The sequence below is a fragment of the Salvelinus alpinus genome, chromosome 1 (assembly GCF_045679555.1).
Source record: "Salvelinus alpinus chromosome 1, SLU_Salpinus.1, whole genome shotgun sequence".
NCBI classification, from domain to species: domain Eukaryota; kingdom Metazoa; phylum Chordata; class Actinopteri; order Salmoniformes; family Salmonidae; genus Salvelinus; species Salvelinus alpinus.
The window spans coordinates 58,351,504-58,423,592 of NC_092086.1; the positions used below are offsets into that span (position 1 = coordinate 58,351,504).

The 72,089-nt window shown below is 42.5% G+C and overlaps 2 protein-coding genes, 1 long non-coding RNA gene and 1 pseudogene across 4 annotated transcripts; 3 read left to right on the forward strand and 1 right to left on the reverse strand.

Annotated features, from left to right (window-relative positions):
* The first annotated feature begins 2,197 nt into the window (after positions 1–2,197).
* On the forward strand, positions 2,198–15,956 carry LOC139563521 (RNA-binding protein FUS-like; annotated as a pseudogene).
* A 7,729-nt stretch (positions 15,957–23,685) lies between these two features.
* Positions 23,686–32,343, forward strand: LOC139543790 (transmembrane protease serine 9-like). The gene is made up of 10 exons (XM_071350248.1): positions 23,686–23,780; positions 26,699–26,719; positions 26,885–27,047; positions 27,335–27,606; positions 28,525–28,661; positions 28,905–29,190; positions 29,319–29,490; positions 30,393–30,649; positions 30,932–31,029; positions 31,125–32,343. Exons 1-10 carry the CDS (start codon positions 23,723–23,725, stop codon positions 31,452–31,454), a joined length of 1,794 nt encoding a protein of 597 aa, XP_071206349.1. The 5' UTR covers positions 23,686–23,722; the 3' UTR covers positions 31,455–32,343.
* LOC139547014 (uncharacterized) lies at positions 29,752–46,808 on the reverse strand. Of its 2 annotated transcripts, none has more exons than XR_011669328.1 (5): positions 46,714–46,808; positions 42,039–42,239; positions 35,578–35,629; positions 35,058–35,406; positions 29,752–33,018 (listed from the first exon to the last, which is right to left on the reverse strand). It is a non-coding gene; the product is annotated as an uncharacterized lncRNA (long non-coding RNA). The 2 variants fall into 2 exon arrangements; XR_011669312.1 differs by having other exon boundaries at positions 34,689–35,406.
* Positions 46,809–61,651: 14,843 nt separating this feature from the next.
* Positions 61,652–71,633, forward strand: LOC139545067 (fructose-bisphosphate aldolase A-like). Its single transcript, XM_071352487.1, has 8 exons — positions 61,652–61,810; positions 63,031–63,149; positions 65,243–65,506; positions 65,733–65,893; positions 66,264–66,347; positions 66,803–66,977; positions 69,119–69,318; positions 71,043–71,633. Exons 2-8 carry the CDS (start codon positions 63,038–63,040, stop codon positions 71,136–71,138), a joined length of 1,092 nt encoding a protein of 363 aa, XP_071208588.1. The 5' UTR covers positions 61,652–61,810; positions 63,031–63,037; the 3' UTR covers positions 71,139–71,633.
* Positions 71,634–72,089: the final 456 nt, after the last annotated feature.

Consider the following 72,089-nt stretch of genomic DNA (forward strand, 5'->3'; position numbering starts at 1 on the left):
CACACTTGCCTCTGCTGTTCTTGGAGAGCTTGAATGTCTAAACATTTCACTGCAGAATAAAACTCAGACTGTCTCTGGTATGCAGGCTGCAGTCGAGTGTGTGCGGTCATCACTTAGGGGCAAGAGAAATGACAAAAGCTACCTTGCACTGTATGAGAAAGCAACAACATTGATTGACTCCATTGAATCCATTGAGTCACACTGGATCACTATAGGGCAGAATTTCTTTAAGTGTTGGATGGTGTGGAGGTTCAGTTTGGCGACCGTTTTGACCAGGATAGTCTAAACGTCCTACAAAAGTTGGAAAGAGCGCTTCTCACGGGTGAGTTGGATGAGTCTCTAGATCAGTACCCAGAGGGGAACATAGATTCTCTTTCAGTGCAGATCCCTCTCTTTCACAACAAATACCCCTGTAGCAGCAGTGGAGAGGCAGCAGAGGTCCTCAGGAGGCTTCCAGTGGAGGTGCGGGGGTTGACCAAGTTGAGGTGCTGATCAGAATGTTTGTGGTGCCAGTGTCTTCATGTGAGGCTGAGAGGAGTTTCAGTGCACTCCACAGGTTGAAGACTTGGTTATGGACCAGCATGGGCCAAGAGAGACTGAACGGTGTAGTTGTCTATAATGTACATAAAGACAGGCTGGACAGTCTCAATAGGGAAAATATCTGCCAGCAATTTGTTAGATCCATTGAAACCAGCAAACATATGTTCGGTTCTTTTGTTCAGTAGTGTGTATAGCAGTGATTCTCAACCTTTTTCGGGTATTGGAACCCCTGCATATTTTGAGCAAAGCAGGCAAGGTTTTGAGTGGTCCTCAGGGACCTCCACCCCTCTATATTATATGTAAAGTTACTGGAATCCTTGTGCTGAATACGTTCATTACACTCTTTTATTTCACGGACATCTTGCAATTACACCAGGGACCCCTGGGGGTACACGGAACCCTGTTTGAGAACCCCTGGTGTATAGTATGATATTTGTTCTTTTGTTTAGTAGTTTTCAGTTTTTACACTTACTAATTATTTATTTTATGTTATTTTATTTAAAATTGCGTACTTTGTGTGACATACTTGTCCATAGCTGCTGTTTGAAGAGGTGAGACACTGACTGAACAATAAATATGTATTTTAGAAGGACATTTTGGTTGATTTATTTGAGTTATTCATTGAAGTAGTTATTTCGCTTTTAGAACTGTACTTATTTTGAGCTTTTTGTTCTTGTAAAGCTATTGTAGAAGACTCAGGCCAGTGGCAGATATTTAATGACTATATAAATGTATCAGAAAAAGTCTAATTAAAAGGTCAATTCAATACTGAGACCAACTTTGTGATGGTTCTCAATGGAGATTCTTTTAGATGAGATCGCACCATGTTCATTGTATTTACGAAAACTGGACCCATACACAGTGTACAGTACCATTGTCACCTACTGGCCTTTCTTGGTATTTCTGGTTGTAAATACATACTGGAATGATAAGGAACACTACTATAACTATTATTATTATTAGTATTATAACGATGTAAACATTTGAACAAGTTGGGACAACCCTTCAGTTAACTACCTATCAATTATCCAGTAGTAGTAATTATGGTTCCTCAATATGCATTTAACATATTACAATGTAGGCTATGTGTTACAGCACTACTTTTGGTGTCCCCCTCAGGAATTGCTCTTAAGAAAATTTTATGTACGTGTCCCCTCCAAAGTTGATATCAGATTTTCGCCCCTGGATAGAACCAAGCAAGATTATAGCTGTGACTGTTGATAATGCTGGCAATATGGATGTTGCCATCAAGAGGCTACACATTCTAAAAATAGGATGCTTTGCGCACACATTGAATCTGGCAGCGCAGAAAATCTACAAAATGACTTCCATTGATAAATGGGCAGCCCGAATTCAAGCAGTGGTCGTGTGGTTCAAGAGATCCTCGATGTCCAAAGAAGCAGTTCCTTGGCAAGATGCCAGTTCAATCTATTATAGTGTTATTTTGAAATTTCCACATTTAACAATTTAATTCAATATTCAAGTGTGCGGTAATTAAATGTATGTTCTTTTTTGTTGTTGTTTCAGGCCTTCCGCAACACTCACTCATCCTTGATGTCAAGGCCAGATGGAACTCGCTCTATCTAATGATAGAGAGATTCATGGAGCAGTATCCAGGGATCCAAGCAGCAGCCTTGGACCACGACTGTGAAAAGCAATGACCAACGACAACCTGGACCGTCTGAAGGACGAGGACTTCCATAAGGCTGAGGAGTTTGTCCAGCTCATGAGAATCCTCTATACATCCACACTGTGTGTGTCATGTGAAAAGAATGCCACCTGTGGACAGATCCTACCCATCCTCCAAAAACTGGAAGAGCACTTCACTGTGAAGCATGAAGATACGTTTGTGGCAACCATCAAAGAGAAGGTGTGGGAGAACCTATCAGGATGTGGACATTCAAGCCTTCCTGCATGAGGCCACAGCAATGGACCCCAGATTTGAAGGGTGAGTGACCCCACCTGGGACAGGCTGAGGAAGGCAACTGTTGAGGCCAATGTGACAGGAGCAACACCAGGGCTGTCAGAGGAGCCGGAGCAGACAGACACAGAGCACCAGCAACAGGAGGAGAAGTCTGAAGGAGAAGGAGAGTAAATGGAGGAGACAGTCCCTCCATTGTACAAAACAAGGAGAGCCTTGGAGGAGCTGTCCTCAGAGGAGGACAGGGAGTTGAGGTTCACGATCCAACAGGACACCTCGTTCCTCACCCTCAGCAAGCTTGTTGACCTAGAGGTCGAGCTCTACGAAGGCCCATGGCTGAAGATCCTGTGATGTGGTGGTGGGAGAAGAGAGCCACTCTGCCCCTCCTCACAAACATTGCAACAAGCTACCTCTGTGCTCAAGCCTACTCCACAATAAGCCAGGATAGGTCCCGACTTCTGCCAGAGAAGGCAAATATGTTGATCTGTCTCCAGAAGAACTGCTAAGAACTGTTAGTCCTTCTGCAGCCTACCTGCATGCCCCACCCGTGCTGCTCTATACCACTGTATTGTCTTTTGCAGGAAAATATTGTTTATTTCATTTGTTTTACATTTCCATCATCACAACATTAGAGTCTATAAAAGTGATTTGTTCAAAACATTGCTGTTTCTTTTGCTGTAAATAATTGTTTATTTTATTTATTTTACATTTCAGAAAATAAATGGTAATTCTGTTCTTAACATGTTTCATTTTTTTTGTTGTAAAAAATAACAAAAAGAACCGATAAGAATACTGTTAAAGTACAGGATCGATAAGCAGTACCGGTAAGAGTATCGTAATGATACCCATCCATACTGGATACCACAACCAGTTACAAAACAGCACATGATGACACACAGGAATGGCAGGCTATTGCAGAGCCTGGCTACCTGATTACGCTGAAGTCACTCAGCCACTTTCTGATCTCATTCACGGCCACAAGATGGAGATGAATGATAAGATAAAGTGGACACCAGAAGGACTGCAGCAACTTGACAAATTGAAACAGTTGCGTACCTCTTCTCCTTGTTTAGGATTGCCAGATCAGTCTAAACCATTTAATCTGTTTGTTTGCGAGAAAAATGGTTTCATGTCATCTGTCCTCACTCAGGACCATGGTGGAAAGCAACAGCTTGTTGCTTACTATTCTAAAAGACTTGACGGTGTGTTGGTATGTTGCCTCAGGGCTGTAGCGGCTGCTACAGAGTCAGTGTTAGCTTGTGCTAACATTGTTGCAATGTGCTCATTAACCGTTCAAGTTCCTCACGCTGTCCATGCTCTTATGATGGGTGGCACGAACCACCCATCTTACTCCAGCATGGCTCCTGCACTATCAAATCAAATCAAATGTATTTATATAGCCCTTCTTACATCAGCTGATATATCAAAGTGCCGTACAGAAACCCAGCCTAAAACACCAAACAGCAAGCAATGCAGGTGTAGAAGCACGGTGGCTAGGAAAAACTTCCTAGAAAGGCCAAAACCTAGGAAGAAACCTAGAGAGGAACCAGGCTAATTATCTTTATTTTATATTTCACCTTTATTTAACCAGCTAGGCTAGTTGAGAACAAGTTCTCATTTCCAACTGCAACCTGGCTAAGATAAACCATAGCAATTCGACACATACAACAACACAGAGTTACATATGGAATAAACAAAACATACAGTCAATAATACAGTAGAACAAAGAAAACAAAAAGTCTATATACAGTGAGTGCAAATGAGGTAAGATAAGGGAGTTAGGCAATAAATAGGCCATGGTGGCGAAGTAATTACAATATAGCAATTAAACACTGGAATGGTAGATGTGCAGAAGATGAATGTGCAAGTAGAGATACTGGGGTGCAAAGGAGCAAGATAAATAAATAAATACAGTATGGGGATGAGGTAGGTAGATAGATGGGCTGTTTACAGATGGGCTATGTACAGGTGCAGTAATATGTGAGCTGCCCTGACAGCTGGTGCTTAAAGCTAGTGAGGGAGATATGAGTCTCCAGCTTCAGAGATCTTTGAAGTTCTTCCCAGTCATTGGCAGCAGAGAACTGGAAGGAAAGACGACCAAAGGAGGAATTGGCTTTGGGGGTGACCTACTGGAGCGCGTGCTACGAGTGGGTGCTGCTATGGTGACCAGTGAGCTGAGATAAGGAGGGGCTTTACCTAGCAGAGACTTGTAGATAACCTGTAGCCAGTGGGTTTGGCGACGAGTATGAAGCGAGGGCCAATCAACGAGAGCGTACAGGTCGCAATGGTGGGCAGTGTATGGGGCTTTGGTGACAAAACGGATGGCACTGTGATAGACTGCATCCAGTTTGTTGAGTAGAGTGTTGGAGGCTATTTTATAGATGACATCACCGAAGTCGAGGATCGGTAGGATAATCAGTTTTACGAGGGTATTCTAGATTTAATTTTGGATTGGAGATGCTTAATGTGACTCTGGAAGGAGAGTTTACAATCTAACCAGACACCTAGGTATTTGTAGTTGTCCACATATTCTAAGTCAGAGCCGTCCAGAGTAGTGATGCTGGACGGGCGAGCAGGTGCAGGCAGTGATCGGTTGAATAGCATGCATTTAGTTTTACTTGCGTTTAAGAGCAGTTGGAGGCCACGGAAGGAGAGTTGTATGGCATTGAAGCTCGTCTGGAGGTTAGTTAACACAGTGTCCAAAGAGGGGCCAGAAGTATACAGAATGGTGTCGTCTGCATAGAGGTGTATCAGAGAATCAAAAGCAGCAAGAGCAACATCATTGATGTATACAGAGAAGAGAGTCGGCCCAAGGATTGAACCCTGTGGCACCCCCATAGAGACTGCCAGAGGTCCGGACAACAGGCCCTCCGATTTGACACACTGAACTCTATCAGAGAAGTAGTTGGTAAACCAGGCGAGGCAATCATTTGAGAAACCAAGGCTGTCGAGTCTGCCAATAAGAATGTGGTGATTGACAGAGTCGAAAGCCTTGGCCAGGTCGATGAATACGGCTGCACAGTAATGTCTCTTATCGATGGTGGTTATGATGTCGTTTAGGACCTTGAGCGTGGCTGAGGTGCACCCATGACCAGCTCTGAAACCAGATTGCATAGCGGAGAAGGTACGGTGGGATTCGAAATGGTCGGTAATCTGTTTGTTAACTTGGCTTTCGAAGACCTTAGAAAGACAGGGTAGGATAGATATAGGTCTGTAGTAGTTTGGGTCTAGAGTGTCCCCCCCTTTGAAGAGGGGGATGACCGCGGCAGCTTTCCAATCTTTGGGAATCTCAGACAATATGAAAGAGAGGCTAGTAAACAGGTTAGTAATAGGGTTTGCAACAATTTTGGCAGATCATTTTAGAAAGAGAGGGTCCAGATTGTCTAGCCCGGCTGATTTGTAGGGGTCCAGATTTTGCAGCTCTTTCAGAACATCAGCTATCTGGATTTGGGTAAAGGAGAAATGGTGGGGGCTTTGGCGGGTTGCTGTGGAGGGTGCCGGGCAGTTGACCGGGATAGGGGTAGCCAGGTGGAAAGCATGGCCAGCCGTAGAGAAATGCTTATTGAAATTCTCAATTATAGTGGATTTATCAGTGGTGACAGTGTTTCCTAGCCTCAGAGCAGTGGGCAGCTGGGAGGAGGTGGTCTTATTCTCCATGGACTTTACAGTGTCCCAGAACTTTTTTGAGTTAGTACTACAGGATGCAAATTTCTGTTTGAAAAAGCTAGCCTTAGCTTTCTACCTGCCTGTGTATATTTGTTCCTAACTTCCCCGAAAGGTTGCATATCACGGGGGTTATTCGATGCTAATGCAGAACGCCATAGGATGTTTTTGTGCTGGTCAAGGACAGACAGGTCTGGAGTGAACCAAGGACTATATCTATTCCTAGTTTACCTAAATTTTTTGAATCGGGCATGCTTATTTAAGATGGTGAGGAAGGCACTTTTAAAGAATAGCCAGGCATCATCTACTGACGGGATGAGGTCAATGTCATTCCAGGATACCCCGGCCAGGTCGCTTAGAAAGGCCTGCTCACAGAAGTGTTTAGGGAGCGTTTGACAGTCATGAAGGGTGGTCGTTTGGTCGCAGACCCATTACGGATGCAGGCAATGAGGCAGTGATCGCTGAGATCTTGATTGAAAACAGCAGAGGTGTATTTGGAGGGCGAGTTAGTTAGGATGACATCTTTGAGGGTGCCCGTGTTTACGGATTTGGAGTTGTAGGTTCATTGATAATTTGTGTGAGATTGAGGGCATCAAGCTTAGATTGTAGGATGGCCGGGGTGTTAAGCATGTCCCAGTTTAGGTCACCTAGTAGCACGACCACAGAAGATAGATGGGGGGCTATGAGGGGAGGCCAGTCCTCTTCTGGCTGTACCGGGTGGAGATTATAACAGAACATGGCCAAGATGTTCAAATGTTCATAAATGACCAGCATGGTCAAATAATAATAATCACAGTGAACAGGTCAGGGCTCCATAGCCGCATGCAGAACAGTTGAAACTGGAGCAGCAGCACGGACAGGTGGACTGGGGACAACAAGGAGTCATCATGCCAGGTAGTCCTGAGGCATGGTCCTAGGGCTCAGGTCCTCCGAGAGAGAGAAAGAAAGAAAGAAAGAAAGAAAGAGAGATTTAGAGAGAGCATAATTAAATTCACACAGAACACCGGATAAGACAGGAGAAATACTCCAGATATAACAGACTGACCCTAGCCCCCCGACACATAAACTACTGCAGCATAAATACTGGAGGCTGAGACAGGAGGGGTCAGGAGACACGTGGCCCCATCCGATGATACCCCCGGACAGGGCCAAACAGGCAGGATATAACCCCACCCACTTTGCCAAAGCACAGCCCCTACACCACTAGAGGGATATTTTCAACCACCAACTTACCATCCTGAGACAAGGCCGAGTATAGCCCACAAAGATCTCCGCCACGGCACAACCCAATGGGGGACACCAACCCAGACAGGAAGACCACGTCAGTGACTCAACCCACTCAAGTGACGCACCCCTCCTAGGGACAGCATGGAAGAGCACCAGTAAGCCAGGCAGAGAATCCCAGTGGAGAGAGGGGAACCGGCCAGGCAGAGACAGCAAGGGCGGTTTGTTGCTCCAGTGCCTTTTTGCAATGTTACGTAAATGGAAAAAAGCTGTCCTTGAAACAGTCTTGATATGTTCGTCAAAAGAGAGATCAGTGTCCAGAGTAACGCCGAGGTCCTTCACAGTTTTATTTGAGACGACTGTACAACCATCAAGATTAATTGTCAGATTCAACAGAAGATCTCTTTGTTTCTTGGGACCTAGAACAAGCATCTCTGTTTTGTCCGAGTTTAAAAGTAGAACTTTTGCAGCCATCCACTTCCTTATGTCTGAAACTCAGGCTTCCAGCGAGGTCAATTTTGGGGCTTCACCATGTTTCATTGAAATGTACAGCTGTGTGTCATCCGCATAGCAGTGAAAGTTAACATTATGTTTTCGAATGACATCCCCAGGAGGTAAAATATATAGTGAAAACAATAGTGGCCTTAAAACAGAACCTTGAGGAACACCAAAATGTACAGTTGATTTGTCAGAGGACAAACCATTCACAGAGACAAACTGATATCTTTCCGACAGATAAGATCTAAACCAGGCCAGAACTTGTCCGTGTAGACCAATTTGGGTTTCCAATTTCTCCAAAAGAATGTGGTGATCGATGGTATCAAAAGCAGCACTATGGTCTAGGAGCACGAGAACAAGTGCAGAGCCTCGGTCTGACGCCATTAAAAGGTCATTTACCACCTTCACAAGTGCAGTCTCATGCTATGATGGGGTTTGAAACCAGACTGAAGCATTTCGTATACATTGTTTGTCTTCAGGAATGCAGTGAGTTGCTGTGCAACAGCTTTTTCATTTTTTTTTGAGAGGAATTGGAGATTCGATATAGGCCGATAATTTTTTATATTTTCTGTGTCAAGGTTTGGCTTTTTCAAGAGAGGCTTTATTACTGCCACTTTTAGTGAGTTTGGTACCCATCTGGTGGATAGAGAGCCGTTTATTATTTTCAACATAGGAGGGCCAAGCACAGGAAGCAGCTCTTTCAGTAGTTTAGTTGGAATAGGGTCCAGAATGCAGCTTGAAGGTTTAGAGGCCATGATTATTTTCATCATTGTGTCAAGAGATATAGTACTAAAACACTTGAGTGTCTCCCTTGATCCTAGGTCCTGGCAGAGTTGTGCAGACTCAGGACAACTGAGCTTTGGAGGAATACGCAGATTTAAAGAGGAGTCCGTAATTTGCTTTTTAATGATCATGATCTTTTCCTCAAAGAAGTTCATGAATTTATTACTGCTGAAGTGAAAGCCATCCTCTCTTGGGGAATGCTGCTTTTTAGTTAGCTTTGCGACAGTATCAAAAATACATTTCGGATTGATCTTATTTTCCTCAATTAGGTTGGAAAAATAGGATGATCGAGCAGCAGTGAGGGCTCTTCGATATTGCACGGTACTGTCTTTCCAAGCTAGTTGGAAGACTTCCAGTTTGGTGTGGCACCATTTCCATTCCAATTTTCTGGAAGCTTGCTTCAGAGCTCGGGTATTTTCTGTATACCAGGGAGCTAGTTTCTTATGACAAATGTTTTTAGTTTTTATGGGTGCAACTGCATCTAGGGTATTGCGCAAGGTTAAATTGAGTTCCTCAGTTAGGTGATTAAAACTTCTCTAGGATAGGGGGCAGCATTTTCACTTTTGGATAAATAGCTTGCCCAATTTCAACTTCCTTCTACTCATCCCCAGAATATAAGATATGCATATTATTAGTAGATTTGGATAGAAAACACTCTGAAGTTTCTAAAACTGTTTGAATCATGTCTGTGAGTATCACAGAACTTATGTAGCAGGCAAAACCCAGAGGACTAACCATTCAGAATTTTTGTTTTTAGGTCACCGTCTGTTCAATGCGTTTTCATTGGGATACTAGATTTCTAATCAACCTGTTTGCAGTTCCTACCGCTTCCACTGGATGTCACCAGTCTTTGGAAATAGGTTGAGGTTATTCCTTTGTGCAATGAAGAAGAACGGCCATCTGGAATCAGTGTAACTTTATGTGTACTGTTTGATAGTTGCGCAAGACTAGAAAAGTATCGTTAGTTTGTTGTCTTCCTGTATTGAAAACAGATAGACCCGTCTTCAATTTGATCGATTATTAACGTTTAAAAATACCTTAAGTTGTATTACAAAAGTAGTTTGAAATGTTTTGGCAAAGTTTAGAGGTAATTTTTGAGATATTTTGTAGTGACGTTGCGCAAATTGGAAGCTGTTTTTTTCTGGATCAAACGTGCCAAATAAATAAATATATGACATTTTGGACATATATGGACGGAATTAATCGAACAAAAGGACCATTTGTGATGTTTATGGGACATATTGGAGTGCCAACAAAAGAAGCTCGTCAAAGGTAAGGCATGATTTATATATTTTTTCTGCGTTTTGTGTTGCGCCTGCAGGGTGGAAATATGCTACACTCTCTTTGTTTACTGTTGCGCTATCATCAGATAATAGCATCTTATGCTTTCGCCGAAAAGCCTTTTTGAAATCTGACATGTTGGCTGGATTCACAACGAGTGTAGCTTTAATTTGGTATCTTACATGTGTGATGTAATGAACGTTTGATTTTATATCATTTTTTAAAATTTGGCGCTCTACATTTTCCCTGGCTATTGGCCAAGTGGGACGCAAGCGTCCCGCCTATCCCAGAGAGGTTTTAACTGATTTTTGTCCTTTGACATCATTGGGAAGGCAGAGGGAGTCTTGGAGGGGCATCAAAGAATCTTTGGGTTGTCTGAGAATTTATAGCACGACTTTTGATGCTCCTTGGTTGGGGTCTGAGCAGATTATTTGTTACGATTGCAAACGTAATAAAATGGTGGTCCGATAGTCCAGGATTATGAGGAAAAACATTAAGATCCACAACATTTATTCCATGGGACAAAACTAGGTCCAGAGTATGACCCTGGCAGTGAGTAGGTCTGGAGACATGGACAAAACCCACTGAGTCGATGATGGCTCCGAAAGCCTTTTGGAGTGGGTCTGTGGACTTTTCCATGTGAATATTAAAGTCACTAAAAATGTGAATATTATTTGCTATGACTACAAGGTCCGATAGGAATTCAGGAAACTCAGTGAGGAACGCTGTATATGGCCCAGGAGGCCTGTAAACAGTAGCTATAAAAAGTGATTGAGTAGGCTGCATAGATTTCATGACTAGAAGCTCAAAAGACGAAAACGTCATTTTTGGGGGGTAAATTGAAATTTGCTATCGTAAATGTTAGCAACACCTCCGCCTTTGCGGGATGCGCTGGGGATATGGTCACTAGTGTAACCAGGAGGTGAGGCCTCATTTAACACAGTAAATTCATCAGGCTTAAGCCATGTGTCAGTCAGGCGAATCACATCAAGATTATGATCAGTGATTAGTTCATAGACTATAACTGCCTTTGAAGTGAGGGATCTAACATTACGTAGCCCTATTTTGAGATGTGAGGTATCACGATCTCTTTCAATAATGGCAGGATGTAATGGATGCATGTCGGTGGCAGGGAAGTCAGGCGCAGGAAAATGAACTTGGTATAAACGGAGTCGTTGAATAAGTGCTCATAAAACTCCAAAAACCAAAATATACAAAAAATAATATAAGTGGGTACAAAACCCGTCGCACACCGACACATGACTTGCACATAACATACAATAAAACAATCTCCGACAAGGACATGAGGGGATACAGAGGGTTAAATACACAACATGTAATTGATGGGATTGGAACCAGGTGTGAAGGAAGACAAGACAAAACCAATGGAAAATGAAAAATGGATCAGTGATGGCTAGAAGGTCGGTGACGTCGACCGCCGAACACCGCCCGAACAAGGAGAGGGACCGACTTCGGCGAAAGTCGTGACACGGGAATGGAGGTGGTCTTTATTCTAGTGAGATTGCTAAGGCGAACACCGCCATGTTTAGTTTTGCCCAACCTAGGTCGAGGCACAGACACGGTCTCAATGGGGATAGCTGAGCTGACTACACTGACTGTGCTAGCGGCAGACTCCACTAAGCTGGCAGGCTGGCTAACAGCCTGCTGCCTGGCCTGCACCCTATTTTATTGTGGAGCTAGGGGAGTTAGAGCCCTGTCTATGTTCGTAGATAAGATGAGAGCACCCCTCCAGCTAGGATGGAGTCCGTCACTCCTCAACAGGCCAGGCTTGGTCCTGTTTGTGGGTGAGTCCCAGAAAGAGGGCCAATTATCTACAAATTCTATCTTTTGGGAGAGGCAGAAAACAGTTTTCAACCAGCGATTGAGTTGTGATACTCTGCTGTAGAGCTGGGAGGGGGCCAGAGACAATTACTCAATGCCGACACATCTTTCTAGCTGATTTACACGCTGAAGCTATGTTGCGCTTGCTGACCTCTAACTGTTTCATCCTAACATCGTTGGTGCCGACGTGGTTAACAATATCTCTATACTCTCTACACTCGCCAGTTTTAGCTTAGCCAGCACCATTTTCAGATTAGCCTTAACGTCGGTACCCCTGCCTCCTGGATGATTCGTTTTAAGTCTAATACTGCGGATAATGGAGTCGCCAAGGACTATATGTTCATCAATCAATTCAATTAAAACACTCTGTCCAATTCTAAGAATTTGTAAGATACTTATTTGCATAAAATGGACAGAGACCAGTCTCAAAATCAATCAATCAATAGCGTTTATTCTCGAGAGTACTGATCATAGTACAATTTACATCAGGTTATATAATAATAATGACGTCATAGGTTTTAAAATGTCCTTCCTCCTCTCGGATACAATGGTAATACAGTTCAAAAGCTTTCTCACATTGTCTGCCACCTGTTAAACAATCTACGACCAGCCCAAGGTCTCTCCCCTCCCTGGGTAGAGACAAAATGTCCTGTAAGGAACACAGTATTCCAGCCTGTCTGACGATAACTCCATTCGTTTCTAACAAGGAACAGACATTCCTTAAAATCACACACATTATATTCAGCACTATGATTAGAATAATGTTCATACATCCATACAGTAACATAGTAGTATTCAGTTTAGTTATAGTTTTAAGCTAAATGTATACATAATTTAGTCATTATTCATCAAAATCCCATAACACTAATACGGCGGATAATGGAGTCGCCAAGGACTAGGGTTTCCAATTTGTCAGAGCTAATGGTGGGAGGCTTTGGTGGTTCAGACCCCGTAACGCGAGGAGTAGAGACCAGAGAAGGCTCGGCCTCTGACTCCGACTCGCTGCTTAATGGGGAGAACCGGTTGAAAGTTTCTGTCGGCTGAATGAGCGACACCGGTTGAGCATTCCTACAGCATTTCCCTCCAGAAGCCATGAGAAAGTTGTCCGGCTGCGGGGACCGTGCGAGGGGATTTATACTACTATCTGTACTTACTAGTGGCACAGACGCTGTCCTACACTGAAATTACCCTTGCCTAACGATTGCGTCTGAAGCTGGGCTTTTATCATTCTCCTGTATATTATGAGTACAGCGACTGCAATTAGAAGGCATCATGTTAATGTTACTACTTAGCTTCGGCTGTTGGAGGTCCTGACGGACCATGTCCAGATAAAGCGTCCGGAGTGAAAAAGTTGAATGAAAAAAAGTTGAGTGAGGGAAAAACTAAAAATATAAACGTAATTAAAAAGTAAAAACTGTAAAGTTGTCAGGTAGCAAACTAAGGCTGGCAACAAAACGCACAGCAGCACGTAAACAAGTCTGCAAGTTGTGACCGGAAATGTGTTGTTGACAATGTCTCATGTGACTCTTAAATGTTGTACTGTTCTTAACCCTGCTACTCTTTTGCTAACTTACGATGATGGGGAAGCACACGCTCTGATGTGCCTTTACTGAATGCTGACCTAGAGCTGTTTGTTGATGGCTCAAGCCCCAAAAGTCACCACAGGGCATTGGTGGCCTACGCAGTCACTACTGCTGTAAATAGAGTGCAAAACTGCCATCACATCTGTCAGCTCAGGCTGCAGAATTGTTTGCACTGACTAGGGCGCACTGACTATTCTAGCAAAGGATAAAACTGTTACCATTTATACTGATAGCAGATATACGCGTTTGGGTTGGTGCACGATTTTGGATCATTGTGGCAGCATCGTGCGTTCCTTACTTCATCTGTAAAGATGATTTCACATTCTAAACTGATTGCGAACCTGTTGGAAGCCATTCTCTTGTTGGAACCTGTTGGAAACCTACATACATTTCTGTCTGCAAGTGTCAAGCTCACACTAATGCATCTGACCCTGTCTCTAAAGGGAATGCTATGGCTGATATGGCTGCAAAAGCAGCTGCCTTGTCGATTGTTTCCCCCACTCTACAAATGGTTTCACTTCCTGTTTCTGCTGCAAATATGTTTTCATTACAGGATGTTTCTGATCTGCAATCAGGTGCATGGCCTGCCTACTTATTTATTGATTGAACTCTTAACACCTCCCTCCATTGAATTATACCTGACACACCCATCACTGCCCTGACTTTGGTGCATGGGTGGCATCTTTTCCTGAGGCTTTGCTGTAGATTACTAATATGCTATGTTATGACTGGTAGGCCATTGTGTTTACCTATGCAATGCTTACATCTAACGCATTTTCCTTTTGTATCTTAATGTTGCTTTTTTGTCAATCCATCTCTCGTTTTCTACTCTTTCTCTACCTCAATTCCCCTATCTCACTCTCTCTCCCCTCTCCATCTTTCTCTCTTTATCACACTCTCCCTCCTTACCTCCCTTTCTCCATCTGTCAGATCAATAAGAACCTACAGACAGAGATACAGGGCGAGGCCACCGTGTCCTTTGACGACCCTCTTCTGCCAAAGCTGACTGGTTTGATGGTGAGGGGATTACCTGTGGAGAAACTACTGTTAAAAAAAATAGATGCATGAAACTGTAAGCGGTCTCTGAGCATTTTATTTTTCTTATGGGTTTGTTTACTCTTTTAGTCACTGAAGAGAATAGGTATAGTCACTGATTTTCACTTGTTGCCCTTCATATTTGGGTTTTGTAAATATTATATAATATTTTATTGTTTTCTCCGTTGCAGGGAAGGACTTCAAAGGGAACCCCATCGAGGTGTCCTTTGCGACCCGCAGGGCGGACTTCGGAGTAGGCCGGGGTGGCGGCGGTAGCGGCATAAGAGACTGACGAGGAGGTGAGGCAGAGTTTGGTGGTGGAGTAGGTCATTATAGGGTTGGGTCAATTGGGTTGGAGTCAATTCCACTTCATTTCAGTCCAGGTAGGATATGGATTGAGGATTTTCCTATTCATTCATTAGAATTTCACAATTCATTAATTAGAATTTCACAATCAATTTCCCAAATTGAATGAATTGAAAGGGAACTGTTCCAGCAAATCTGCTTGCTCTTCACAGTCGCTAGCGAGGATTAATAACATTTCTAAATGTTAAAACAGAGTGGCGGGATTGTTGTTCATTGACCCAGCTGTGGTCCGTAACTTAATTTGAGAATTCAAGGGCTGGGTATACCCCCCTTAGGTTCTCGAGAGCTAAGTATTATAGTACCTGTCCTGTATATTCTAACCCCCTGTACCCTCTGTCTCTGTAGGGCCGATGGGTCGTGGCTGGTTTGGAGGTGGTAGAAGTGGTGGTGGTTTCTCTGGCGACAATGGTGCCCGTGGCAATGGAGGACAGCAGAGAGCTAGAGACTGGAAGTGTTCCGACCTGTAAGTCAGGGCTGAGGTGTGTGTACATTTTGGGGACGAGGATGGGGGTGAGCTGCTAGTTATGATGGTGTGTGTCTGAGATTCGCTGTCTCTTTCCTTTCAGGGGGTGTGGGAACCTGAACTTTTCGTGGAGGAACGAGTGTAACCAGTGCAAGTCCCCCAAACCAGAGGGGGCTGGAGGTGGCATGTCTCCTATGGATGGTAAGGCTGAAACCAACGTTCTGCACTGGCTTTTAGACTTCAGCCTAACGTTTTAGTCTCTAGTCTAGCGTTTTAGCCTTTAGGCCAGCATTTTAGCCTTTAGGCCAGCATTTTAGCTTTTAGGCCAGCATTTTAGCCTAGTGTTTTAGCCTTTTTAGCTCAGTGGCTGACTACTGCTCAGTGGCAGCTTTGTTGCTAACTCGACTGATACACGCTCACACAAAGGGAGCAGCTTAATGGCTACCGAAGTCTCTGTACAGATAATTATTTGATTATGTACTAACAAAGAGTAATGGATGAGGTGTAGCCTGCCTTTTATAGCAGGCCATGTTAGCCTAGTGCCCAAGGGCACAAATAAACTGGATGCAGCCCGTAGCTCTGTGTTAACTAGTTTTAATGACATTTTCACCCTTTTTTTCTGTCCCTCTCTGTATCTCTCTCTCTGTGTCTCTCTCCCTCTGTATTTCTGTCTGACTGTCAGGAGGTTTCGGTGGAGACAGAGGGGGTCGTGGGGGTTTTGACCGCAGGGGATGCCGGGGCCGAGGGGGTGACATAGGTGGGTTCCGAGGCAGAGGCGATCGGGGTGGATTCAGCCCAGCAAGATGGATGGAAGGTAAGAAGATGCACTTGTCCCATCATTGTACACGCTATGACTTATTAATATACACTATATATACAAAAGTATGTGGATACCCTTTCAAATTAGTGGATTTGTCTATTTCTGCCACACCCGTTTCTGACAGGTGTATAAGATCGAGCACACAGCAATGCAATCTCCACAGATCAACATTGGCAGTAGAATGCCCTTACTGAAGAGCTCAGTGACTTTCAACGTGGCACCGTCATAGGATGCCACCTTTCCAACAAGTTAGTTCGTCAAATTTCTGCCCTGCTAGAGCTGCCCCGGTCCACTGTCAATGCTGTTATTGGGAAGTGGAAACGTGTAGGAGCAACAACGGCTCAGCCGTGAAGTGGTAGGCCACACAAGCTCACAGAACGGGACCGCCAAGTGCTGAAGCACGTAGCGCGTAAAAATAACACTCGCTACCGAGTTCCAAACTACATCTGGAAGCAACATCAGCACAATAACTGTTTGTCTGGAGCTTCATGAAATGGGTTTCCATGGCCGAGCAGCCACACATTTTACAGTTGGCACTATACATTGGGGCAGGTAGCGTTCTCCTGGCATCCGCCGGATGGGATGAATTGGAATGCCGACTGCGAGCAAGGCATAATCGCCCAACATCAGTGCCCAACCTGACAGCTCTTGTGGCTGAATAAAAGCAAGTCCCCCGCAGCAATGTTCCAACATTTAGTGAAAAGCCTTCCCCAGAATAGTGGAGGCTGTTATAGCAGTAAAGGTGGGACCAACTCCATATTAATACCCCTGATTTAGGAATGAGATTTTCGACAAGCAGGTGTTCACATACTTTATGTATTTGCATACAAACACTCTGATCCATACACACATAAACAAACCTATACAAATACCAGACTAGCACTCAAGCACATACCACTCATTGTTTTTACGCATCACACACACAACACATTTCAGAATACCCTACAATTGGACACACTAGTGCACGTGTCAAACTCTTTCCACGGAGGGCCGAGTGTCTTTGTAGCCATAGCGTTGTCTGTGAATTTGAGTGATTACATTTCTCCAGCACCATCTTTGATTTTTACCAAAACAGTGGTGGGGTGTCCCTTGGTTATTTTTTAAACTGCAGGTTTTTTAAACCCCTTTAACAATGTGACATGTCTTTCTGTTGTAGGGGTGAACACAGACAGGACCGCAGAGACAGGCCCTACTAGACCAACGCCACTCCAAGCTGGGACTAGTTCTCCATCCTGCTCCTCCTCTCTTACTTTCCTCTAGGACCCACCGCCCAACTTCCTCCCAAACCCTCCTTTTATACAGTGTTAAAAGTTGTTACTTTGCCCATGTTTCTTGACTGTTTTGACAGACCTGACTATCCCACAAACACTCACACTCCCCATATACCCCACTCCCTCCAAAGTTTGGTAAACTTGGTTTTATTTGTTCTTGAAGAGCTCTTTACATTTGTTGTTGCTGTCTTTTGAGTTGTTTTGGAATCTTAATGTTTTGTTTTAAAATTAAAGTATTTATAAAAGCAAACGTTTTGTTTTGGATTTGAGTGGAGGTTCAGGCATCGAACAATATCTCAGCACAATGGTGAAGGAACTATTTCAAACTTTGGGTTGTAAGTTGATACACAAGATCTTACACCACTCAAACATGTCTGTGGTAATACTGACTGTCCCATCATATCACCTGGGCTGGCGCTAAAACACTACAGGGAGAAGAAGCTACCACTCACGTTGATGTTTAATTATCAACCTTGGTTATGTGCCAAATTGCACCTTTATAGTGCACTACCACTATAAGCCTCTGGTCAAAAGTAGTGAACTATAAAGGGAATAGGGTGCCATTTGGTACAGACTCCTTCTGTGTATGTGGAGTATTCTTCAGTACACAATGACGTTCTAAGAAGCCTGAGCATTAGAAACTTGATGGAAACAGAGAAGTGACTGGAGCACATTCCATCCTTATTGATGACAAACAGGTACCATTGTGAAACTTTGTAAACACACAACTATGTGTTCTTTTATTTTTGACGATATTGCTGCAATAGCTTACGCCAGAGCCTTTTGGCCTACACAGGTGTGTCCACTCTTCACAGTTGATCTTTGAATACCTAACTTGTTTGTTAACCACAATTGAGGAAATGGGACAAGTTTCCCACCAACTCAAAGCTTGCTAGCAGAAATGAGCAAACTTATAAAATGATGCAACTATTTGAGGGGCTGAATCATGATTATGAGTGATATCATAATCATTGTAATCATCTGTGACCTGAATGACACTGAATGGCACACAAATCACCAAAACTGTCTTATCCATTTCTCCATTGTTACAGCCTGGATATACTAAGATCACCCATGACAATGGGATGTATAGTGGAATAAGTATTATACGTGTGTATTGCAACAGTGTGTTGTAAACAAGAGAAACTGACATATAAAAACCATTTTGGACAAGTTGTCCAAAACTATATCCGTGCAGTTTTACATGGACATTTGGGGGGTGCTGGAAAGGCTGTGAATCATTTCTGATTAAATGTTTGTTAACACACATTCCATTATGTCGATTGCGTCACTTGTCTGTGGCCCAACTCAGTCCCTCATTTCCTTCAAATGCTAGGATGAGTTTGCACTTTCCGGCCATAATTAGCTGTACTATTCTTATCCTGTGTGTTTGTGTTTGTTTCCGTGTCCCCTGGCGTGTACATATGGAGGATTATTAGAGGCATGGGTAGATAAACCGGTAGGGTCAGTTCACCAAGGCTACGAAAGATTATCATTCCTTCCATTGTCACGGCTTTTGTGTGAATATACAGTACTGGATGTACTTGATTTAAGGAATACCTAGGATAGGATAGGATAAAGTAATCCTTCTAACCCCCCCCCCTTAAAAGAGTTTGATGCACTATTGTAAAGTGGTTGTTCCACTGGATATCATAAGGTGAATGCACCAACTTGTAAGTCGCTCTGGATAAGAGCGTCTGCTAAATGACTTAAATGTAAATGTGATTCATTTAATCAAGTGGTTTTGAGCGTTAATAACATTACTCTGGAAGTTGGCCATTATGACTTGATGAAGCCACAGGAAGGTGGAGTTTGACTCCGGCATGAAGGCCACAGGACCGTAGGGTTTAATTAAAAGATGAATTATGGTTAATAAATCATGTTTGGTGAAAGGCCCCCATATACTTTGTGTACCTTGGTTAGACATTGTGTACCTTGGTTGTTGGTGGTGGTGGAACTGCCTACTTTCATTTAAAAGTGCTTCATGATGATTCTTCAAATGATATTGCTAGCAACTTTATTTGCGTTTTTATATTACACTGAACAAAAATATAAAAGCAAGATGTAAAGTGTTGTTCCCATGTTTCATGAGCTGAAATAAAATATCCCAGAAATTTGCCATTGGCACAAAAAGCTTATTTCTATCAAATGTTAGTGAACGTGTTAGTGAACATTTCTCCTATACCAAGATAATCCATCCACCAGACATTACACAGGTGCAGACATTACACAGGTGCACCTTGTGCAGGGGAACAATAAAAGGCCATTTTAAAATGTGCAGTTTTGTTACACAACACAATGCTACAGATGTCTCAAGTTTTGAGGGAGCGTGCAATTGGCATGCTGACTGCAGTAATGTCCCCCAGAGCTGTTGCCAGGAAATGTCATGTTAATTTATCTACCGTAAGCCGCCTCCAACGTAATTTTTGAGAATTTGGCAGTACTTCTTCACCTGTGAGATCGTCGGGGTGGGGGGTGGGGGGGGGCTTAAGCTACGGACAAGCTACGGACAACAAACATAATAGCATTTTATCGATGGCAGATTGAATGCACAGAGGTACCGTGATGAGATTCTGAGGCCCATTGAGGCCATTCATCCGCCACCATCACCTCAAGTTTCAGCATGATCATGCATGGCCCCCATGTCACAAGGATCTGTACACAATTCCTGGAAGCTGAAAATGTCCCAGTTCTTCCATGGCCTGTATACTCATCAGACATGTCACCCATTGAGCAGTTTGGGATGCTCTGGATCGACGTGTACGACAGCGTTTTCCAGTTCCCGCCAAATCCAGCAACTTCGCATAGCTGTTGAAGAGGAGTGGGACAACATTCCACAGGCCACAATCAACAGCCTGATCAACTCAATGCAAAGGAGATGTGATGTGATGCATGAGGCAAATAATGGTCACACCAGATACTGACAGGTTTTCTGATCCACCCCCCTACCTTTTTAAAGGTATCTATGACCAACAGATGCATATCTGTCATGTGACATCCATAGATTAGGGCCTAATGAATGTATTTCAATTGACTGATTTCCTTATATGAACTGTAAACTCAGTCAAATCTTTGAAATTGTTGAATGCTGCGTTTATATTTTTGTAGCAGAGGAAATTAGGGGTTGGGCTGTAAATACTGGTGTGACAGAGGAATAGGGAAAAAATAAAGACACTTCTTCGATAAGGTCTCTGACTAAAACATTGATAGTAAACGTGCAGAGGTAAAAAGTGTGTGTGTGTGGGAGTTATCTTAATTTTTTCTACAATGTACATTTTGGGTCTAACTGCAACACGAAAGGAAAGCATGGTAGTGTGCGTTTTAACACTTCACTTCAGGAAAGGAATAGTGGACTTCTGTTCATCTCATTCACTTCATTGATTTGTTAAGGGATTTAAAGGGGATGGGTGATACAGCAACATATTCAGGTTGACTGGATTTGTGACACAAGGATGAGGCCCATCTCAATTCAGTCCCCTCACCATATTAAATCACTATTTATAAATCAGTGAATGGCCTATTATTACCAATGAGAATATTCTCTATGTCAATTGAATATCCAATTCATTCCCTGAATAAATGGCCCCAACTATGGTATTGTAACATGTACAGTACACTTCGTATGTGTAGAAGGGTGGCTGTCTCAAACTCAAATAATATTAAGACACACCTAGTGCTCAGAATAAACACTAAGTACCGATACAGGTATGTTTACATTTGTCAGCAAGTACTTTGAGCGGGAAACAAAGAGGGTCAAAGACAAACAATATGTGTATGTGGCTCAGTCTCTGGAGAACATAATGGACAGACAGGAATCCTGCAGGACCAGGTGCTTTTTCCTCCTTCAGGTTTCACCCCATCACAACCTTTATGTAATGTCTGCCGTCAATACAGTGTCTTGCACAGTTGTCACATTTTGCTGCCTTAAAATGAAATCCTAAAAGGGATTACATTAGATTTATTTTTTATTCATATAAAATGAAAAACGAAGGTGATTGCTTATGTCTTCACACCCCACATCTGATTAAATGACAGACATTTCAAATGTTTTACATGACGATGTCATATTACTGTAATGAAATAATAAAAAAATAAAAAAATGTATACATTGTTGTTTGTCTCTTTGAAATCAAATTTTATTTGTCACATGTGCCAAATACAACAGGTGTAGTAGACCTTACAGTGAAATGCTTACAAGCCCTTAGCCAACAATGCAGTTTTAAGAAAAATACCTAAAAAATAAGAAATTAAAATAACAAATAATTAAAGAGTAGCAGTAAAACAACAATAGCGAGGCTATATACAGTGGGTATCGGTACAGAGTCAATGTGCGGGGGCACCGGTTAGTTGAGGTAATATGTACATGTAGGTAGAGTTATTAAAGTGACTATGCATAGATAATGACAGAGAGTAGCGGCAACGTAAAAGGGGGGGGGGCAATGCAAATAGTCTGGGTAGCCATTTGATTAGGTGTTCAGGAGTCTTATGGCTTGGGGGTTGATGTCACGACTTCCGCTGAAGTCGGTTCCTCTCCTTGTTCGGGCGGCGTTCGGCGGTCGACGTCACCGGTCTTCTAGCCATCGCCGATCCACTTTTCATTTTCCATTTGTTTTGTCTTGTTTTCCCACACACCTGGTTTACATTGCCCTCATTACTTGTCGTGTATTTAACCCTCTGTTCCCCCCATGTCTGTGTGAAATTGTTTATTGTTGAGGTTGGCACATTTCCGGCTGGTTTGCGCCGGGTTTATTTTATTACCCGTGATTTGTGGCAGCCTGTACTTTGTACTTGTGGTTTTGTACTGTGTGCCTCTTCACTGGTTCATTGGGCATTTGTTTTGTGACGCAGTTGCGTTGTGTGTAAATGAATGCCTTAGTAAAGTGCTTTGTACACTCATCTCTGCTCTCCTGTGCCTGACTTCGATGCACCAGCTACACTCACCTTTTGAGGGTTGAAGGGCTTAAAAAGGGATGGGTGAGACCGCAACATATTCAGGTTGACTGGATTTGTAACACAAGGATGAGGCCCATCTCAATTCAGTTCCCTCACCATATTAAATCACTATTTCGAAATCAGTCAATTGCCTATTATTTCCAATGAGAATATTGTCAATTTGTCAATTGAATTTCCAATTAATTCCCTGAATAAAACATTCCCAATGCTGGTATTGTGACATGTACAGTACACTTCATATGTGTAGAATGGTGGCTGTCTCAAACTCAAATAATACCAACACACGCATATTGCTCGGAACAAAAGCTAGTAACTACTGGTAGAGGAATCTTTAAATACATTTGTCAGCAAGTATTTTGAGAAGGAAACAAAGTGTCAAAGAAAAACTATGTGTGTATGTGGTTCAGTCACAAGACAGACAGGAATGCTGCAGGGCTAGGTGCTTTTTTCCTCCGTCAGGTTTCATCCTATCACAACCTTTAGGTAAAGTCTTCTGTCAATAGAGTGCTTTGCACAGTTGTCACATTTTGCTGCTTTAAAATTCAATCTAAAAAGGGATGACAGTAGCTTTTTTCCCAGCAGATCTACAAAACCTGCTCCACATTTGGATTTTATACACCTGTCAGCAACGGGTGTGGCTGAAATAACCAAATCCACTAATTTGAAGGGCTGTCCACATGCTTTTGTATATATATTGTATGAGTAGTTTATTTCCAAAACGCTATATCCCCCCAAAAATGTACATTGTGTGTTTTTATCAGAAATCATTGGTTATGTGTACTTTGTGTGTAAAATATTACCGATCTCAGATTTTCAATTCATACATTTTAGGTGTATGATTTTTGTTGTTGTTGCTAAACCTAGCGATCTTAAGGTGAATGCACACACTGTAAGTCAGTCTGGATAAGAGCATCTGATTAAATTACAATTTCAGATGTAAAAGTTTTACGTACAGAGCTCATATTTTATTGAATCATTTTGTAAAATATTTTCTGACGTGGTTATTTGTCTCTCTGAAATGAAACCATCAAGTGATAGACTTAATACAAATACATGTCATTGAACAGGTTACTGTACAGTATTCTTCTCGTCACACACACTAAACTCACACACAACCCTTTGAACATACGGTGCAACTTATACACAGGATAAATTACAGATGAGAGGGATACATATCTACACCTATCTATAGATAGATAGATGGGAGAAATTATCATCAGATTACAGCGATGGAAAACCAATGGCCTTGCACTTGTAACAACGAAGACGTTCCTCGGGAGTTCTAAAGTGTTTGATTTGGAAAGATGGAGGAGAGAATGAGGAGAGTGGGAGGAGAGAGAACAGGTGTTTCCGGGTGTATGTATGTCTCAGGTTTCAGTGTGAGAGAGGAAGATAGATAAAGGGGAGGAGTGAAGGCAGGGTGGAGTATAAAAGTATGAACACTAAACAGGACAGGCTTTAGTGGAGGGCATTGAAACGATGGAAGTCTACAAAGCACTCTGTTTGGTGACTCTACTAGTTGCCCTCTTTTCAAAAGGTAAGAGACGAGATTCCCGTTATTCCACTGCTTTCCTTCTATTGACTGGTCAATGGAGTCAATGAGTTGGCCAGGTTATAGAATAATCTTGGTGGTGGGCCATATGGGCCGTATTGACTATTTATAGAATACAGGCATAGCCAATAAAGACAATCAAAACCAATAGGATGTCATGTGCCTTGCGACACAGGAGAGAGACCTGTTAGACTGTTTTGGGCCTTGTGCCTAATTTTAAGGCAGAACGTTCACATTTGTCAAATATTTGTCTAAGACGTGAATGTATGTTGAGAGTGAGGTATAACGTGTCCTTAAAGATATTTATCAGTCTAAAGCAGAGGACCATGGCAACCACTTAATTACACTGCAGAAGGGTCAGTGTGTTTTAGGTTTTGTGGACCAGATGAAGTTATACATCTAATTTCAAAGCAGTAAGGAAAGTGAAGGGGGTTCGAGCCCAAGTTGTCACAGCCGGCCGTGACCGGGAGCTCCCAAGGGCGGTGCACAATTGGCCCAGCGTCATCCGGGCTAGGGGATGGTATAGGCCAGCTGGGGTTTTTCTTTGACCGTGTTTGCCTCTGACACATTGGTTCCCAAAATTGTCTATATCGAAAAAACAAAATGCATTTTTTGGTATTCATTTAAGGTTAGGGTTAGGCTTAAAGTTAGCAGTGTGATTAAGGTTAGGTTTGAAATTGTAGAAATAGGCAGGGTTTATGGCTTTGTGGCTGTGTAAACTAGTGATAACCAGACATACAGTATTGGAGCGGCTGACTTCATAATACAAACAAGGCAGCCAGACAAATCCCCTTCAGGACTATATTTTGCATGAGAATTTGCATTTGTGAACAGCCTGAGAGAAAAAGCTAAAGCACTGTCAAGAAGAGACGTCTCTATTCTAAATAAAGACCTATTTGTAAATTGAAACATGCACCACATCTGCGGCCTGTATGACTGTGGTTTGTTCTTAGATCTAATACAGCTGTAAAGCCAGTATCAATGCGCCTGTAAAATGATTGACACTTGGTGCCTCTGTTCGTGCCACTGGACCTGATGTGAAAAAGACACACCTTAATTAGGCCTATCAGTCTTTCACTGACGTGTGTGTGATTGCCTTCTGAAGTGTTTGGAGAATTGAGCAAGACCATTGAATGGCTTTTTAACACTAGTTCAATTAGCATGTAAAGGAAATGTTGTGCCTTCTGCTGACAATGACATATTCCATCTTAATGGAAACTTGTGTCACCAATGCAATGCTCGTCTGTCCTTGTCTTAAGGGCAGAGTACAGGGAGGATATTGAAGTTCCACAGTGTATGAACATTGGTCGTGAATGGCAAGTTGTTTGTCATCACACAAAACAGTTGGATGGAATAGAACATTTTATATGTTCGTTATGTTTATTTTTTTACTGTTATTTTACCAGGTAAGTTGACTGAAAACACGTTCTCATTTACAGCAACAACCTGGGGAATAGTTACAGGGGAGAGGAGAGGGATAAATGAGCCAATTGTAAGCTGGAGATGATTAGGTGACCGTGATGGTATGAGGGACAGATTGGGAGTTTAGCCAGGACACCGGGTTGACACCGGGTTAACACCCCTACTCTTACGATAAGTGCCATGGTATCTTCAATGACCTCAGAGAGTCAGGACACCCGTTTAACGTCCCACCCAAAAGACGGCACCCTACACAGGGCAATGTCCCCAATCACTGCCCTGGGGAATTTGCTTTAGACCTGAGGAAAGAGTGCCTTCTACTGGCCCTCCAACACCACATCCAGCAGAATCTGGTCTCCAATCCAGGGACTGACCAGGACAAACCCTGCTTAGCTTCAGAAGCAAGCCAGCAGTGGGATGCAGGGTAGTAATGCAATGAACTTGTAGAAACAAATATCAGTTCGTAGATAAGTCTGATTTGTCTGTTTACCTCTTTATGTGTTGTATACATTCATTAAAAAACATGACCTGATTATAATTTAGTGGGTGGAGGCTGAATGGGAAGCCAGTCAAGCTGACAGTCACGCCCATAGAGCACCCAGAGGTAGGGTGCTCCTTTAGATTCACTGGTCTGAGAAGATAGAGGAGGTGAAAGTGTTATTATGACAGACGTTTAGCAGTGGGATTAATTTCTCCTGTCCAGTTCTTTTAGATTAGCTCAAATAAAGGAATGTAGGTGAGGCGAGGAAGATTCAAAACAATAGTGGAGGCAAGAGAAGGGTGATTGGGTGAACTATCCTTTGTAGACAAGTCTTACAATGCATTATAAAACATTACCAAGTATTGTTTCATGTGAAATCTCCATACAGTCTTACAGCAATGATGACTGTTTGTTGTGAACACGTTGCTTCCTTTGAATGATTGTGCATTTTGTCTTGTTCTTTTTTTCCTGATGAGACGGTTTTTCTTTTGTTCTCCTCTAAAGATGCAGTATATATTTCCTCATCCTCTTTATCTTATTCATAAGGCTTTGGCACACAAATTATATTTATCTAGTATTAGTTCATTAGTATTAGTATAAAAATATCTTAGTAATTCTGAGAGTAATATATTCTCATAGGTTATAATTGGTAATGTACTAATTAGTGTTAAACACATTCTGGACAATGTTAAGTGGACAGTAGTATTAGGTAACATACACAATGATGAAAGACGTTTTGACAGATGGCGTTTGGCTTAACAATCCAGACTCATAACAAGAAAACAGGAAAAGTCTGTAGGGACACTAAACACACATACTGTACAGTACCGTCAGAAAACGCAATCATTCACAGCCAGCCAGCCACCTAGCCAGCCAGACAGCTCCAAGGCTTTTTGATCCTACTATAAATCCAATGGGGTAAAAAGAGTGATGAATTACATGTTTGCCCACAGTGTGCCAAAACCAAACTGTTCAACTGTTTTCTGCCTCTCCTGTTTTTCAGTGTCTCACTCTCAGTTGGAAGGTAAGTCCCCTCCTTTTTCAATCAAATGTCTGAAAATGTCCTAATTGAAAATGTCCTAATTGTCTTAACCATGCACCTATTCACTGACTAACTAGTGAGCTTTCAATCTCTTGACTTCCTGTGTGTGCTCTATTTTGTAATCCCTCGTCCATCTGTCTTTGTTAGTGTGTGGAATCTCTCCTCTCAACACTAGGATCGTGGGGGGTCAGGATGCTCCTCCAGGGAGTTGGCCATGGCAGGCCAGTCTGCAGAGATCTGGCAGCCATTTTTGTGGGGGATCCCTTATCAACAAAGAGTGGGTGCTGACTGCTGCTCACTGCTTTCCCGGGTGAGGACCCATAAAAAAACACAAAGCTCAATTCAATCAAATCTGTATTGTAGTATTTCCACAAACTGTCACGTAGTAATAATACATTTAGATTTTCATGTGATCACATAAAACCACCGTTTTTTGGGACAGTAAACAGACTTTCCTCCCCATGTTTTCAAAATGAGATGCGGGAAGTAAAGGGAGCCGTTCGTAAATAATGATAACACTCAAATATTGCTGAGGTGGGTGCTACAGGCCCTTCAAACATGAAATACAATTCTAACTTCAAACTCTCATTTTCCCAGCATCAGTACATTAAATCTGGTGGTCTACCTGGGTCGTCAGAGCCAGCAGGGCTCCAACTCTAATGAAGTGAGTCGTACGGTCACTCAGATCATCTGCCACCCCAACTACAGCAAAAGAACAAGTGACAACGACATGTGTCTGCTGAAGCTCTCCTCCACCGTGACTTTTACCAACTACATCCGGCCAGTCTGCCTAGCTGCACCAGGCAGCTCCTTCTATGCTGGCACTACTAGCTGGGTCACAGGCTGGGGCACCCTCAGCTTTGGTGGATGTGAGTCCATAGATATAGCTTGTTTTAAGTACTACTGATGATGGATCAGAATTGAGAGGTCTTGTGTATGTTGAGGAAGCCCTTTTTCTCATGGGTTGAAAGTCTATACTCAGTGTCCCTGTCCTCACCACAGACTAGAGCTGGGCGATATGGATAAAAATGTATACCGCAATAAATTACCTGAATTGATGCGATAACGATACGTTCATAACATTCATGTGCACCACTGTTTTTTTTATTATTAGCCTTTAAACTACTACTACTAGCAATGGTGTAAAGTACTTAAGTAAACATACTTTTAAAGCACTACTTAAGTCGTTTTTTGGGGTATCTGTACTTTACTTTACTATTTATATTTTTGACAGATTTTAATTTTTACTCCACCCCATTCCTAAAGAAAGTAATGTACTTTCTAATTTACCCTGACACCCAAAAGTACTAGTTACATTTTGAATGATTAGCAGGACAGGAAAATGTTCTAATTCACACACTTAAAAAGAACATCCCTGGTCGTACCTACTGCATCTGGTCTGGCTGAGTCACTTAACACAAACACTTTGTTTGTAAATTATGTCTGAGTGTTGAAGTGTGCCCCTGGCTCTGCATAAATTAGAAAACATGAAAATCGTGCCAAGAAACAAGGAAATCGTGTAGAATTTTCCTGGGTGACTCACTTTTACTTGAGTCATTTTCTACTAAGGCATCTTTTACTTTTACTCAAGTATGAAAGTTGGGTACTTTTCCCACCACTGACTACTAGTTTGATTGTTGTAGCAATCAATTGTCCCATTAACTATCAGCAAACTTATTTCATTTCAAACTTCATATTGTCTAGTATAAGCTACTTATCGTAGTGAAGAATATCAGCAATGCCTGTGATAAGTGGTTGGTGTCTACATTTTCGGTTTATCATCCCAGCTGTACCACAGATCCTACAGGAGGTAGATGTGCCAGTAGTGGGAAACAGGCAGTGTAACTGTAATTATGGAGTTGGCTCCATCACTGACAACATGATCTGTGCTGGTCTATCAGCAGGAGGAAAGGATTCCTGTCAGGTAAAATCTCTTGGGTATCCTTTTCCTTTTAGTTTATTACAGTGTCAGTCAATAACACATTGGACTTATTTTCTGGACACAGGTTATACCTAATCCTAGACTAAAAATGTTTTTCAATAGAGATTCCCCATTGAAAATAATTATTTGTCTGAGACTAGTATTCATTGAGGAAACTGACCCACCATATTTCATAATCCTGTGAAAATTCAATCCCAGTGACACTGTAAATCTGTCTATGCATAGGGGGACTCAGGAGGTCCGCTTGTGAGCAAACAGGGTACTCGCTGGATCCAGTCTGGCGTTGTGAGTTTTGGCCAAGACTGTGCTCTGGCAAATTTCCCTGGTGTGTACGCCAGAGTTTCCCAGTACCAGACCTGGATCAACAGCCAGATTACCAGTGACCAACCGGGCTTCATCACCTTCTCATCCAATGGGACTGACTCTGACCTCAATGTCACCTGCACTGTTCTGCCATCAGTCAGAACCACCACCATCTCCTCTACTATGACTACTATGACTGTAGTAGCACGTACGTACCTATAGTCTAACTTGTGCATATGGCTAAACCTTGATGTGAATCTCTACTTCTGTAATAAATCTGACTACTGGATTACTTTTATTTGTCTCTCAAACTTGTATCTGTCTCTCCCTCTGCAGCTGTGGTGTGTGGCAGCGCCTCTTTGAACTCCCGTATTGGTGGGGGAAGCTCGTTGGTGACGGCAGGCTTGTGGCCCTGGATAGCCAGCCTACAGAAAAACGGAGCACACGTTTGCGGGGGCACGTTAGTGGCGGTGGACTCTGTCATGAGCGACGCTAGCTGCTTCTCCAGGTAAGTTAACTTTACCTGTATTTCAAAGGGAAGAGCAAGTAGTTAAGTGCCGGATTAAAATGTCAGTCAGACATGATTCTATGGAAATCTAGTCGTATAATCTACATGTAGATTTTTGAAGGTGCCATTACAATAACATTTAGTGACGCTTTCCTTTTCAACCCTATTGCAAAAGGTTAACCAAGGTTAATTAGTCCGACATAGGAAATCTGTACAGTCCTTGTGCTAGTGAAAATAATTTTAGGGACATGGGAACAACACTACATGTTGGGTTTATAATTTTATTCAGTATACATAATCCATACATGTCACATTCATAAGCAGTACCTATTAATTTAATCCATACTTATGTTAACAACTACAAGTAAGGAAATATCAACTTGCTACAATCATAATTGCATTCAAAATGATGACAACATCCATACTAAAGAGTTAGATGCACTATGCCGAAATCGTGCCACCATTTGTCTAACTTCAGTTTATGTGATAAAACAAGCAGTCATTGTGTAGAGAATCATTGTACCTTCTAAACCACTGTGAAATATAATTTCCATAACCAAAAATATTGTATATTCAGGTGTTTGAAGCTGGCGTAAAAAACTGAAAGTAAAAGACGCAAAAACTTCAGAATAGGAAGCATAGAAATGGCATACATACAACATATCTACCACTTAGACTTGCTTTCGACGGGAATGAAATATCTATGCGAATTTGGTCGGGGCCGCCCAAAAAGTTCTATATTGTATGACGGGTGTCTACCTAGGGAATAACACATTCTTCATAACACATACATAACCCCTACATATCACATTTATAGGCAGTACATAAGCATTTCATAAGACAGCAATCAGAATGTAGAGTTTAGTGTCCCTCACTAAACACAACTCATTCCATCTCTCCAGCAAGCCCAACGCCTCTCAATGGACCGTGATCCTGGGTCGTCTGAAGCAAAACGGCTCCAACCCTAACGAGGTAACCCTGAATGTCATCAACATCACCATGAGCAACTTGACGGGCAACAACGTGGCCATCCTCCGACTGGCCAGCAAACCCAAGTTGTCTAACTACATCCAGCCTATCTGTGTGGACCAGGGAACCAGCAACTTCAACACAGGGACTAAGTGCTGGGTGGCTGGCTGGGGCACTGGCCAGGGTGGGGGTGAGTGGATGGACAACTGTCTTTGTGTGTTTGTTAGAAATGTGCCTGTTCAGTAACAAGCTCTATAGTGCCTAGACACTTGTGTAGATCTGAAAGACTTGGAAAAGCAATGGAAGTACTGTAGGTCCACCTTTCCTTTGATAGGACATATTGCTTACACCCTATCCAGGCCTCTCAGATGTACACACATGCCAAGGGATTGTTTCCGGAAAGATACGACCTTAGGAGTATGGGTGGGTGTGTGTGTATTGGTATGATAAGTAATAAATTCTTTGTCCTCAGCTGAGCAAGTCCTGCAGGAGTTCCAGACCTCTGTTGTGGAATGCGTGAATGTTTCATCTTCGGACAACATTTGCACCGAACCTGTGACACTACTGCAGGTATGGCATAGTTGATCTATAAATCTGTCTTACTATTTTGCACATAACAGTATGACCATATTAACCCATGTTTTTCTCTGCTTCTCTCCCCATAGGGTGATGTGGGTGGTCCTCTGATGTGTAAGCAGGGCAGCTCATGGTTTCAGACTGCTGTTTTGACTCTCGGCGGAACCACCAGCACTAACGGCACTAGCAAAGCACGATTGAGCCGGAGTCCTCGCGCCTCCCCCAACCAAGTCTTCACCAAAACCTCCAACTTTAAGGACTTCCTGACTTCCACATTGGGAACCTTACTATTCCCCGCCACAACCATTGCTGCCACGACCCCCTCAGCTGGTGGCGCTTCCCCGGCCCACTCCTCCTTCTCTCTCTTCCTTGTCCTCCTCTTCTCCCTCTCCTCTGTCCTCCTGTTGGGCTGGGATTGACGCTAAGCAACCCCATGGCAACCATTGACAAGCCCTTTCTGTAACTTCCAACCAATCAAAAGTCTATTTTTCTAGCAATTAATCAATTTCTGTCAGTGACTGGCAGTGTGTCAAAGCCAGGATTGCTACTTTGAATTCAGGGAGCCTTCATCTCCATTCACTTGAATGATGAATGTTTACAACTTCCCCTTTGTTTATCTTTACTATGTCAAATCCAAGCAGTGATATATATTTTTGCTGTCACATTTTTTTTGTATCAGTAACATTTTCTGGACAATATTTGTTGATTCAAACAGCACTGTTTAAGTTGCAATATGCACAATTTTCTGTTCAAAGCTGTCTGGGCATGTGTAACAATGTTACATATTAATATCCAGATGAAAATGACTGTAGTAGCACTTGGCTTTCTCCAAAGATTATAGTAGTCTATTCTACAGTATCTGTGAGCCAAAATGGCAAGTAGCCTACATGCACTGAACTATTAGATAGTCATACTGCACTTTACTGGACATGTGCCATGGATTATTATATACTTAACAAATCACAATGTTATGATGGTTTTAACAAAACTGTTAACTAAATAGCTCTAATACTTAGTTCTAAATTAATTGAAGACTTGAATCCAAAATGCTGCCTGTCGAAGGTATATTTTGTGTTTCATCATGTTTCTAACTAAGCTTAGAATATAATTGTATGTTTTAACAATTATCTCTACCCTATGTAAGCAGGGTAATACTTTATTTTGTGAAAAAAAAGTTGCTACTTTTAAGTGTTTAACACTTTTTTGGTTACTACATGATTCCATATGTGTTATTTCATAGTTTTGATGACTTCACTATTATTCTACAATGTAGAAAATAGTAAAAATAAAGAAAAACCATGGAATGAGTAGGTGTGTCCAAACTTTTGACTGGTAATGTAGGTATTCCTCTTGTCCAGATGGGATAGGGCAGTGCGCTGGCGATGGCATCGTCTGTGGATCTATTGGGCCGGTAAGCAAATTGAAGTGGGTATAGGGTGTCATGTATGGTGGAAATTACAAGATTATGTTATAATACTTGTATTGCATCAAATGGTGGCCTCTGGGAGATTTAACACTGACAGAAGATTTACGATGTCTTTGTGGTGATAAAACCCCAAAAGATTTAGTTTAAGAATAACTCTGACTTGTGTAATAAGTTTGTCTCCCCTCATTTGATAGTAAATAAATGAACCACCACACATGTAAGGTAGAGTGGTATGATCCTTAACTAGCCTCTCAAAGCACTTCATGATGACAGAAGTGAGTGCTACGGGGCTATAGTAATTTAGTTAAGTTACATTTGCTTTCTTGAGTGCAGAAACAATGGTGTACTTCTTGAAGCAATTGGGGACAGCAGACTGGGATAGGGAGAGATTGACTATGTCCGTAAACACTCCAGCCAGCTGGTCTGGGCATGCTCTGAGGGCACGGCTAGGGATACCGTCTGGGCCGGCAGCCTTGCGATGCTTAACACGTCTTACTCACATCGGCAACGGAGAACGACAGCCCACAGTCCTTGTGTGTGGGCAGCGTCGGTGGCACCTATGGGGGGTGACAAAGGCCATAATTAATACTCGTGAAGCTACTGATACCAATCACAAAGTCACTTAACGTCTTCCTAGCGCCATAAAATACCGCCATGAATTAAATTAACATATTTAATGTTATTTAATGCAAGTCGTCAAACTAATGATGCGTACACATCATGTGACACGTCAAGTAGACGTAGTGTTCTTGTCACGTGTTCACATCACGTGTCACTGACACGTCACGTGTCACGTGTCAGTTTGCTTGCAAGTTTATTATGAATGATCTTACCATGAACGCCTTAAAAACATCTACATGTGATACGCGTCACGTGTTAGTTTAAGTGTCTGTTTAGTTTATTATTAAAGATCTCACCATGATCTCACCTTACAAATGTCTACATGTACATGATTTAAAAATATATTTTTAATTGCAGAGTGATCTAATCAATTTCATTTGTCGATTTAGCTAAAATAGGCCTATCACCTCAATACAAAAATGATTAGGCTAGTTGATATCGCAGCCAGCCACCATTACTGTGTAGATATGCCTATTCCTCACATCAATACAGACACAAGGGCTTCTTTGTTGGAGGTAGCCCTATTCAGAAATAAGAGGTAGCGTAGGCCTCTAGTGGCGCATTCAAAACAACTCGGAAGTCGTCAATCTTTTCACTTCCGACTTCAGTGCATTCAAGCCAACTGGGAACCTCTGAAAAAAAACAGCTCAGACTGGGATTTTTTGTTGTTGTTTTGAGTGGTCATCCAACTCGGAATTCTAATTCAGAAACTCTGGCATCTTTCTCTGACCTGAAAATCACTGATGTCATGATTTGACCTCATTTTTTCCCCACTTCCCAGTTTAACGGACACAATCACTGTCACTATGCAATCCTTAGGCTATACATTTCTGTGGAGATGTCTTGTGGTTAAAAGCAGGGTTTGAATTGAGGGGGTATGTGAGGATATAGGTCTAAACATTGCTATAGAGACAGGCAAAAAGCATATGCTACCACTTGTTTGCTTAGCCATAGGAAAATCAATGGTCCAGATTATATAAAGCGATCTAAGCTATAACAATAATTAACTCCACGATTATTTCCGCATATTCTACTAGCCTATCGAAAGTCTTGCTCAGCCTCAACATCACAGGAAAATGGTCTGGAATTAAATGCTTTGCAATCTAGAGCTATGCCTACTGCAAAATATCAAAACGTTAGAATCGTTATGGGTCTATGCATAGACCAAACATTTATTATTCAGGAGAATCCCATTGAATCAGGCTGTTCATTTCAGTGCAGTTGCATTCTTACGCATATCCTTAGACTAATCGAAACCGAAAACACCCCAGCCTGTTTTGATCACAGATCATAATGAAGCCTGAACATTTCAGCTGTTTGTCATTGATTTAGCCCACAATTGCCTTCAGATTTAATACACATTAAATACAATACACATACACAGACCTATATTTAATCTGGATTTGACAAACAAAAGCCTGACTAGGATCCTGACTTTCCCCGATGTCATATTAGTTACCGATTAGGCAAAATGTATTCCTATCAATTTGAATAGGCTAACCATTGCGATTAATGTTTTTTACCATCTACTGCTTTTTATGAATAAACAGGCATCAGGGTAAAACATATTATAATTTAAATGCCCCCCCCCCCTAATGTTACTTACCTTACAGATCACAGTCAGCTAATTTCCACTCCATTCATATGCAACAACATTTGATTCATACACTGGCTTGTCTGGTTGGCATGTTTTCATTGAAATAATATTAGTCCTCTATTATGATTTAAAAAAATCATAGCTCAATAGTACACCCTTGTGGTTGAATATATATCTATTGTATGTCTCACGATACAACAATTAATAATGTTGAACTAACAAATACCATCAAGGGATACGTTACAATTTACAATAATGAACACCTTATGAAACAGCTGTGAAAAACAATCTGGCAATATTTTTGATTTAAATACATAAATGTTGATTTTCTTTGGTACATGTGTGTCAATTTACTTTCAGATTTTGTTGTACACTCACTTGGCAATCATAGACTGAAATACTGAATTCTGGTGTGTGGAATAGAGAGGAGCTGGGTGGTGTGTGGATGTTTTCAACAGGTAGTCAGTCTTGGAAGGTGGACTCGAAGAGGGAAAATGCAATGTCCAGGCGCTGCTGCTCTCTTTGTTCTGAGTGTTTGCAGTGTTAGTGTTTTTAGTTAATCTGTTCAGCTCACATTATGTGCCCAGTATGATAGTTTTCTTGCTCTTTCTTAGCAGATAATGACAACATGACAATAACAGCTGATGTAATGAAAAGTTGGAGGGTGGTTGGTAATGGAGGACATCAGGTGGATCCATGTCTGGGTGTTAGGCAGAACCCCTAGGTCCTGGAGAACAGGAGCAGAGTAAAGGGAAAAGGGTAGAAGAAAGACATAAACAAGCAAACACACAGGTTAAAGAATGATCAGTTATGTAAAAATACTGTTATTGAATGATTTAATTTAAATGCTTGATTAGACATGCAATAATGTTAATGGCAGACAGAAAAGAAAGGATACCTGTCTCATTTTTTGTGTCAGTGGGGATGATAAGGGAGATAAGGGATGGTGCCTGGAAAAGACAGAGAGATGAGTTTTGAGAGAAACTCCAGGGTGGTGTCATGACCACTGGAGTCATATACCTTAACAGTACCTACCTGGAAGTGGCGGTTACTTAACATGACCCAGTGGTTAGCCTTGAGATGGACTATTTGGAGAAACCACTGGGCCAGTGTTGGTACTGCTGACAGCATCACGATGCCGCCCACCACGAGAATTCTATGGCACGTTATTTAATTGTCAGCCATTTTTACCATTAATGCTAGTTAGTGCTAGTTTGACCACCAGAGGGCATCTTTGAGAAACATTTGATAGTCTTCAATATTGGCAGAACTATAACTTTTTAAGTGAGAACATAGTATATGGGATTGATTTTAAGAAATTTTGCTTAATTAATTAGATTAATATTATGGTGTTTATATTCCAAGAAAAACGAAACCCTCTGGGTTTCTGTCAGGAATGGAACGGAAAATATGGTGATGTACAACGTGAAGGTCGGGAGTAGGCTACAGTACTAAGAGCATAACATTTCCACACCCTAATTGTAGTCTAACCCAGGGATTCTCAACTGGGGGGGTTGATCGTGGGAGGTTTTTAAGGGGTCGTGGGACTTGTGCAAGAATATAATTTTTTTTATCAAAAAATATTTTGAAAGGTAATCTGATAGTTGAGAATTATCTGTTAATTGAATGATTAGAATATTCCGCCCTGAAACATATAATTGTATGGAATTGATTAGAATGTATAAAATCATAATCAATACATGTGTAGTCCTAGTCAGAATTAGGGTAAAGACAATATGTCTTTATGGTATTTTAAACACAGACTGTCTGAGCTTGGTGCCGACCTGACTAGAGATTTGGGAGAGAACGGGGAGTACGTCTCAAGGACAAGGTCACTAATCTCTGTCGGCTGGGTAGTGTATGTGTGTGCGTATGGTTGTGTGAATGGGTGGGCGTGAAAAGTCAGTATAAAATGAATTGTTTTGTATTCTTGACTTTAGAACGTTCTCTGAATAAACTGTACTAACCTTTTGTATAAGCTGAGTCTTTGACTAATTATTATTATACCCATGGTCTTACAAACCTCTGGAATTGGTCAGAGCTATTGATTGGTTGTTATTATCATTGGGATTGGAAATTCGTGACATAATCGCCACACCAAAACGTTTATTTTGAAAGGATACAGCCTCACCGCATATTGTTGCTGATTTTCACAACGTTACCGCTACACATAGGCATGCGTGTACTGCACCGCTTATTGTTGCTGACCACTTATTGTTGCTGACTTTACACGTGCAGCCTGAGCTCCACGCCACTCTCCAGAATGTGATCAAGTGTGTCAACTATATCAAAAAAAGTTCCACGAAAAGCAGGAGTTTCCAGGCCTTCTGCAGGGAAATGGGAAGCGAGCACCAGCAGGTGCTTTATCATGGTCCGCTGGCTTTCCAGGGGTAAAGTGTTGGGTCGCTTTTATGAGCTTCGAGCGGAGATTGCTGCGTTTCTTTCGGAAAACAAGTCCGCTCTGGCCGAACATTTTGATTGTGAGGAATGGCTCGCATAGGTTGCCTACCTGGCAGATATTTTTGATAATCTGAATTCGCTCAATGTGTCAATGCAAGGGAGGGGGCACAATCGATTTGAACAGAGGGACAAAGTGGATGCCTTCAAGATGAAGCTTACCGTTTGGGCAAATCATGTTTCTAACGGGAGTATTGACCTGGACTCCATCACTTCCCTGATTACCTTCCCTACATATGTCACTCCCTTTGGTTCTCTCCCTAGGCGTCATTGTTTCTGTTTCAATTTCATGTCTGTGTGAGGTTAGTGGTCCTTGTTTTGTATTATGTTCCGTTTATTTTATTAACACTCACTCCCTGAACTTGCTTCCCGACTCCCAGCGCACATCGTTACACCTTGCACAAAGTATCAGGGTTAATAATAATAATACTTTTTTCCCCCTGGTGGTGACCTAACATAATCGTTTGTGGTGCTTTCGCTGAAAAGCATATTTGAATTCGGACACTTTGGTGGGATAAACAACAAGATTACATTTAAAATGGTATAAAACACATGTATGTCTGAGGAATTTTAATTATGAGATTTCTGTTTTGAATTTGGCGCCCTGCACTTTCACTGGCTGTTGTTATATCATCCCGTTAACGGGATTGCAGCCATAAGAAGTTAGTGTGCCTTGAATTCTAAATAAATCACACAGTGTCACCAGCAAAGCACCCCCACACTATAACACCTCCTCCTCCATGCTTACGGTGGTAAATACAGATGCGGAGAACCAAAAATCTCAAATTTGGACTCCATACAAAAGGACAAATTTCCACCGGTCTAATGTCCATTGCTGGTGTTTCTTGGCCCAATCAAGTCTCTTATTATTGTTGTCCTTTAGTAGTGTTTTCTTTGCAGCAATTCGACCATGAAGGCCTGATTCACACAGTGTCCTCTGAACAGTTGATGTTGAGATGTGTCTGTTACTTGAACTCTGTGAAGCATTTATTTGGGCTGCAATTTCTGAGGCTGGTAACTCTAATGAACTTATCCTCTGCAGCAGAGGTAACTCTGGGTGTTCCATTCTTGTGGCGGTCCTCATGAGAGCCAGTTCCATCATAGCGCTTGATGGTTTTTGCAACTGCATTTGAAGAAAGTTTAAAAGTTCTTGACATTTTCTGGATTGACTGACCTTCATGTCTTAAAGTAATGATGGACTCTTTGCTTATTTGAGCTTTTCTTGCCATATTATGGACTTGGTCTTTTACCAAATAGGGCTTTATTCTGTATACCCCCTACCTTGTCACAACACAACTGATTGGCTCAAACACATTAAGGAAAGAAATTCCACAGATTAACTTTTAAGAAGGCACAGCTATAAATTAAAATACATTCCAGGTGACTACCTCATGAAGCTGGTTGAGAGAATGCCAAGCGTGTGCAAAGCTGTCATCAAGGCAAAGGGTGGCTATTTGAAGAATCACAAATATAAATTATATTTTGATTTGTTTAACACTTTTTTGGTTACTACATGATTCCAAATGAGTTATTTCATAGTTTTGATGTCTTCACTATTATTCTACAATGTAGAAAATAGTTAAAAAAAAAAAAAAAACTTGAATGAGTAGGTGTTCTAAACTTTTGACCGGTACTGTACATTAAATGTAAATACCTGGGAGGCCTAGAAAATGGCTCCATAAAGGGATGGCTCCGTAAAATAACAAACACACAAAAAATAAATAATATGCCCATACATATTTGCTTGTCACATATACACATGGCATATGCTTGGGTGCCACCTTGACATCTCATTGCCTCAATAAATTAATGTTAGAACATTGGTAGCCAGGATTAGCTATTTGTATCTAGTCTCCTAATAATTGCATAACGGTGCAAGTTAGACACGTTATCTTTTGTTTGGATGTGAGCATGTCTTCTTTGTTGGTCCTGTCAATGTTGAGTGATCACATATGCCTCAGCACACATAGAATGTTAATTTGCCTGCTTGCAAATGTGTGCTAGAAGTGGGGATGTTTCATAGTCAGAAATACTATCTTAACTCATCACCACCAATTAATTTTTCACAGAAAACCACAGAAACACCACTGCAATATAGGCCAACACTAAGATAAAAATCTACAAACGAACAGGATTCTTCCACTGTCCCTGTCAACGTCGTGTGTATAGGTGGCAGGGAAGTCAGGCGCAGGAGAGTTAAACGAAGTGTAAATGGAGACTTTTAATAAATGTCCACATAACATGCTCCAAACACGAAAATATACATACATAAAATAAACATGGGTACGAGGACCCGTCGCGCACCTATACACCAAGAATCAACACTTGACATAAAACAATCTCTGACAAACACATGAGGGGAAACAGAGGGTTAAATACACAACAGGTAATGAATGGGATTGACAACAGGTGTGTGGGAAGACAAGACAAAACCAATGGAAAATGAAAAATGGATCGATGATGGCTAGAAGGCCGGTGACGTCGACCGCCGAACACCGCCCGGACAAGGAGAGGCAACGACTTCGGCAGAAGTCGTGACAGTCCCCATAGGAGAACCCTTTTTGGTTCCAGGTAGAACCCCTTCTGTGTCTAGGTAGAACCCTTTTGGGCTCCATTCCACTGAGGGTTCCAAAGTGTTCTCCTTTGGTGACAGCCAGAAAACCCTGTTGGAACCCCTTTCTCAAAGAGTGTACTAAACAAGTTTAGCCTGTTAAGTTTACACTCTGTTTCATTCTGTACTCAAACATCTGCCTGGTATTCCATCACTATCTCCTTTGCCATCTTCTCATGTATTTTCCTGTAACTCCATCCATCCACACACACACACACACACACACACACACACACACAGCATCGTGTTTACATTTCTCACATTTTAGGCATCCAGCTGAGGCCTTGGATGGATCATGTTGCACTGGGCACAGGGGTATATGTACAGTCATTTTTAGTGTGGTGGCAAAGTTGTTGAACATGAAAAGAGGATGTGGCTACTTGTGGAGGGAGAACAGTGACGATGGTGGGTTGAGCACCTGCAGTGAAGCTGATAGGTTGCTCTGGCTCATCACATCTTGACTAAAAGAAGACTATTTAGAAATTAGTTCAACAGCTAAAAAGCCATCATTAACATACTCCCAGAGAGAGCAATACATTCAATATTGACTGAATGTAGTAGCCTACCCAACCCCATTTACAATTTAATTCATTAATGAAATAAATTATACTATAGCACATTCAATGACATTATTATTGTAGACTATAGACTACTCCTGTATCTACCTTGTACAATACCGTAATCATTGAATGAAGTAGCGTACCATCCACATTTACAATTTCATTGATCAATTAGATAAATAATACTAGCACATACAGTTGTATTGTTGTAGAATAGGCTACTACTGTATCCACACTATATGAATACCGTTGTGGGGACAAAATAATGTCAGGCATTATTTTAGGTCTTTGAAATACGTTGTAGCTCGTTTCCCTTCTTCAGTGAAAAGTAGTTATGAATCCTCATTCAATTCAGTTTGAGTGTTAATGTGTAGACCTGGTGACAGTGGAAAAATAAACCCATAGCGCCAGCATGTAGGGGTAGTGTATTACAATGTAAAATATGTATATATCCTATAGCATCACATGTGTATATTTTCATTTACAATCGAATTAATCCATTAAATAAATAATACTAGCACATGAAATTACATTATTTTACATTAGCCTACTCCCCTATCGACACAGTAAATATTGCCTATGTGCTTTCGACAATACGTTATAAACTTTTTTTTTTTTTTTTTTTTTTATAAACCAAATTTGCCTTATCAACACAGTAGGCCTAAATATTTCCTAACGATATCACAACTTAAATATAGCCAACTTACACTTCAATTGGATCAAGGACATCTTGGTAATTATTTTCATCGTCTCTAAGGAAACTAGCGGTATCTTGGGCAGACACTCGAAAATCGCTTCTGCCGCTTGTACATTTTTATTTATTTAAATGAATGTCTGTGTCGCCGCCGAGCTTTCAAATACCGCGCCTGTCTCTCACTCTATGAACGGTCTCTGCTATCCGGATTCCTTGGGACGTCCCTACCCTGAACCCTAAACATTTATACTTGATAGAGGTAAGGACATCCCAAAGATCCCCGATCGCACAGACCCTCTGGGAAAACCTATGAACTCCTCTATTCAACTGAAAGCCGTCTCTCATGAGTTCTGCCCCATAGGAAAAGTCCAAGTTGCTTTTATCATGCTTGTAGTCAACCCCCTGTGATGTCACTGCATACGTCATTACCTGCTACTCCTCAGACCAAGCCCATGCATACACAGCTATACAAACGTGCAAGAGATACAATAGTTCCAGCGTTTTCTAAGGCCTCAGCAGTAAATGTCCACTCCCCCAAGTTGATTTAAAGAGGTATGTCTGACTAGCCTCTTATCTCTTCTACTCCCCTGCAGAGCTCCTTCTTCACAGTCACGCATTTCTGAGAGGGGCCTCTTTATAATGAGGCAGAGAGCGAGAATTAGAAAACAACTGTGGAACAATATTAAAACCTCATAATGTATATATATTGTTAATCTGTAGTCTAGGACCCTATAAATGTAAGGAGGAAGGGTCCCATAGCCCCTCCCCTTCTATTAATACCACATATTATAATAAATTATTATAATACATCAAACATTTGGTGCAGCCCCTATCATGACCCCAATTTGACCCCATCATTGTTATGAGATGGAAGATGGCGCCGACAGAGATGGTCGCCTGGCTTCAAGCCCTTGGGAAACTACGCAGTATTTAGTTTTTTTAATGTATTATTTCTTACATTGTTAGCCCAGAAAATCTTAAGTGTTATTACATACAGCCGAGAAGAGCTATTGGATATAAGAGCGACGTCAACTTACCAACATTATGACCAGGAATACAACTTTCCCGAAGCGGATCCTTTGTTCTGACCACCACCCAGGATGTTGGATCTAATCCCAGAGGTCGACCCAAAACAACATCGCTGCAGAAGGGGTAGACGGAGCGGCCTCCTGGTCAGACTTCGGAGGTGTGCACACCACCCATCGCTTCCGAGTATGTTACTCGCCAAGGTCCAGTCTCTAGACAACAAGGTGGATGAAATTAGGGCAAGGGTTGCCTTCCAGAGAGACATCACAGATTTTAACATTCTCTGGCTCTCTCGGGATATGTTGTTGGGAGTCGGTACAGCCAACGGGTTTCTTCATGCGTCGCGCAGACAGAAATAAACATCTCTCTGGGAAGAAGAAGGGGGTGTAATGACTCATGGTGTAATCATAACAACATACAGGAACTCAAGTCCTTTTGTTCACCTGACCTAGAATTCCTTACAATCAAATGCCGACCACATTATCGTCCAAGAGACTTCTCTTCGATTATAGAGAATCGTGTATACCCCCCCTCCCAAGCAGATACCACGACGACCCTCAAGGTACTTCACTGGACTATGTAAACTGGAAACCATATATCCTGAGGCTGCATTTATTGTAGCTGGAGACTTTAACAAAGCTATTTTGAGAACAAGGCTACCTAAATTATATCAGTACATTGACTGCAGCGTGCACGGGCAATACACTGGACCACTGCTACTCTAACTTCCGCGATGCATACAATGCCCTCCCCCGCCTTCCCTTCGGAAAAGCCGATCACGACTCCATTCTGCTCCTACAGTCCTAAACCCTAGAACCATTCAACGCTGGTCTGACCAATCGGAATCCACGCATCAAGATTGTTTTGATCAAGCGGACTGGGAAATGTTCTGGGAAGCCTCAGAGAAGAACATCGATTTATACGCTGACTCTGTGAGTGAGTTTATAAGGAAGTGCATTGGAGATGTACCCACTGTGACTATTAAAACCTACCCTAACCAGAAACTGTGGATAGACGGCGGCATTCGCGCAAAACTGAAAGCGCGAACCACCGCATTCAACCATGGAAAGATGACGAGGAATATGGACGAATATAAACAGTGTAGTTATTCCCTCCGCAAGGCAATCAAACAAGCAAAATGTCAGTATAGAGACAAAGTGGTATCGCAATTCAACAGAATGTATGTGACAGGGTCTACAGACAATTACGGACCACAAAAAGAAAACCAGTCAAGTCACGGACACAACCAGCTGGCTGGTGTGTTTACGGACATATTCAATCGCTCCCTATCCCAGTCTGCTGTCCGCACATGCTTCAAGATGGCCACCATTGTTCCCGTACCCAAGAAGGCAAAGATAACTGAACTAAACGACTATCGCCCCGTAGCACTAACTTCTGTCATCATGAAGTGCTTTGAGACTAGTCAAGGATCATATCACCTCCACCTTACCTGCCACTCTAGACCCACTTCAGTTTGCATACCGCCCTAACAGGTCCACTGACGATGCAATCGCCATCACACTGCACACTGCTCTATCCCATCTGGACAAGAGGAATACCTATGTAAGAATGCTGTTCATTGACTACAGCCCAGCATTCAACACCATAGTACCCTCCAAGCTCATCATTAAGCTTGAGGCCCTGGGTCTCAACCACGCCCTGTGCAATTGGGTCCTGGACTTTCTGACGGGTCGCCCCCAGGTGGTAGGAAGGTAGGAAACAACATCTCCACTTCGCTGATCCTCAACACTGGGGCCCACAAGGGTGCGTGCTCAGCCCCCTCCTGTAGTCCCTGTTCACCCATGACTGCGCGGCCATGCACGCCTCCAACTCAATCATAAAGTTTGCAGACCACACAACAGTAGCGGGCTTGATTACCACATACGACGAGACAGCCTACAGGAGGAGGTGAGGGCACTCAGAGTGTGGTGTCAGGAAAACAACCTTTCACTCAACGTCAACAAAACAAAGGAGATGATCGTGGACTTCAGGAAACAGCAGAGGAAGCACCACCCTATCCATATCGACGGGACAGTAGTGGAGAAGGTTGAAAGTTTGAAGTTCCTCGGCGTACACATCACAGACAAACTGAAATGGTCCAACCACACAGACAGTGTGATGAAGAAGTCACAACAGCTCCTCTTCAACCTCAAGAGGCTGAAGAAATTTGGCTTGTCACCTAAAACAAACTTTTACAGATGCACAATGAGAGCATCCTGTCGGGCTGTATCACCGCCTGGTATGGCAACTGCTCCGCCCTCAAATGCCCTCAAACTACTCTCCAGAGGGTGGTGCGGTCTGCAAAACGCATCACTGGGGGCAAACTACCTGCCCTCCAGGACACCTACAGCACACGATGTCACAGGAAGGCCAAAAAGATCATCAAGGACAACAACCACCCGAGCCACTGCCTGTTCACCCCGCTACCATCCAGAAGACGAGGTCAGTACAGGTGCATTAAAGCTGGGACCATCAGACTGTTAAACAGCAATCACTAACACAGAGAGGCTGCTGCCTACATACAAACTCAAATCATTAGCCACTTTAATAAATGGATCATTAGTCACTTAAAAAATGCGACTTTAATAATGTTTACATATCTTACATTACTCATCTCATATGTACAGTTGAAGTCGGAAGTTTACATACACTTGGGTTGGAGTCATTACAACTCCTTTTTCAACCACTCCACAAATGTCTTGTTAACAAACTATGGTTTTGGCACGTCGGTTAGGACATCTACTTTGTGCGTGACACAAGTAATTTTTCCAACAATTATTTCACTTATAATTCACTGTATCACAATTCCAGTGGGTCAGAAGTTTACATACCCTAAGTTGACTGTGCCTTTAAACAGCTTGGAATATTCCCGAAAATTATGTCATTGCTTTAGAAGATTCTGAATCAATTGGAGGTGTACCTGTGGATGTATTTCAAGGCCTACCTTCAAACTCAGTGACTCTTTGCTTGACATCATGGGAAAATAAAAAGAAGCCAAGACCAAGCCAAGACCCCAGAAAAAAATTGTGGACCTCCACAAGTCTGGTTCATTCTTGGGAGCAATTTCCAAACGCCTGAAGGTACCACATTCATCTGTAAAATAATAGTACGCGAGTATAAACACCATGGGACCACGCAGGCGTCATACCGCTCAGGAATGAGACGTGTTCTGTCTCCTAGAGATTAACATACTTTGGTGCAAAAAGTGCAAATCAATCCCAGAACAACAGCAAAGGACCTTGTGAAGATGCTGGAGGAAACAGGTACAAAAGTATCTATGTCCACAGTAAAACGAGTCCTATATAGACATAACCTGAAAGGCCGCTCAGCAAGGAAGAAGCCACTGCTCCAAAACCGCCATAAAAAAAAGCAAGACTACGGATTGCAACTGCCCATTGGGACAAAGATCGTACTTTTTGGATAAATGTCCTCTGGTCTGATGAAACAAAAATAGAACTGTTTGGCCATAATGACCATCGTTATGTTTGGAGGAAAAAGGGGGAGGCTTGCAAGCCGAAGAACACCATCCCAACTGTGAAGCACGGGGGTGTCAGCATCATGTTGTGCTTTGCTGCAGGAGGGACTGGTGCAATTCACAAAATAGATGGCATCATGAGGAAAGAAAATTATGTGGATATATTGAAGCAACATCTCAAGACATCAGTCAGGAAGTTAAAGCTTGGCCGCAAATGTGTCTTCCAAATGGACAATGACCCCAAGTATACTTCCAAAGTTGTAGCAAAATGGCTTAAGGACAACAAAGTCAAGGTATTGGAGTGGCCATCACAAAGCCCTGACCTCAATCCTAAAGAAAATGTGTGGGCAGAACTGAAAAAGCGTGTGCGAGCAAGGAGGCCGAAAAGCCTGACTCAGTTACACCAGATCTGTCAGGAGGAATGGGCCAAAATTCACCCTTATTTATTGTGGGAAGCTTGTGGAAGGCTACCCAAAACGTTTGACCCAAGTTAAACAATTTAAAGGCAATCCTACCAAATACGAATTGAGTGTATGTAAACTTCTGACCCATTGGAAATGTGATGAAAGAAATAAAAGCTGAAATAAATCATTCTCTCTACTATTATTCTGACATTTTACATTCTTAAAATAAAGTGGTGATCTTAACTGACCTAAGACTGGGAATTTTTACTAGGATTAAATGTCAAGAATTGTGAAAAAATGAGTTTAAATGTATTTGGATAAAGTGTATGTAAACTTCCGACTTAAACTGTATTTTATACCATCTATTGCCGTTCAGCCATCGCTTATCCATCTATTTATATGTACATATTCTTATTCCATCCCTTTAGATTTGTGTGTATTAGGTAGTTGTGAAATTGTTAGATATTACTGCACTGTCGGAACTAGATGCAACCATTTCGCTACACTCGCAATAACATCTGCTAACCATGTGTATGTGACCAATACAATTTGGATTTGACTATGACTAGGTATTGTTATCGTGGGTAGCTACCAAGTCTTAGTGGGTAGCTATCTAGCCCTATTGACTATGGATTTATCCATTCACTGAACCATCTTCCCGCCAGGACAATTGCAATAGAGACGAAACAAGATATACACAAGCAACATTTTATCCCGAAATCGGAGAGTATTTTCCATCGATTCAAGCAGAAATAATGGCCGCCATTGATTTCAATACATTTTTATCATATTTCTTTGCGTACTTACGTGCAAACGGAGTACGCATTTGAGAAGTGCCCTACGTGCTCCGTTTCGCATACTTTGATTTGGAATCACAATATGACCCTCCCAGGTAGCCGTCTGTTTCTATGGCAACTTCAACAGCAACGTTTGTACCGTGTGAAGCTAGCTAGCTAGTTGACTATGAAAAGCTAACTTAATGTAGCAAACGAATAATGGTTTTTAGAATGTTTTAAGAAAGCACACAGGCTAAATGTTAAGACGTGAAATTCAGCATTTAACATACCGGTAGAAGTTATGTATTCATATATTGTGGGATGAGGGTAAATTGTCTAGTTAACGCGAACGTTGGTAACGCGTCACTAGCTAGCTAGGCACGTCCGTTTACAAACGTGTCTAGCCAGCTGTTCGACTTTGATAGCTAGCTAGTTACTAAAATTATACGATGTGTGAAATCGCTTAAGTTACGTTACTAACTTGGGTTCCTTTCTTTGCTAGCTAAAGTTAACAAGATTGTATGCCAGCCATGGCCAATCCTGACTTAACTAACGCGTTAGCTAACTACTACTGTAGCTAGTAGGTACCGTTAACTTTGCTTCTTCTCTGCTGGTTTCATCCACCAAACAGCCGAAAGAAATGGGAGCCCCTTAAACGCGCCAGGAGCAAGAAGGAGATAAAGTGGAAATGATGATGGTATGTATGTTTTACAGACTACTCTCATTTTAGCTAATTACCATATTATGGAACGCCGTTTGGGTCTTTGCTTTGCGTGGTGGAAATACACACCTCACATAACACTATTTGACGCATGAAATATCCCTATTTGACACGTCAAATAAGCTTGTTGACCAATCAGGACCTGAATATGCCTTCACATCACAATTTAAGACGTTCGTAAAATGTTTACGTAGTTATTACACATTCATTACACTCACTAGTATTTCCTATGCTGGGCTCCCGAGTGGCGCAGTGGTCTAAGGCACTGCATCTCAGTGCAAGAGGCGTTACTACAGTCCCTGATTCTAATCCAGGCTGAATCACATCCGGCCGTGATTAGGAGTCCCATAGGGTGGCACACAATTGGCCCAGCGTTGTCCGGGTTTGGCCAGGGTAGGCCGTCATTGAATATAAGAATGTGTTAACTGATTTGCCTAGTTAAATAAAATACAATCTCATAGCAATTCACCTATACGTAATATGATGCTGGTAAAGTTGTCTCGCGCACCTGCGGCATGAGGCAGACACACTTTCCCAAGCTCTGGGACAGTGCTGGTCAGAGAAAAGCTAACTAAGTTAGCTGTTGGATGCAAACAATTTGTATCCCTGAAAAACATAGCAAAACGACAATCTGTTTCAGTAGCTATAGCTAGATAGGTTTCATCATCTAAAATACGCTTAATTTATAAGAGTTTAATATTTGGTTGATGATGGTCTGACCCGGTCCGGTTAAGCCACACTAGCCACGCGTATAACATTAGCTTGGGGCAACAGGTCTGGGTAACAGTAGCAGGCTTGCTTGTTTAGTTCGTTATCTAGCTAACGTTAGCTAGTTATTTTCACGAACTGAAGGTCGATTTCAATAGGAGAACAACAAGTGGCTGCCTAGCTAATACTTAGTCAGATGGATTCCCAAATCATTGTTAATAATATTGAAAATGATTGCAGATACTGGTCATTGTTTTCAGGCTGGTTGCATTGGTTCTAGCTAGTTACCAAGCTGAAGCTAGCTACCCCAGAAGTACCCGTCAAAAGTTTGGACACCTAGTGTTTTGCTTTATTTTTACTCTTTTCTACATTGTAGAATAGTAATAGTGAAGACTCAAATTATGAAATAACACATAAGGAATCATGTAGTGACCAAAAAAGTGTAATATCTTATATTTTAGATTCTTCAAAGTAGCCACCCTTTGCCTTGATGACAGCTTTGGACATGCTTGGCATTTTCTCAACCAGCTTCACTTGGAACACATTTCCAACAGTCTTGAAGGAGTTCCCACATATGCTGAGCATTTGTTGGCTGCTTTTTCTTCACTCTGCAGTCCTTCACAAGAATTTCGCTACACCCGCAGTAACATCTGCTAAACACGTGAATGTGACCAATAAAATGTGTTTTGTGTTTTGGGTCAATGTCCTGTTGAAAAACAAATGATAGTCCCAATAAGCGCAAACCAGATGGGATGGCGTATTGCTGCAGAATGCTGTGGAAGTTATGCTGGTTAAGTGTGCCTTGAATTCTAAATAAATCACAGTGTCACCAGCAAAGCACCATCACACCTCCTCCATGCTTCACGGTGGGAACCACACATGCAGAGATCATCCGTTCACCTACTCTGCATCTCACGAAGACGGCGGTTGGAACCAAAAATCTCAAATTTGGACTCATCAGACCAAAGGACAGATTTCAACCGGTCTAATGTCCATTGCTCGTGTTTCTTGGCCCAAGCAAATCTCTTATTATTATTGGTGTCCTTTAGTAGTGGTTTCTTTGCAGCAATTTGACCATGAAGGCCTGATTCACACAGTCTCCTCTGAACAGTTGATGTTGAGATGTGTCTGTTACTTGAACTCTGTGAAGCATTTATTTGGGCTGCAGTTTCTGAGGTTGGTAACTCTAATGAACTTATCCTCTGCAGCAGAGGTAACTCTGGGTCTTCCTGTGGCGGTCCTCATGAGAGCCAGGTTCATCATAGCGCTTGATGGTTTTTGTGACTGCACTTGAAGTATGTTTAAAAGATTTTGACATTTTACGGATTGACTGACCTTCAAGTCTTAAAGTAATGATGGACTGTCATTTCTCTTTGCTTATTTAACTTGGTCTTTAACCAAATAGGGCTATCTTCTGTATACCCCCCTACCTTGTCACAACACAACTGATTGGCTCAAACGCATTAAGAAGGAAAGAAATCCCACAAATTAACTTTTAAGAAGGCACACCCATTAATTGAAATGCATTCCAGGTGACTACCTCTTGAAGGTGGTTAAAACCTCTTTGGGCTAGGTGGGACGCTAGCGCCCCACCTCGACAACATCCGGTGAAATTGCAGAGCGCGAAATTCAAAATACAAAAATCGTAATATTAAACATTCATGAACATACAAGTGTCTTACATCGTTTAAAAGCTTAACTTCTTGTTAATCCAGCCGCTTTGTCAGATTTCAAAAAGGCTTTACGGCGAAAGCATACCATGTGATTATCTGAGGACAGCGCCCCGCATACACCAGCATTAAAAGCATTGTTCAAACCAGCAGAGGCGTCACTAAAATCAGAAATAGCGATAAAATAAATACATTGTTTAGTGGTTGGTTAGCTGGGTAGCGAATTTTAGCCATATTAGCATTGACAGTAAATCAGTCAAAACACCTCAAAACAAGACACGAGCTGTGTTCGAATACCCATACTAACATACTGTATATTACATGCTTAATGAGTATATACTATATACTATTAGTTAATTTTAGTATACTGTAAACAAACGGTATCCTTTCAGTTGAGCATACTAGTGCTTTCTACTTGAAGTTGAATTTGTTGCTATGGAACCCCTTGCTAGTATAACAAATTACTAGCTAGACATCATATGATTTTGGGTGTGTTCGTGAATTCAATCTGGAGTGCCAGAGTGCGCTCTGAGCGTTCGTAAGTCCAGAGCGTTGCCAGATTGTCCATTTGTAAATTCAGAGCGTTTCGCTCTCGGAGCACACTGGACTCTCTGGCCGAGGAGTAGGGTTGATCCGAGCGTTGCGTTCTGACCTAACTGGCTAACATTGGCTAGCTTGCTAGCTACTTCCAGACATAAATAAGAACACCTCACTCTGACCATTTTACTCGCCCTAGACAGCTGGTTAGGCTGTTTTCATGTTATCCAGAGCATTGTTGACTGTAACTGTGCTGCTGGCAACAATTTAATCACGTTTTGTTTTGCCAACGTTGACTGACAACGATTATTTTCAGCAGGTGTTGTGGGGCGTTCATAAATAATCAGTTATTCTGCGCTCTGGAACACTCAGAGGAGAGTGCTCTGAAATCGGAGTAGATAGCCAGAGCGAATTAACAATGGCCATTGAGATCGCACAACGCACAACGCTATACCTTAGCTAAGCTAAGAATGAAGTGAATAATCAAGCGTTGGGTAGTTAGATAGCATTTAGTTAATATAACGTTACTGGAAAGTCTGATGTATTAGTAGCCAACTAATATTACGTTAAGTAACCTGCTAACATACTGCTGTAATGATATGCTATGGGGTTCGTAAGGATAGCGTAGCTAACAAATTGTCAGCCAACATTTTTATTTTATTTTTTATTTTTATTTTTTCACCTTTATTTAACCAGGTAGGCTAGTTGAGAACAAGTTCTCATTTGCAACTGCGACCTGGCCAAGATAAAGCATAGCAGTGTGAACAGACAACACAGAGTTACACATGGAGTAAACAATAAACAAGTCAATAACATGGTAGAAAAAAAAGAGAATCTATATACAATGTGTGCAAAAGGCATGAGGTAGGCAATAAATCGAATAACTACAATTTAGCAGATTAACACTGGAGTGATAAATCATCAGATGATCATGTGCAAGAAGAGATACTGGTGTGCAAAAGAGCAGAAAAGTAAATAAATAAAAGCAGTATGGGGGTGAGGTAGGTAAATTGGGTGGGTAGTTTACAGATGGACTATGTACAGCTGCAGCGATCGGTTAGCTGCTCAGATAGCAGATTTTTAAAGTTGTTGAGGGAGATAAAGGTCTCCAACTTCAGAGATTTTTGCAATTCGTTCCAGTCGCAGGCAGCAGAGAACTGGAAGGAAAGGCGTCCAAATGAGGTTTTGGCTTTAGGGATGATCAGTGAGATACACCTGCTGGAGCGCGTGTTGCGGGTGGGTGTAGCCATCGTGACCAGTGAACTGAGATAAGGCGGCACTTTACCTAGCATAGCCTTGTAGATGACCTGGAGCCAGTGGGTCTGACGACGAACATGTAGCGAGGGCCAGCCGACTAGGGCATACAGGTCGCAGTGGTGGGTCGTATAAGGTGCTTTAGTAACAAAACGAATGGCACTGTGATAAACTGCATCCAGTTTGCTGAGTAGAGTATTGGAAGCTATTTTGTAGATGACATCGCCGAAGTCGAGGATCGGTAGGATAGTCAGTTTTACTAGGGTAAGTTTGGCGGCGTGAGTGAAGGAGGCTTTGTTGCGGAATAGAAAGCCGATTCTTGCTTTGATTTTGGATTGGAGATGTTTGATATGAGTCTGGAAGGAGAGTTTGCAGTCTAGCCAGACACCTAGGTACTTATAGATGTCCACATATTCTAGGTCGGAACCGTCCAGGGTGGTGATGCTAGTCGGGCGTGCGGGTGCAGGCAGCGAACGGTTGAAAAGCATGCATTTGGTTTTACTAGCGTTTAAGAGCAGTTGGAGGCCACGGAAGGAGTGTTGTATGGCATTGAAGCTCGTTTGGAGGTTAGATAGCACAGTGTCCAAGGAAGGGCCGGAAGTATATAGAATGGTGTCGTCTGCGTAGAGGTGGATCAGGGAATCGCCCGCAGCAAGAGCAACATCATTGATGTATACAGAGAAAAGAGTCGGCCCGAGAATTGAACCCTGTGGTACCCCCATAGAGACTGCCAGAGGACCGGACAACATGCCCTCCGATTTGACACACTGAACTCTGTCTGCAAAGTAGTTGGTGAACCAGGCAAGGCAGTCATTAGAAAAACCGAGGCTACTGAGTCTGCCGATAAGAATATGGTGATTGACAGAGTCGAAAGCCTTGGCCAGGTCGATGAAGACGGCTGCACAGTAATGTCTTTTATCGATGGCGGTTATGATATCGTTTAGTACCTTGAGCGTGGCTGAGGTGCACCCATGACCGGCTCGGAAACCGGATTGCACAGCGGAGAAGGTACGGTGGGATTCGAGATGGTCAGTGATCTGTTTGTTGACTTGGCTTTCGAAGACCTTAGATAGGCAGGGCAGGATGGATATAGGTCTGTAACAGTTTGGGTCCAGGGTGTCTCCCCCTTTGAAGAGGGGGATGACCGCGGCAGCTTTCCAATCCTTGGGGATCTCAGATGATACGAAGGAGAGGTTGAACAGGCTGGTGATAGGGGGTGCGACAATGGCGGCGGACAGTTTCAGAAATAGGGGGTCCAGATTGTCAAGCCCAGCTGATTTGTATGGGTCCAGGTTTTCCAGCTCTTTCAGAACATCTGCTATCTGGATTTGGGTAAAGGAGAAGCTGGGGAGGCTTGGGCGAGTAGCAGCGGGGGGGGCGGGGCTGTTGGCCAAGGTTGGAGTCGCCAGGAGGAAGGCATGGCCAGCCATTGAGAAATGCTTGTTGAAGTCTTCGATTATCACGGATTTATCGGTGGTGACCGTGTTACCTAGCCTCAGTGCAGTGGGCAGCTGGAAGGAGGTGCTCTTGTTCTCCATGGACTTTACAGTATCCCAGAACTTTTTGGAGTTAGAGCTACAGGATGCAAATTTCTGCTTGAAAAAGCTGGCCTTTGCTTTCCTGATTGACTGCGTGTATTGGTTCCTGACTTCCCTGAACAGTTGCATATCGCGGGGGCTCTTCGATGCTATTGCAGTTCGCCACAGGATGTTTTTGTGCTGGTCGAGGGCAGTCAGGTCTGGAGTGAACCAAGGGCTATATCTGTTCTTGGTTCTGCATTTTTTGAACGGAGCATGCTTGTCTAATATGGTGAGGAAGTAACATTTAAAGAATGACCAGGCATCCTCAACTGACGGGATGAGGTCAATATCCTTCCAGGGTACCCGGGCCAGGTCGATTAGAAAGGCCTGCTCGCAGAAGTGTTTTAGGGAGCGTTTGACAGTGATGAGGGGTGGTCGTTTGACCGCGGACCCGTGGCGGATACAGGCAATGAGGCAGTGATCGCTGAGATCTTGATTGAAGACAGCAGAGGTGTATTTGGAGGGCAGGTTGGTCAGGATAATGTCTATTAGGGTGCCCATGTTTACGGATTTAGGGTTGTACCTGGTGGGTTCCTTGATGATTTGTGTGAGATTGAGGGCATCAAGCTTGGATTGTAGGACTGCCGGGGTGTTAAGCATATCCCAGTTTAGGTCACCTAACAGAACAAACTCTGAAGCTAGATGGGGAGCGATCAATTCACAGATGGTGTCCAGGGCACAGCTGGGAGCTGAGGGGGGTCGGTAGCAGGCGGCAACAGTGAGAGACTTATTTCTGGAGAGATTAATTTTTTAAATTAGAAGTTCGAACTGTTTGGGCATAGACCTGGAAAGTATGACAGAACTTTGCAGGCTATCTCTGCAGTAGATTGCAACTCCTCCCCCTTTGGCAGTTCTATCTTGACGGAAAGTGTTATAGTTGGGTATGGAAATCTCAGAATTTTTGGTGGCCTTCCTAAGCCAGGATTCGGACACGGCAAGGACATCAGGGTTGGCAGAGTGTGCTAAAGCGGTGAGTAAGGCAAACTTAGGGAGGAGGCTTCTGATGTTGACATGCATGAGGCCAAGGCTTTTTCGATCACAGAAGTCAACAAATGAGGGTGACTGGGGACATGCAGGGCCTGGGTTTACCTCCACATCACCCGAGGAACAGAGGAGTAGTAGGATGAGGGTGCGGCTAAAGGCTATCAAAACTGGTCGCCTAGAGCGTTGGGGACAAAGAATAAAAGGAGCAGATTTATGGGCGTGGTAGAATAGATTCTGGGCATAATGTGCAGACAGGGGTATGGTGGGGCGTGGGTACAGCGGAGGCAAGCCCAGGCACTGGGTGATGATAAGAGAGGTTGTATCTCTGGACATGCTGGTCTCAATGGGTGAGGTCACCGCATGTGTGGGGGGTGGGACCAAGGAGGTATCAGAGGTACGGAGAGTGGAACTACAGGGTCCATTGCAAACCAAAACAATGATAATGATAACTAGCCTGAACAACAGTATGCAAGGCATATTGATATTTGAGAGAGACATACAATAAGGCATAAAGTGATTGCAGGTCTTGATTGGGAGAGCTAGCTAAAACAACAGGTAAGATAACAGCAGCAATAACAGGGTGCTAGTCTAACACAGCAACAACAGGTAAAAATGGCGACGACTAGGCAGAGAGGGTCGGATTAACTACACACAGATCCTGAGTTAAAGCACAGAGCCGACAGATAAAACACAAATAAACAGAATGGAGTACCGTGAATTAATGGACAGTCAAGCATGCATCAGCTATGTAGCCAAGTGATCATAGTGTCCAGGGGGCAGCCGTAGATGGAGCAGGGAGGCCTCCACTAAGCTAGCACGCGGCGTTTAAAGTTAGTAGCCCGGGGGGTGGTCTGCTCAGACGGAGGGGGTCTGCTCAGACGTGGTCGTGTCGACAGAGAATCCAAGCCAGATGGCGATGGCGAAAGAGAGGTTGTGAATTGTAGAATTGTGTTTGCTAACTGGTGCTAGCTTCGTGGCAGTGGCGCTAGGTGCGCTAGCTGCAAGCTAGCTGTGAGGATCAGAAGTAGTGGCTCAGGGATTACGGCAGGAATCCGGCGTTGTTGTCGAGAGACAGTCCGATGCTGGTAAATTGGTGAGTAATATCCAGGTTAATAACAGGGCTGGTGTCTGTGCAGAAGGTAAAAGCTACTAGCAGCGGCAAAAAAATGGCTAAATTAGCTTGTAGCTGGTATTGTAGCCCAAGAATTCGCTGGTAGACCTCTTCAGCTAGCCGGCAGATGGGCCTAGCTCGAGGCTAGCTCAAGGCTAACTGGTGCTTGCTTCGGGACAGAGGTGTTAGCCAGTAGTAGCCACTCGGTTGCAGCTAGCTAGCTGTGATGATACGGTGTAATTGTCCAGAGCTTGCGTCAGGAATCCGGTGATGTGGTAGAGAAAAAGCAGTCCTATATGCTCTGGGTTGATATCGCGCTTGCAGACTGGCAGGTATTGGCCCGGTATTGAAGCTGGCTGTGTCCGAGTTGAGGGTGAAGACCGCAGCAGTGGCTAACTGACTACTAGCTAGTAGCTAGTTATCTGGCTAGCTTCTGATTGGGGTTACGGTTCTAAAGTATAAAAAAATAGCAGGTCCGTACCACATTGGGCGAGGCGGAATGTAGGAATGTATATTCAGTTCCTAGGTGGAAAGTGAAATTAAAATATATACGAAATGTATACGAAAAATACGAAGACTATTTACACGGGACAGGACAAGACAAGACACGTCCGACTGCTACGCCATCTTGGATTGGATATAACGTATAACATAACGTGTAACGTAACTTAAGTCATAAGTTTTCTTAACATTTCTCATAATTAGTTAAAGCAATGAATTTGTATCCGCTCTCGTCTGACTTCGGCTGTATATTTTCCGCCATTTACTTCAAATCTGGAAAAGTTGTGAAGCCATGCCCATTTTCTGAAGAATTGCATTATGGACTCTAAAAGCACGTAAATAGTGTCCACTGCTTGTATTTTCGTATTTTGGCAAATTTAGTACGACATCCGGTAACTTTTGGCATACTAACTATATCCATACTATGACCAATAAGCGTACTACATAGTCAATTTACGTCACAAATAGTATGGTTAGTGCAATTAGTATGAGATTTCGAACACAGCTATGGTATCAATAACAAGCTGAAAGAAGCCACACGATTCCCAACATGGCAGTTTCTTGTCATTCTTGCTAGCAATCTGGCCATCCAGAAACACAACAACAGGCTGACTTCTGCCCTATGGATGTGCGCACATAATTTTTGTGACGTTGTCAGCCAACCCATCTTTTACCAATGCAGTATTGTAAACACAGACGTAATATATATTTTTACATTATTTGCTAGGCATAGCTATCGAGCTAACGTTACATCAAACTAATGTGTGCATGGTATTCATATTAGTATAATCTTGAACATGCCATCTCTTGCACACAGTAAACTTGTTTCTATTCTTCCTCAGGTGTTGCCTGTGTGGGGCCTCACACTCCCTCTTCCTGCTGTACTGATGATTGTTGTTGGTCTTTACATGATTTTCCTTGCAATGGCGTTATGGTTCCGCCAATGCCTGAAGGTACAGCATTTACTTCCCTATCCTATCCCTATCCCTTCCCTATATGCTGTTGTCCAGATGAGAGACAGTATGCTGTTGTGCACAGATACCTTGCAAATGTAGCTTAAAAAGAGTGCAGTTCAACAAAACCAGGAAGATGAACCTTGAATCAAATATATTTTTTAAATACTTCAAGTGAGAGGCACTGATGCTGCAGATAGGGTCGGCTGACGTTGCCTTTTTTAATGTAGGCCTCAAACTGTACTTGACCATAGCAAACTGTCTTCACCATAAGCTCCAGCAGCAAATAGAGGTATGGTTTGACTGGTGAGAGTGAGGTTAATTCATTCATGGCCTCTTGCCCTACAGGAACAGTGTTCTCCTGAGTGTGGTGACTGCTGTCCAAATATCGCCCCATTCGAGTACTGTTTAGCATGTGCAGAGTCGTGCAACTGTCGCATGCCATCACTGCGTTCGTGCCTTGACCAGACCTGCCCCTCAACCTGCCCCTCTCTTCCTAATGTGAGTAAAAACCCCTGAGAGTGCGACCGATCAGGGTTTGAACCACATGTTCTTACCCCATGCTTTGTTTCCCCACAGTGTAACATGTGGGACTGTGCTTGCACCTGCCAACCCCCAGAATGTGAGTCCTTCAACTGCCTCTGCTTCGAGATCAAGCTCAGATAGAGGGAGAAACGGAGGAGTGGTAGGATGAATGATGAATCCTAACTCAAGACGCACAGCATGTTTGCATATTCACACATTGATGTTAATGGACAGTTTGTGCAAGAGGAAGGAGTTATCCATTCATCCCTAGAGAAATGGAAAGGGAAGACGGGGGGTGGGTTACTGTGTTTATGTACCAATATGAAAATACAATCTGAATCCTTCTAACACACAGCCTTAAAGTGAAAGGCTACAACCAGTTTATGGATAGTTGTGCCATATGTGTCCAAGGGAGAGCAACATTATCAGAGTGCTATTACAATATAGGGCATCTACTTTCATTACAGCACAAGTACAATTCTGTGCCTCTGCAGCAATCCAATACACTCATTGTACAAAACATTAAGCTCACCTGCCTAATATTGAGTTGCACCACCCTCCCCCCTTTTGCCCTCAGAAAAAACTAAATTCGTCATGGCATGGTCTCTATATGGTGTCAAAATCGTTCCACAGGGATGCTGGCCCATGTTGACTCCAATGGTTCCCACAGATTGTGTCAAGTTGGCTGGATGTCCTTTGGGTGGTGGACCATTCTTGATACACACGGGAAACTGTTGAGCGTGAAAAACCCAGCAGTGTTAGAGTTCTTGACACAAACTGGTGCGCCTGGCATCTACTACCATACCCCGTTCAAAGGTAGTTCAATCTTTTGTCTTGCCCATTTACCCTCTGAATGGCACACACAATTAACGTCTCAATTGTCTCAAGGCTTAAACATCCTTCTTCAACCTGTCTCCCCCCCTTGATCTACACTGATTGAAGTGGATTTAACAAGTGACATCAATAAGTGATCATAGCTTTCACCTGGATTCACCTGGTCAGTTTATGTCATGGAAAGAGCAGGTGTCCTTAATGTTTTGTACACTTGTAGCTGATGTAATACTTCCATGATGGTTTTAACTGTTCCATAATTCATTAATCAGTTATTTTTATCACATTTACACTCAAGTTTTTACACATTACATATGTATATACTGTAGCTTTGACGCTGTGGACTTGTACTTTTTAAGCTATTGACCAATGTCAATTAAAGATGACTATTTTTAAACTTATCAACGGCCTGTATATCTCATGTTTGGAGATTTGACAAATGTGTGCTTTAGAAAAGTAAATGGAAAGGAATAAACCTTTTTTTCCTGATGAAATATATTGTGCGGTTCTCAAAATATGCGCAATATTGTGACATTTCCTCAGTATGGTCCTCTCCCAGCCTCAAGCAACATAAGACTGTCAGTCCCATCATTATTTCTCTCATAACAACTGTCACATGAGCCCTGTCACTTGACAATGACCACTGTCCCAAATCAACGGTCAATACATTCCGAAGTACCAACACAGGAAAGAAAATGTGTTGCTGACTTGCCTGAAAACCTACACACTAGATTGTATCTTTTGGCTCAGTTACAGCAAGAAGTTAATTTAAGGCAAGAATTACTACAATAGGTTTACCACCAGTCCCACTTATGTTGCCTTTAAGTCAAGTGCCTGTAAGTCAAGTGACATAGCTTTGGTTTGTGGAGAAAGGCAACCAAATGCCATTGACTGGGTTGTTCCAGGTGACATGAGTGTGGCAGGTGGAGGATAGTACAGGGGAACAGATAGTGAATTCTTCTTTCAGCATTAGAGCTGGGTTTACCATCCTCTAAGGTCACCAGGTTTAGGTTTAGTTCATCGAAGGGTAGAGTGACTGGATTGAGACTTCTTTCTAGGGCATTTTATTGTCATTCCCTTTTGCAGAACTTTTCTGTGTAGTCTAAGTGATGTGCGTTTATAACACACCATCTCTCTTTCTGTTTCCCTCGGACTCTGTATCTATAACCTTTCCCTCCTTTTCAACGCCGCCTCTCATGCATTCCCTTTGTTCTGTGTTTGTGAAGGTCGCTAGCCCTTCTCTAGTTGCTGTGTGTGTCTCCATCGCCTACTAAGATTAGCTATGCTGGCCAAATGTCAAAGGTCATGAACAGAGGATAACTGTGGGCCTAGAGGGGCATCGCAGACGTTCTCCAGATCGTCTGCTTTCCCTCTCTCACAACAGTCTTCTTATACCTCCACCTCAGAAAATGTAGGAGGCATTGACCATAACCCTCTCTGTGTATTCTGTGTCAGTCTGCAGACTGTACAGAATGTGAATGGTATTGCAGCCTCGTCCCATGCATACTACTCTTCTATAGCCAATCACGTAATCTTTTGATGTATAGTTCGCTGACGTTACAGCACATGCAGTGGGACCGGGCTAGAAGCTGTATTGTGTTACTGAGGCTATGCCATCTTTTGAGCTCATGTATGCCATGTTTAATGCTGCCATGTTCATAAACGACAGTGATTTATAGATGTGTTGAAATGTTGAGAGCCTGCCAACCAAATGACAACATGATCCAACACTATCAAATGTATTTTGGACAGTGCATGCAATCCATGCAAGCTAGGACATGTTGGTTATCCGGATGTTGTTTCCCAATATTTAGCAACACTTTGCATTTAATTGTGCCAAAAAAAAACATGTACTTTGGTAGCATTAAGGAACTAACTTTGAATTGTTACATGTAATTCAAATATTTCTCCCAAAGGGGTTAAAATCCCATGTTCTATGCAGTATTTGGGGCAACTTCAAGTAATTTGGGACAACTCCATTTAATAGATATGAGATTAAGTTCCTGCTTTTACTGAGTCAACCTGATGTGGGACAGGAAAACTGTTTAGTCAGGCTTATGGTGTCCATATTCAATAGACCAAGCGGATGTTTGACAAACCTACCTGACCTTCCATTGGAACAGTAGTGTACATTTTGGGTTCTACTAGTACATTATATGAGGAACAGCGATACTTCAAGGATTCCCATTATGCTACTACTAAATCTGCTATATTCTGGCCGCTGGTGTTTGACACGGTGTCCGAAGGATGCGAGAAAAGAGGCAGCCTTGTAAACTGGATGCAGTGACCATTGTAGACAGACATGCGGTGAATCCAACTCATCCTGGAGAGGTGAAGGTTAGCAATTAATAACAGTACTATTCACACAGACTTATCACTTATCACACAGGATTGATACACACTCCACCTTTTGGCCTCTGTGGAAACAGGAAACACTCTTCACAGCACTTCGACTTCAAAGTTACTTTTTTGTATCAGGTTAGGAGAACTTACACAGCAGGTTAGGAGAATTAACATAGAAGGTTAGGAGACTTCGGTTAAAATAAGGAAAGGGATCAGGGTTATCGAAAATGCTCTCCTAATCTGCTACTAAAATAACTTTGTAACAAAATGCCTTGAAAAGAGTGTCCCCCTGTGGAAAGAGCATTGGTCAGTCTGTGGTCCCCTGGGTAGCACAGCGAGCCAGGGTGTATTATGTAATATGGTGGTCTGACTGCGCCAGAGGAAGGTCATATCACACAAAGACTGAAATCAATACTACCAAGGCAGAGTTTAGGAAACGTTGTTACAATGTGTGATGATGGTGCTGAATGTGAACCCTTGCTGTGTTCCAAGTCATTGTACCAATGGAGGCTAAGGCTGAACATCAACATGGCCAAACTAAACCAGCACATCATGTTTCACACCAGTAACATGGAGGGACGGATGGGTGACGTGGCTGGAGGTATGGGTAAAGGAAGCGAAGGAGAGCAGAATTTGAACGAGGGAGACAATGAAGTAATGAATGGTGATGATGATGATGCACATTGAGCATTCAAATGTAGTTTAGCGCTGGCTACAGTGTCTATAATATAATGTATTTTGAATAGCTTTGCTGCCAGTAGTGTTCTGTACATCTTATCATCATGTTGTATTTATAATATAGTAGGTCTAGTAATTTAATTGATTATTATGACCAAGGTGTATTCTTATTCCATGTAAACTATCATTATGAATAGTCTCAAGCCAAATCTGCAGCAACATAACATCCCTGAGGTTTCAATTGAAAAGGCATTCATAGTAGGTCTAGACTGAGGATAATGCCGCTTCTGTGGTGCAGTCTGGCTTTTTGCTGTGGCTGTATATCACGGGCACGTATAGAGCATGCATTATGCACGTGAGATCTGTCACGTACATGATGACAAATCTTTCCACCTCTTTATTCTTAAAACACTCCTTTTTTTTCTTCCGTCATTCAAAAGAACGGCACTTGGATGCAAGTGAGCCAACCACTGTCACAGGAAAAATACGTTTTCTCCAGACAATGGTTGGAATGATATGTCAATCTTTCATCGTGAGTTTTGATTGGACAGTCTCCGTACGTGGCCTGGGGCAAGGCCCTCTTTTTCGTCACTGGCCTTCCCTGGTCACTTGACATTTAACAGTACTCGACATCCTTCTTCATTGCCTGATATTGCAACAGAACGCATCGCTTCCCTCTTAAAACCGTAAAGTTACAGCTTTTGCTCTATTATCTATTGCGCAGATAAACTGGTAAGTTGTTTTCATCAACTAATCCTTTATTATGTAAAATGATGTCGTTTCCATCAGACATTACTGTATTGATGTATGTATAAGCCTCAAGCTAAATATGTATATGATGTCGTATCATATATATATTACAGGACAGTCTGTAGTTGAAATATGACTCTTACGTGTGACTTCCTATCCGGCAACTCCCAATGTATTACAAGGTCATACGGATGCAATGGCAAGGACAGACGCGGAAGTATTTTTATTTTATTTATTTAACTAGGCAAGTCAGTTAAGGACAAATTCTTATTTATAATGACGACCGAAGAACAGTGGGTTAACTGTCATGTTCAGAGGCAGAACGACAGAGTTTTACCTAATCAGCTCGGGGATTCGATCTAGCAACCTTTCGGTTATTGGCCCAATGCTCTAACCACTAGACTACCTGCCTGTAACGCTTGCCAGGACCTCGCATGTAATAACGCGCATATTATGTAAACTGTTCATAGCGCGCAAATAAATCCAGAAATATCACACAAGCGCTCCCCAAAAGACAATCAGAACATCGTGTACACGCCTACATCAACAGATGCCAAAAGCGAATCCCTCACGTACGCACGGTATGTGAAAACTCCACGTACCGGCTATAAGGGAAGATTTGGATGTATAATGCGATTTGAAGCTAGCGTCATGTTGTTTTTCACGGTTGAAATGCTCACCAGAATTTGTGAGATGCTTTTGTTTGAGAAATCGGACGGACTCCTCTGATGGCGCACATAGGCAGACCAAGGTTATATTGGGAGACTCGGCATTATAACTAGCCTGTGCAGCGGCTAGTGGCGTATATCTACTGTATCGTCTGGGCTTGACGTACACAGACGGTAGGTAATACACTCGTTTCGTAGTACGTATATTTCGCCTTTTTTTGCCTTCTCGCCATTAAATCTAGTTAAGGAGGAAATTGAAGTCTTTGCAGCTTGCATAGAGAATGTTTAATGTACGAACCCGGTCGCCAGGGGAGTGTATTACAGCCTTATGATGCTGCTATGACAGTTGATTGCGTCAGTGGGGATTAACCATCCTTGCTACAAACACTGAATCTATAATCCTTTCAACATAAAGATTTAAAACAATTATTTCTCTCCATGTCTCCCTCATTCATCTCCCTCGCTCTCCCTCACCTCTCTCCCTCACTCCCCTCTCGCTCTTGCTTTTGCTCTCTCTCTCTCTCTTTCTCTTAGAGACACGATGCCTCACTCATTCCCATTCCTCTCTACGGAGCAGAAGAAGGAGCTCAGTGATATTGCTCAGAAGATCGTTGCTCCCGGCAAGGGAATCCTTGCTGCCGATGAGTCTACTGGTAGGGGACTGCTGATGAGTCCACACACACGGATCAGATCACCCACTAAACACACTCATTCATGGCATATCAAAGATGGTGTACGGTGGCCTATGATGGGGCTATAAATGTCACTGGCAGACTGGCAGAGCAAAAGAGCGAGAGAGAGACAGAGAGATTGCACTATTACATAACACAACCTAGCCTACATAACAAGGCCTACATGTAAAAACAGTTTATTATCAGAGAGAGAAGGGTATAAGAATGTATTAAACACAATTTGAACGCTTACCATCACATTTCACAATGTCTGCAAGCGAAACCACATCTTCAGCTGTAACCTACCACTGAGAAAGTCTTGCCCAAGTGGCACTGTAGGCTACTTACATAACACAGAAAAATTTGCCAATCCCTGAAAGGGAGAATGACAACATCCAAGTTCACACTGCTGTTACTATGGTGATGTTCCTCCATCCTTCCGAGAGCCTCGGAAATACAAGGCTTGGCAAACTGTCCTGCATGTTGGCACTAAACCTCCCATTCAAATTACAATACAGATGTCTTGGAGAATTTGGTGCCATCAAGGCCAGTTTTCCAAATGTAGTATTAATTAAGTGGGGATTTTGTGGGGTTTGTCTGTGCATGGTATTGCACTTCAAACAAGAACCTTCTTGTCCCAAGGCCAGCCTGCTAACGAAAGTAGAGATATGGAATTGCCATAACACTAGTATATACTGTATATCTATGAATGTATTAAAATGGAACTAATAGCATTTTACCAACATTAAATCTTATTTAAAATTGGTTCTTATACACCCCAGGAAGAATATGCCACTTTTTATTTTTTTACATTTTCTGACAAGTGAGCACTTATATATGGTAATTTTCACATTTTCATAAATTCTTACAATGTTTGGGAATTACATATAGTAAGGCTCCCGAGTGGCACAGAGGTCTAAGGCGCTGCATCTCAGTGCTAGAGGTGTCACTACAGACCCTGGTTGGATTCCAGGCTGTATCACAACTGGCCATGATTGGGAGTCCCATAGGCGGCGCACAATTGTCCCAGCGTCGTTAGGGTTTGGCCGAGGTAGGCCGTCATTGTAAATATGAATTTGTTCTTAACTGACTTGCCTAGTTAAATAAAAATAAAAGGCATTTGTGAAAATTCTATAGCAATATAGAGTAGGAAAGCGGCTGTGCATTTGGACAATGCAGTAAATAAAACCTAATTTAAAACATCTGTCTCGGACCATAGTCTACACAGACCGGTGTGCCATAGCTAATCATAGCTACGGTAGACCTTTATGCAAACAAGCCATTTGTCACACGAGCCTGCCATCATTCACTTTGAACTGGACTGTGTGTTTACTGGCAGTTGCAACAGCGTGACTTTAGATCATTAGAACGAATTCGGCAAAAGCCACAAAATACACCTGAATGGATTTATGCAAATAGAGTGCATTCAGAAAGTATTCAGACCCCTTCACTTTTTCCACGTTTTGTTACGTTACAGCGTTATTCTAAAATTGATTAAATTACATTTTTTCCTCATCAATCTCCACACATAATGACAAAGCGAAAACAGGTTTGTAGAAATACCTTATTTACATAAGTATTCAGAACCTTTGCTATGAGACTGGAAATTGAGTGCATTCTGTTTCCATTGATCATCCTTGAGATCTTTCTACAACTTGATTGGAGTCCACCTGTGGTAAATTCAATTGATTGGACATGATGTTCGATATAGAAAGGTGTGTGCCTTTCCAAGTAATGTCCAATCAATTGAATTTATCACCGGTGGACTCCAATCAAGTTGTAGAAACAACTCAAGAATGATCAATGGAAACAAGATGCACCTGAGCTCAATTTCGAGTCTCATAGCATAGGGTCTAAATACTTATGTAAATAAGGTATTTCTAAAAACCTGTTTTCGCTTTGTCATTATGGTGTATTGTGTGTAGATTGATGGGTATTTTTATTTTATTTAATACATTTTAGAAGAAGGCTGTAACGTAACAAAATTTGGAAAATGGAAAGGGGTCTGAATACTTTCTGAATGTACTGTATATATTTTATATTTATTGTATTAATTTTTAACCTCATTCCAACAGGCAGCGTCGCCAAGCGTTTCCAAAGCATCAACGCTGAGAACACTGAGGAGAACCGCCGTCTTTACCGCCAGCTCCTCTTCACGGCCGACCGCGTAGAGCCATGCATCGGTGGAGTCATCTTCTTCCATGAGACCCTGTACCAGAAGACAGACGACGGCAAGCTGTTCCCCCAGCTCATCAAGGAGAGGAACATGGTGGTGGGCATCAAGGTGGACAAAGGTGTCGTCCCCCTGGCCGGGACCAACGGAGAGACCACCACTCAGGGTGAGAGACAACGGCAGGCCTGGGTCTAGTTGACCTTTCACCTCTAGTATTGAGCTCAACTTTGCTACGTATGCAGATTGTATTCAGGGGATGGTTTGAAGAGTGAAACTGGAACAAAGTGTCGAGTCATGTTTATTTCATAATGTTACACATATCCATCTCTCTCCCTCACTGTCTGTCTGTCTGTCTCTCGCTCTCTCTGTATGTCTCTGTCTCTCTCCCTCAGGTCTGGATGGGCTGTACGAGCGGTGTGTCCAGTACAAAAAGGACGGAGCTGACTTTGCTAAGTGGCGTTGTGTGCTGAAGATCACTGACACCACCCCCTCAGAGCTGGCCATCAAGGAGAACGCCAACGTCCTGGCGCGCTACGCCAGCATCTGCCAGATGGTGAGACACACAGAAACACGCATTGAACATGTGTGAACATATTGGCACACATACAATGAGTTGGCACACACTTGGCCCCTACAGTTCATGCTTACATTACATCATTACCCACTCTTCATCAATCTCCACAAAACAATATCTATTTATTGTAAATGTTTCACATCTGGGCTTTGAAAAAAAGCAATATGACCACTATAATTACTATCAAGGAGTTGTAGTTATTTTAGCCTGCTCTGTAGCTACAGAGTTAACCACCAAGTTAATCAAATTAGCTCGAGTGCTAAGTTGCCAACTCCGGTGCCATTGAAAAGTTGTATTGTCTGTTCTGAAGTCATGACGCTGGTTGCCATGCTCCTGTGTCCTTCCCTAGCATGGCATCGTGCCCATCGTGGAGCCTGAGATCCTGCCAGACGGAGACCATGACCTGAAGCGCTGCCAGTATGTCACAGAGAAGGTGTGGGATCGCTCCGACTAACAGAAAAACAGTGGCTACCTTCCAATAGCCATTCTAGCATGCCACTTAAAATGCATGTCTGCTTCATTCTAGTTGGCTGCATTTAGACAGGCAGCCCAATTCTGACCAAGTTGGTCTTTTGACCAATCACAACAATTATTTTCACATTGGATCTTGTTCAGATCTGATCTGATTGGTCAAAAGACCAACTAGTGAAAAAAAGATCAGAATTGGGGCTGACGTGTAAATGCAACCTTAGTGTGGGTATTGGAATAGAGCGTGCTAAGTCTGGGTAGGATAGGAACACTCATTAGATCAATCAGTCATTTAATCAATTTCAATTTCAACACCTCTAACTTTTTCTGTCTGTCTCATTCCTATTTCTTCTGTTTCCTTTCTTTGTCTCTCACTCTCTGTCCCCTGTCTTTTTCCGGTCGCTCTCTCCCCCCCCCCAGGTTCTGTCTGCAGTGTATAAGGCTCTGTCTGACCACCATGTGTACCTGGAGGGCACCCTGCTGAAGCCCAACATGGTCACCCCTGGACACTCCTGCTCCCAAAAGTATAGCAACCAGGAGATAGCCATGGCAACTGTCACCGCCCTGCGCCGCACCGTGCCCCCAGCCGTGCCTGGTGAGGAGTAGAGACATATACAGGAACAGTCAAAACGGTTGGACACACCTACTCGCTTGGACACACCTACCTCAATATTTTGAGTCATATTGCACTTTTGCACATTACATACCTGAATTAATAGGGTAAAATGATGAGACGGAGAAACGTTAGGTTTCAGAACTAGTCATTTTCCTCACGATCTCACTAACACACTCCATTGATGTTATATACAGTACATACACTACCGGTCAAAAGTTTTAGAACACCTACTCATTCAAGGGTTTTTCTTAATTTTAACTATTTTCTACATTGTAGAATAATAGTGAAGACATCAAATCTATGAAATAACACATATGGAATCATGTAGTAACCAGAAAAGTGTTAAACAAATCTAAATATATTTTATAGTTGAGATTCTTCAAAGTAGCCACCCTTTGCCTTGATGATAGCTTTGCACACTCTTGGTATTCTCTCAACCAGCTTCACCTGGAATGCTTTTCCAACAGTCTTGGAGGAGTTCCCACATATGCTGAGCACTTGTTGGCTGGTATCCCTTCACTCTGCAGTCCGACTCATCCCAAACCATCTCAATTTGGTTGAGGTTGGGGGATTGTGTATGCCAGGTCATCTGATGCAGCACTCCATCACTCTCCTTATTGGTAAAATAGCCCTTACACAGCCTGGAGGTATGTTGGATCATTGTCCTGTTGAAAAACAAATGATAGTCCCACTAAGCCCAAACCAGATGGGATGGTGTATCGCTGCAGAATGCTTTGGTAGCCATTCTGGTTAAGTGTGCCTTGAATTCTAAATAAATCGCACAGTGTCACCAGCAAAGCACCCCCACACTATAACACCTACTCCTCCATGCTTACGGTGGTAAATACAGATGCGGAGAACCAAAAGTCTCAAATTTGGACTCCATACAAAAGGACAAATTTCTACCGGTCTAATGTCCATTGCTTGTGTTTCTTGGCCCAAGCAAGTCTCTTCGTATTATTGTTGTCCTTTAGTAGTGGTTTCTTTGCAGCAATTCGACCATGAAGGCTTGATTCACACAGTGTCCTCTGAACAGTTGATGTTGAGATGTGTCTGTTACTTGAACTCTGTGAAGCATTTATTTGGGCTGCAATTTCTGAGGCTGGTAACTCTAATGAACTTATCCTCTGCAGCAGAGGTAACTCTGGGTCTTCCTGTGGCGGTCCTCGTGAGAGCCAGGTTCATCATAGCACTTGATGGTTTTTGTGACTGCACTTGAAGAAAGTTTAAACGTTTTTGACATTTTCCGGATTGACTGACCTTCATGTCCTAAAGTAATGATGGACTGTTTTTTCTCTTTGCTTATTTGAGCTGTTCTTGCCATAATATGGACTTGGTCTTTTACCAAATAGGGCTATCTTCTGTATACCACCCATACCTTATAACAACACAACTGATTGGCTCAAATGCATTAAGATGGAAAGAAATTCCACAAATTAACTTTTAAGAAGGCACACCCGTCAGTTGAAATATTCTACCTCATGAAGCTGGTTGAGAGAATACCAAGAGTGTGCAAAGCTGTCATCAAGGCAAAGGGTGGCTACTTTGAAGAATCTCAAATATAAAATATTTCTTTACACTTTTTTGGTTACTACCTGATTCCATATGTGTTATTTCACAGTTTTGTCTTCACTATTATTCTACAGTGTAGAAAATAGTAAAAATAAAGAAAAACCCTGGAATGAGTAGGTGTATCCAATCTTTTGACTGGTACTATACATATATAAATATGGAGATACACACACACACACACACACACTCACGTGCATGCACGCACGTGTAGCACATGGAGATGTGTGAAACTTACTCCTCAGCCTTAAGTGTCCACGCTTTCGCCGCTCAAAAGCTAGCTTTTGAGTGGCGCAACCCGCAGAGATGCTTGAGGGAGGACGGTCATGTGTGTTTGTGAAGCAGAGGTCCCGGTTTCGAGCCAGGTATGTTCCGAATCGGGAGGAAGTGGTCATCACTAAGCAAGCAGCATGACGTCCTTCACACGCACACACACTCACTCTACTTTCCACACACATACACACACACACAACCCTCCTCCCCCACACACATCCCCTCCTCTCTTATCTTACCCTTCCTCTCCCTGTCTCCCTCCCTCCGTCCTTCCCCAGGCATCACCTTCCTGTCTGGCGGCCAGTCTGAGGAGGAAGCATCCATCAACCTGAATGCCATGAACCAGTGTCCCCTTCACCGGCCCTGGGCCATCACGTTCTCCTACGGCCGCGCCCTGCAGGCCTCCGCCCTCAAGGCCTGGGGAGGCAAGCCAGAGAACGGCAAGGCCTGCCAGGAGGAGTTCATCAAGAGAGCCCTGGTAGGACCCACACCGAGAAAGTAGAGCATTGCAGTAGTCTAACCTAGAAGTAACAAAAGCATGGATTAATTTTTCTGCATCATTTTTGGACAGAAAGTTTCTGATTTTCAACAGTAGCAATGAATGATTTTCAACAGTTCAACAGTTCAACAGTAGCAATGAATGCGTGGGCATTACATCACAAGCTTCTTATAATTATTGTGACCCTCTGTGATAACAAACTACAGCAGGGCTATTCAACTAGCTGCCAGTTTATACATTTATAATGTGCCTTTGATTTAAAAAATGTAAATGTTTTTTAGGGGGGTTAGAGACAGTGAGAGAAAGACTGGAAAGATTGGAGAGAAGTTTGTGCTAGAAGGGTGTGGGCTGGATTTGGATCCACGCCAACACAGTATATATGTGGCCCTAACCACTAGACCATCTCAGTCCACCCCTTTTATAAATTCTGAACATTCATTTTTAAAAATCTGACAAAAATATGTTTTGTGTCAAAATGAGCCCTCTGTCAATATTCTCCAGTAGGAGAATCTGTTTTCCTATAGTCCGGCCCATTAAGTGCTGTCAATTAATATCCTTCAGCATACAGCCAATCAGAGCTGCTAACATCAGCCAATCGCAGCTGTAAACATCTGGCGGCGCCACCACCGCATGAACATCGCTTGTTTCATAGTCATCATGATCTACTTTTACATAATGATGTGAGGTGGCTAAGCAAGGGTAATGCTCTCAAGGGTAATGCTCCCAAGGGTAATGCTCTCAAGGGTAATGCTCTCAAGCGAGTATGTGAGCTTAGGAAGGAGATAGTTTCTTTTTTCTGCGATTACCGCCACAAGAAAGCCAACACAAATCAAGCAAAAATGCTTGATAGGGAGTTCGTAGCAGAGGTTTGTTTTTTGAGTGATCTGCAATCACTTGAATTGACTTAATTTGGTATTATAGGGGAGGGATGAAACAGTTAATGACATGATTGAAAAAATGACTGCTTTTCAAAAGAAATGTGTTATTTTCTCCTGATTTTAGCCCAAACAAAATGCTAAATTTCCCTACACTCAGGGCTCGAATTGAGCAGAATGTCATCTGTCGGGCTCAAATAACTGGTTGTCCCATGGAGCAGCTTACAGATGAATGACAGCGATAGAGTAGTTAAATTAAACACGTTTTTCATAATTCATAAAAAGAATGCATCGCTGATTCTTATTTCCTGCAACTTTCTGAAGAAGTAACGCCTGTTTGTGTGCGCCCATGTGTTGTAGAGCCAGTTAGATTGCCAAAACAGTCTTTTCCCAAAAACCTTCCCAATTAAATATTGACTCCAAAGTACGCCTACTTGACAGAATGATATCATGATGGTTTGTAGCCTATAAATGTGTTGGCCATTTGTTTTTTCAAAATCTGCCATCACATGTACACTACTTTATATTGTACAGAAGGCTAGTTGGATAGCCCTGGACTACAGTCTCTAGGATAAGGTGAAAGGTCCTAGACAGTACTACAGACACCATATAAACCTAATAAAGGAAGGCCATGGGGTGTGGAGCTAAGGCTCCCTATGTCCTTGTGTGGGAAGACAGAGGGTCTGTACTAATCATTGTATTTTATCTTTCTTCCACTTTCTCTCTCACACCATCTCTTTCTCCGTCTTACATTCTTCTCTCTTTCCCATACCCTCTCTCATTCTTTCTTTCTCTCTCTCTCTCCTTCTCTATCTCTCTAATTTACAGAACAACAGCAAGGCCTGTCAGGGCAAGTATGTTTCCTCTGGAGACAAGGGCGCCGCCGGCGGAGAATCCCTCTATGTGGCCAACCACGCCTATTAAGTATGGACCCACCCCTTTCAATATCAAACCACACCCACATTTCCCCACACTATCCACTCAGCTGTTACTCTTTTCTTCGCAAAACTCTTTCCCTCTTCCACTTTTTATTTTTTTTGCGTGGGGCTTGTGATGTCACTGTTACGTTATTGTCTAGTGCGGGAAAGTTAAGTGTGTTTCGTCAGTTATTTTAACATTTTAGCACTCAAACCCCTCCTCCGCCGAGAGAAAAGTCTGTGATCCTTTGCCCCTAGTCACTCCCCGTTCGCTGCTGAGCTTGAGAGCTCCAGCTCTTTGTCCCCACCCCCCTATGCTTACAGTATCCTCCCCTGTGACTATCCCTCGTGTTTCAGTGTTGTCATCTTGATGATTCCTAAGTACATGTGCCTTCTTCTCTCGACTGAAAAAAAACACTGGAGGAAGACCCTGTAGAGTATATTCTTAATGTATGACATTCTATACACTGGAAATAGAAAATAAAGAATCATATTCACTAAATGCACTTTTGTGATAGCCTGTTTTCGGTTTGGGCAGACTGCCTGCTCTAAAGAGACTGCTAGACGGGGGTGTAACTACCATTATCAGTGACAGCAGGGTCAGAAAATGCTTGGGGATTCACAGCATGTCATGCTGTGGCCGTAAAAAACATGAAAAAGGACGATACACATTCGTCTAAGGAGTACAGTAAGGAGTACAGTATTGTAGATGCCAACCGACCGGCAATGAATAACACATTTGAACAGTCACAATATCAATCTCTGACAGCAGTTAAAACAACAGACTCACACACGGGTTGACTAGGTAATTATTGCAGTATGAATAGTCACAGTCGAGAATCAACGAGTAGATCACTCACAATCAATACCAATATGCTGCCTCAAAAGGACGTCAATGCATTATTTAAAGGGATAATTCACCTAAATTACATATTGGTTTCCTTACCCTGTAATCAGT

What these genes read in the sequence shown, in the direction of transcription:
- LOC139543790 (XM_071350248.1), top strand. Translation starts at nt 23,723, where the DNA reads ATGGAAGTCTACAAAGCACTCTGTTTGGTGACTCTACTAGTTGCCCTC. An exon ending in CACCCTCAGCTTTGGTGGAT is followed by an intron (nt 27,607 to 28,524) that starts GTGAGTCCATAG and finishes TTATCATCCCAG; the next exon opens with CTGTACCACAGATCCTACAG. An exon ending in AACCTGTGACACTACTGCAG is followed by an intron (nt 31,030 to 31,124) that starts GTATGGCATAGT and finishes CTCTCCCCATAG; the next exon opens with GGTGATGTGGGTGGTCCTCT.
- LOC139545067 (XM_071352487.1), top strand. Translation starts at nt 63,038, where the DNA reads ATGCCTCACTCATTCCCATTCCTCTCTACGGAGCAGAAGAAGGAGCTC. An exon ending in CGTGCCCCCAGCCGTGCCTG is followed by an intron (nt 66,978 to 69,118) that starts GTGAGGAGTAGA and finishes GTCCTTCCCCAG; the next exon opens with GCATCACCTTCCTGTCTGGC. An exon ending in AGTTCATCAAGAGAGCCCTG is followed by an intron (nt 69,319 to 71,042) that starts GTAGGACCCACA and finishes TCTAATTTACAG; the next exon opens with AACAACAGCAAGGCCTGTCA.